The 72,089-nt window shown below is 36.5% G+C and overlaps 4 protein-coding genes and 1 long non-coding RNA gene across 20 annotated transcripts; 4 read left to right on the forward strand and 1 right to left on the reverse strand.

Moving 5' to 3' along the window:
• The first annotated feature begins 1,305 nt into the window (after positions 1–1,305).
• Positions 1,306–1,938, forward strand: LOC110942939. Its single transcript, XM_022184699.1, has one exon. The coding sequence runs from the start codon at positions 1,306–1,308 to the stop codon at positions 1,936–1,938; it is 633 nt and encodes a 210-aa protein (XP_022040391.1).
• Positions 1,939–9,543: 7,605 nt separating this feature from the next.
• Positions 9,544–11,134, reverse strand: LOC118492113 (uncharacterized mitochondrial protein AtMg00810-like). The gene has a single exon (XM_035989905.1). The coding sequence runs from the start codon at positions 10,819–10,821 to the stop codon at positions 9,544–9,546; it is 1,278 nt and encodes a 425-aa protein (XP_035845798.1). The 5' UTR covers positions 10,822–11,134.
• Positions 11,135–25,477: 14,343 nt separating this feature from the next.
• Positions 25,478–28,626, forward strand: LOC110940338. 16 transcript variants are annotated; one of them, XR_004893294.1, is made up of 9 exons: positions 25,479–25,560; positions 25,728–25,772; positions 26,620–26,706; positions 26,945–27,239; positions 27,314–27,429; positions 27,526–27,623; positions 27,816–27,925; positions 28,191–28,260; positions 28,350–28,626. It is a non-coding gene; the product is annotated as an uncharacterized LOC110940338 (long non-coding RNA). The 16 variants fall into 16 exon arrangements; XR_004893296.1 differs by having other exon boundaries at positions 25,480–25,560; positions 26,630–26,706; XR_002593015.2 differs by lacking the exon at positions 26,945–27,239 and adding an exon at positions 26,235–26,360 and having other exon boundaries at positions 25,484–25,617.
• Positions 28,627–32,978: 4,352 nt separating this feature from the next.
• On the forward strand, positions 32,979–34,033 carry LOC118492349. Its single transcript, XM_035990268.1, has 2 exons — positions 32,979–33,547; positions 33,657–34,033. Exons 1-2 carry the CDS (start codon positions 33,343–33,345, stop codon positions 33,929–33,931), a joined length of 480 nt encoding a protein of 159 aa, XP_035846161.1. The 5' UTR covers positions 32,979–33,342; the 3' UTR covers positions 33,932–34,033.
• Positions 34,034–38,603: 4,570 nt separating this feature from the next.
• LOC110938735 lies at positions 38,604–39,531 on the forward strand. Its single transcript, XM_022180857.2, has 2 exons — positions 38,604–39,133; positions 39,243–39,531. The coding sequence occupies exons 1-2, from the start codon at positions 38,929–38,931 to the stop codon at positions 39,515–39,517; spliced, it is 480 nt and encodes a 159-aa protein (XP_022036549.1). The 5' UTR covers positions 38,604–38,928; the 3' UTR covers positions 39,518–39,531.
• The last annotated feature ends 32,558 nt before the right edge of the window (positions 39,532–72,089 follow it).

Raw genomic sequence — 72,089 nt, forward strand, 5'->3', positions numbered from 1 at the left:
TTTTAACCATCTTTATTTGTGTTTTTAGTAAACTTTAAAGCATCATCTTGTAAGATTTCGAGTTTTAACCGTTAAACATCATATTAACCACTTCAAAATAGTTCGAGTAAGTGTTTTAAGCAACATACCACTAGCTCGAGGCTAGGGAAGAATCTAAGCGCAAAACGAGAGGATAAAAGCTAGAGAATGAGGTCATTCGAGCTCCGAGTGCACTAAGACTCCTTATGCGTGACCCTTGATGCTTGTATGATCTTGGAATGTGAAGATGGAAACTCGAAAATGGGTGGATGAGCAAGGGGGTGTTCGGCCGAAAGTTTTTGAGGGAGAGAGAGGTGTGTGTTTGAGTGAGGTTGTGATGTGAATGATCTTATGTGCATTCTCTAGTACTTATAGGCAAATTAGAGATCATGGACCAATGGTTTCAATGTCACAAAGATATTAGACACAAAGAAATAAAATAATCAAAAGTGTACCAAGTGTGTCCCCCCTTAGTTGGGGACGGTTAGGAGGGGGGGGGGGTTCTAGTCCATTTCTAACCATTAGTTAGCTTAGTAGTTAGGTTAACTTAGTTAAGTTTAGGGATTAACTCGGTTAGTTGTGTGTAGTGTTTTAGGGCGGGTGTTAGGGTATTCAGGGACCCTAACTGGCTCAGAAAAAGATCAATAATGTTAATGACAATATTTTTATGTTCCGGGTATAGTCCGGTTGTTCGGTTGGATAGTAATCCGTTAAAGCGCTTAACAAAGCTTTAGAGTGTCGTGAATACCATTTTTGACACAACTTATTCCCGACACTTTGGAAAGTGTCTAGTAATATTTTTCTCATGTTTTGGCACTTTATTAGTTAGCTAAAAGCTGAATTGTTTATAAAGTGCTAAGTTTTGTGCTTAGTGTATGTCCTAGGCACATCTTGTCATTGTATCTTATCCCTAGAGACGCAGTTCTACAACCCTGGTATCCCTACACTCACTATGGGTGTAGTGAAATATTTCTGGCTCATACAGGCCTTAGAGGCAATATCTGCCTGGTGTTGGCTTTATCAGCATGTTCAATAGGTTATCCGTTCATAGTGCTACTGTGCTTTTGTGCATCATGTTTATCACTAGAGTTCAGCATGTAAATAATGTAGTGACGGTAATCAAAGTATGATGCAGGAATATACAAGTATCAGAATTCAAGTAGCAGTTCATCAGTAATTTCAAGTAAGCACAGTAATTAAGCAGCAATTAATTATTAATTAAACCGTACGGATACCTGATTTAGTGAGGGTTGTCACACTCTAAGCTCATATATTACCCCTAGACAAATGAATCGCGAAGGGTTATCCATCTACTCGAAAGTGGCCGATGTGGTACATGATAATAGATGGATGTGGCCGGATACGTGGCGGGATGCGTTTCCAATACTCTTTCAGCTCAATCCGATCTCAATAGTGCCGCATAAAGTAGATACCATCATGTGGAAGAAACAAGGTGATTCTACGGAACCTTTTTCTACAAAGGTGGCGTGGGATTCGCTAAGAGAAACAGGTCAACGGGCTAACTGGTACAACATGGTGTGGTCTTCTTTTACTATACCAAGACATCCGTTTCTTTATTGGCTGATTTGTAGGAGGAAGCTAGCAACTCAAGATCGAATCCAGTTGTGGAACAATGCTGCGGGTAATGCTAATATGATGTGTTGTCTCCTTTGTAATAGAGGGTTGGAAACACATGAACACCTATTTTTCGAGTGTCCATACTCAAACCAGATTTGGGCCTTAATCCGCAAGAAGATGGATATGATTCAGATTGATGGGAAATGGGAGGATGTGGTGGCGTGGGTGATTCCTAACGCTAAATCTAAACGACTCATTTGGGTTATTCGTAAACTTGTTGCTGCGACGGCTTATTTTGCCTGGCAGGAAAGAAACTCGAGATTCTTTAATAACCAGTTGTGACCGCCGGAAAAACTAGAAGAATGATACACAGTGGGTTTCCCAAGATCTTCTTTGGTTTGTTAGTTTTCTTCATGTTTGCAGTAGATTGTTTGTAGTAATATTGAAATGAGAATGAAAGAAATGATATAATAATAATAGTGGGAATATTATATTGAAAAACAGAAACTACCATACACATTAACTGTTTACATTGACTTTGACATATATATATATACATGTGCAGAGACATGAAGAACCGATGTGTTGTTTTGTGAACCATCGTGTCCCTTCACAAATCAGTTTCAAACTTTAAAGGCTACACATTTGACCCTTCTACTTAATACAAATACATATGTGACTTAAACTTACTTTATACTATTTACATACTTGACCCATAACTAGTAATAAATAAAGATCCAATAATTAAGTGGATTAGTAGGCTAACATTCACCCCCTTAATCCATTTAATTTTGGTGCAGTCTTGAACTTCAAGTTTCAGCAGGTTCCCCGTCGTCCAGGAGAACGAAATCATCCAAATCTTCATAATCTTCCAAGTTGAGATCATCAAGGTCTTCATCAAGTAGTGATCCGCCTATTTTTAGAACATCTTCTATGTCAATAGGTGCTTCTTCCAGTTTTTCAGCATGTACATCCTTTTTGATATCTTCCATGAATGCATCTTTATCTTCAATCAAACTCTCAACTTTGACATCCATCGAGCAACTCGGCTCTCCAACCATTTTCAAACTATTCTTTGCCATATTGTACCTCCATGACATCAAGTCTAAATAGCCTTGATAAATGATCCTTAAGTTTTCTGCATACATCTCTTGTAACCCAAGTTTCATGGCTATTTCAGCCCACTTGTTGTTTTTGGAGGCATTTTGATACCCTCCCCCCCCCCCCCCATTTTCTTCAACAAACATGTAAAGATCCAAAAGTTCTATGGCACATCCATTTGGTAGTTTAGGCGGGTATTCCTTGTTTCCTTGCCCAAACATTTCTTCATAAAACCATTTGACAAACTTTGCAAATTCAATTCTTAAAGATTCTTTTGATTCCTCAACATAGTCGGGAATATGCAAAGTGTCTAAGAAAGTAACCCAAATAGTAGGATCATTGGACACAAGTGATTCAAGGTTTTGACCATTTTTTATCAAACTTTCTCCTTGTTTAATATTGGAATCAAAGTAGCCTTCAAGATCGGCTTCAATTTTTCCCAACTTAAGTTCATTGGCACTTTGATCATCCAATTTTTCAATATAATCACTCCAATAATCATTTTCTTGTTCATTTTCACCGACCAATTCTCCGGTGTTATTTGGACCATTCATGATTGCAAACATGTCATTTATGTAACATACATCACCATCGAATGTTACATTGTACCCTTGATCATTCAATTGATTCAAACTTAGAATATTTTTCCTTTTCAAGGCGGGTACAAAATTCACACCGGGTATGACTCGTGTTTGCCCATTTATCATGATTTCAACTTCTCCAATTCCAATGGAGTAAAATTTGTTATTATTAACAAACCCAATTTCAACACCGGGAGACTTGTTCAAGTTTTTGAACATGTTTTCATTCCCCGTCATATGCTTCTTATACGATAAATCAACAAACCAACATCCATCCCATGTACCCAAATCGGTACCTTTAACTAGATAATCTTTAGGAACATGTAAAACGGGAGAAGAAACTTCAAGGTACTTACCGGGACAGTTTATTGCTTTATGACCAACGACATTACAAGAGTAACATCTGATTTTCAGACTCCTGAAATAACCACATTTGAAGGTCTGCGCCTTCTTGACAATTCGCTTCGCTGCCATCCGCTTCTTGTTTACCATGCCCGGTTTCATAAACCTTTCTCCATGTACCATCGAACTAGAACCGATATCCAACTTCGAAAGACCCCTCGTGATTCCCATACGTTCCCTCCACGGATCAGAACCAACACCCGCACTACCCTGTGCAAGACCCTCTCGGTTCTTCGTGGTTCTCCACTGTCCGAACTGGCGAACGGAATCAACACCCGAACAAACCTGTTCGAGGCCTTTAACCTGTTCATGATCGGCCCTGTTCTTGGCTTTGAATTTGTTTCTTCTTCTTCCCGCCTGTGCTCTGATACCACTGATACACAGTGGGTTTCCTAAGATCTTCTTTGGTTTGTTAGTTTTCTTCATGTTTGCAGTAGATTGTTTGTAGTAATATTGAAATGAGAATGAAAGAAATGATATAATAATAATAATAATAGTGGGAATATTATATTGAAAAACAGAAACTACCATACACATTAACTGTTTACATTGACTTTGACATATATATATACATGTGCAGAGACATGAAGAACCGATGTGTTGTTTTGTGAACCATCGTGTCCCTTCACAAATCAGTTTCAAACTTTAAAGGCTGCACATTTGACCCTTCTACTTAATACAAATACATATGTGACTTAAACTTACTTTATACTATTTACATACTTGACCCATAACTAGTAATAAATAAAGATCCAATAATTAAGTGGATTAGTAGGCTAACAAAGAACAGATTGTGGAGATAGTTCGTTTAAAGTTACACTCGTTCAAGTTGAAGATGAATGACCGGGTTTCAAGACTTTTGAAGATATGGAAGATATCATCTTCGGATGAAGTTGACAACACCTAAATCTGATAGCTGATTAGTTGTTTACGGGATTACGTGATGTATAGAATTTAGGTGTTGGAGGGTTTGTAGTTTGCTTTTTTTAGCTTGTTTACTTTAGTGTGGCATGTCACACTATTGAACTAGATTGGTACTCTGCCAGTCTACTTGTTTTGTTTTGGTTTGGATAGTAATACAATCACCGGGGTATACCCTTTTACCCAAAAAAAAAAGGTAAAGTTAGCTGAGTGATGATACAGTTTCAGATTTGTATCTTGATTATTCATTATCAAATTAGTTTGGTCTATAATTTGTATCCATTCTGCTGATTCAGTTGGCTTTGATGCAAATTTGATGTATTTATTCTATCTATTTCTACTCGAAATATGTTAGATCCTTGAATAGTTCGTAGTTTAAAGTGTGTTACGTGAAGAATAATAGTTTAGGGGTATTTTACTAATTATTAGTAGTTTAGGGAGTCTAATGTAATTGTTTGGGTTATTTACTTATTTATGTACGTAATATGAAGAAAGGAAATCAGATTTAAAGTTTGAAATTCTCCTATCTTCTCCAAATATTCTCCTAGTTCTTCTCTTTTAGGGTTTAACCCTATCAAGGGTATCAGAGCCGTTCCGATCTCCGGTCGGAATTACTTTCGATTACCATGACTAACACTCGCAATCAAGAAATTGACAGCACTCTCAAGGAACATGGCAAGGCAATCTCAAATCTCCAAGAAACCCTAGCCGCCATGTTGAAACAACAAGAACAGTCGATGAAACAACAAGAAGAGATCTTACGAGCACTCAAGGAGCATTCAAGCGGTGGCAGTTTTAGCGGCGGCGGAGGCGGCCCTGATAAAGGGCTGTTTAGCGATGATTCGCGGACGGGTACTCGGAAGACAGAAGACATAATTGTTGTTGATGAAAATATTAACAATGATAATTCCATTGTTGCACTACATGAGACAGTGGAAAAGCTCCAGCCCTTCAATGAAGACACCGTTCTTCATAAAGGAAGAAAACATAGAGACACACTTTGCATAATCCTTGCTAATGGCGCTTGCAAAGAACCCAAAACTAGACTATACAATGTTGTTAAGGCTGGCCTACTGGTTCCGAACAGTGATGCGGTTCCTGTTCGTCAAGATCTTCATGTCAAATATGGTAGGAAGTTTGATACCCTTCCAGATGATGATATAATTGACGTTGTTAACAACAATCTTTTTGGTGCGTGTTTAAAGGCAAAGGCGAGTTCCGTAAATGATTGGCGCCCACCATGGCGCATCACTAGGATTTCTCCGATTGCAATTGGAAAGACCGAATGGCGTCCACCCTGGAATGAGTCGACCCAGAAGAACTCATGGATGCTGCATTTTTTTTTCTCTATTTTGTGATTCTTGAGGTCAAGAATCTTTTAAGGGGGAAGTATTGTTACGTGAAGAATAATAGTTTAGGGGTATTTTACTAATTATTAGTAGTTTAGGGAGTCTAATGTAATTGTTTGGGTTATTTTTATGTATGTAATATGAAGAAAGGAAATCAGATTTGAAGTTTGAAATTCTCCTATCTTCTCCAAATATTCTCCTAGTTCTTCTCTTTTAGGGTTTAACCCTATCAAAGTGTTGATTACCGTGGAGGGTGGACATAAAGAATGAAAGACTGGAAATTGCACCAGCAAGGGAATCTTGGGGCTGAAATTAATGACTCAATGGATCATGATATGGCAATATAAAGTTCATATCTGTAATTAATATCAAATTGATAATATTTAAACATCCCAGTTTGAACCGAACCTGTTTTGACCCATTTGCAGGCTTGTTTTTTAATACAATTATGGTCATCACACTTATCATAAGGTAACGGGCATCTATAAATCAATGGTGGAACCAGCACATCTTGTTTAGTGGTCATTTTCTTCTATATTCATTACGGTTGAAATTCATGTTTTTTGTTAAAAGATCTCAGATGTTATAAAAAACGGCTCCCCTTCTATGACGGTATTATGTAAAGTATAATCTTGTATTAATATAGATTGTTTTGAATGCAGAGTTTGCGACTACATGGCTTGTTAGTTCTCCTGCATTGTTTTTGGGCTTTGACGGGTGGTTCGTGGTTGGTACTGCACATTCAGCCAATGTGGTGAGGTTTTAGTTACATTATAAATTCAGTGGCTCTAATATATCTACCAAATTAACTACTAAAGTGAAACTTTCTTGTGTTTGTACCATTCCAGCTCCCCTATTTGAGACGGAAGAGGTTTCCTTTCACAACAAATTTTTACATGCTAAAGGCTAGAGCACTGGTTGTTCCCGTTGGATATTACATGCATATGCAGGTCTTTTTTCCTAATTCTATTCTTGTTTATATCATCTCGTGTGTAGATGATAGTTTATTTGTACTATAGAACCCGCACATGGCAAATTAGATTCTGAAAGATCACCCGTGTTTTCAAGGCTAGGCACGAAATTGAAACAGTGATACCAAGAATTCCTCAAAAGATAGTGTTGTCATAACTCACAACGGTTTGCTTTCACCGCCAAGTACTCCTTCTGCTGAACCTGATTATGAGAATAAGGTAACCTGGTTGACATAAATGGTTTTAAATTTTTATTGTTAAACGTTAAATAAATCTTATGTGTGCAAGTTTTTACTTTCTCGGGGTCCTGGAACCATACAGATTCTTTCAGATGCATTGCCTGAAATTGTTCCTTATGTCTTGATTGATCATCGAGAGGTTGTTAAGTTGTTTATAATTATCCTCCTAAGTTATTTACTTTTCTAATAATAACTGCTCATTTGTTTTATAATTGTTGTTATATTGTTATAGGAGCTTCTTCCTCTGATGATGTGTGCAATTGAGCGTCACCCGAGTAGCAACACAAGGGATTCCTTGACTCACACATTGTTTAACTTGATTAAGCGTCCAGATGTTTTGGAATCAAATGGTGTATGAAACCTGTTGTTGTAAACGAATGGCGGTGACGAAGAAAGAAACAACAAGACAACAACATCAGTAGAGTGACCGAGTGACTGGTTGTTGTCATTGTGTTTAATTTCATCCGGTTCCTTTTAGAGTTATAATTTGCACAATTCAGGTCTAAAATTGGCTTCTTTTTATGCAGATCGAGTCATTCTTGCTGATACTGATGTACTGTATATTGTTCATGCAGCTGTAGCCTAAGTAAGTTTTTCTTTTCCGGATGGGTTCAAGTTGAAACGGGTCAGGTGGGGTTCATTTTTTACAATTTTGACCATTTTTGACTTTTTTTTCCTTTCTTAAAGAGCGCATAAAAATCAACACTACTGAATTGTATAGGGTTCGACCTATTTAGTTTACAAATCAACAAGAAATGGTTTTATCTTTGTTTTTGTTTGTTTTAAATTGAGTTCTCTACATGACTTTTTTTTTCTTTAATTTCTCTTTTTTTTTTGTATTTTAACCAGCAATACCCATTTGATATTCCTACAGAGGCCTTTTAATTTGAGATATTTATACAAGCTTTTGTAGCAGTTCAACAAGTCCAATCTGGTATGACCCTTGATCATCTGGGTTTATCTTATATATATGATCAGAACCTATTAGTTTAGTTTTGCTATAGGAAATATGATTTTAACACGTTCAAGTGAATTTTTTTTAACCTGCTCATCATTCCTTCATGCAGAGAGGAACTCCCTCTGTAAAGCAGGTGCTACACTGCTACTTGCACTTACGCAAAGTCGGTTGGAGTTTACCTTCTCCATAGTATATGTTCTAGGCTCATTTTTTTTTAAATTAAAATTGCTACTGGAGTTTGTTCTTGATTTCGTTGGATAAATGTTTGACCTTCATTAAATGTTCTGTTCCTTGATAACGTGTGTCGCAATGTAAATCGCCGCCGCCGCCGCATTTGATATTTTCATTTTGGGTCGAATGTAGGATATGTTAAAGTATTTGACAAACAAATATAGAATACTTAGTCGACGCTTAGATGATGGTCAAACTAGTACTTTGTATTGGGTCTTGCTAACCTTATTTTTGATGGCTTTGGCAATGACAGTTAACTAGCCAGCTTCAACTGCCACAACTAAACAAACGGACCCTCAGGATGGGCATTGGCGCTTGAAACTGCTCCAAGCTCTAATGGGAGTGTCACATCTACAAGCAAATTGGTAAACACTTATAGCTTGTCATAGGGTGGCAAAGTTCATGGCTGTTGTAATTAAGTAGCACAATGTGTTTTAATATCAAATGAGATCAAAAGTGGCATTGAGTTAATTATTTTTGGTAGTATCTGTTCTATGTTTCAGTGTCTGTTATTATTTTTTCATATAAGTTTTAAGGTGTTCATCTTAATTAAGTAGTTTGCAATATATGAGTGGCCTTGGTGAAAGTAAGTACACATGTAACCATTTTATGTATCATCATAGATGTTAAGGAAAAAAATATTTAGTTTCATATATAACATACTTTATTAACCACCTTTTTTCAAGTTCGTCTGCATCTGACTGGATACAAGACAGGTTCATCTGCATCAGAACTTGTGAATGCTTGTTGATCTGTAGATGATGGTGATACTATTTTCACATTTCCAAACTCCTCATAGCACTTTATGTGCTCTCTTTAGGGTATTATGTAACAAAGAGATGTTGCAATAAAGATTCAGCCTTTAATAAGGTGAAACATCATGCTATCATCACCTTCAACAAATCTGTCTAACTTACATGTACACATTGTGAAATATATTGGGTGCTTAGCAAAGCTCGTGTGCTAATCGTTAAATTCGTGGAGAAAAGAATTGGTATCTCTTTTGATATAAGGTTAGACATTCCAAAAGGTCCTCTTTTAAGCTGCTAAATATATTAGGACTCAATCAATCGAATTGTTATTGATCATAAGGTTACAATATATAGATGTACAAGAGAGCCTAAACTAGGAAAGCAAATAAAAGAGAATAATACAATAACTACAATCCATATTTACATAAATCACTATCGTGATTTACGGTAGGCTATTACCCCCCGTCAATCGAACAGGTGGAGGACCAACACGGAGCAATCCACGAAACTTTTCAAAGAGAGGCTTGGGAAGACTCTTTGTGAAAATGTCTGCAACCTGGAGATTGGATGGAACAAACTTGGTGTGTAGTTGACCAGAAGAGACAAGCTCACGAACAAAGTGATAGTCAATATCGATATGTTTGGCACGCTTGTGAGAAACAGGATTTTGACTGAGAAATATAGCACTCTTGTTATCACAAAGAAGAGTGGGTCGATCCACAGGTAAAGCATGCAGCTCACGTAGAAGATGAGTGAGCCAAATTATCTCTGCAGCAGTATTGGCCATAGCACGATATTCTGATTCACAACTAGACCGAGACACAGTTGGTTGTTTCTTTGCGCTCCAGGAGACAAGATTACCACCCAAATAAATAGAGTAACCGTAAGTCGATCTTCTTGTCTCAATGCATCTAGCCCAATCAGCATCAGAGTAGCCAACTAATTTGGTAGTGGTTGGTTTGGAAAAACATAAGCCGAAAGCGATGGTCCCTTTAACATACCGCAAGATGCGCTTGACCGACTGAAAGTGAGAGACGGTAGGAGATTGGAGATGTTGACTCGCCTGATTGACAGCATAAGAAAGATCCGGACGAGTTATGGTGAGATATTGCAGAGCACCAACTAATGACCGGTAAAGTGTGGGATCATGAAATGAATCACCTTTGCTATGAAAGGTGTCAGTGGTAGAAAGCGGGGTGTCAACTGGCTTGGAATCTAGTAAACCGGCACGAGCTAAAATATCATGGGCATATTTTGCTTGACTTAGATAAACGCCTGTGGCAGAATAAGCAACTTCAAGCCCAAGAAAATATCCCAATATACCCAGATCTTTAACCGAAAACTCTTTGTGCAATCTAGTGATGAACAACTGAATAAGCTGAGGATCACTGCCGGTGACAATTTTATCATCCACGTAAACTAAAAGATAAACAATAGAGGCTCCTTTTTTGTAGACGAATAAAGAAGTATCGGCCTTGCTGCAGAGAAACCCATTGTTGAGCAAAAAGGTACTCAGTCGCTGAAACCAGGCACGAGGTGCTTGTTTGAGACCATAAAGAGCCTTTTGTAGACGACACACATGATGAGGAAACTGAGAATTTATAAATCCCGGCGGTTGTTCCATGTAAACTGTTTCAGTTAGATTTCCATTGAGAAAGGCATTGCGGACATCCAACTGGCGAAGCGACCAACCGTAGATGGTGGCGAGTGCAAGAACCATCCGAACAGTAGACGCCTTCACAACGGGACTGAAAGTATGCGAGAAATCAATACCATGAACCTGAGTGAAGCCGTGAGCAACAAGACGGGCCTTGTAGCGATCAATAGAACCATCTTCTTTGTATTTTGTACGATAAATCCATTTCGAGCCAACATATTTGCATCCTGTGGTCGAGGAACTAGAACCCAAGTATGATTTTGTTGTAGAGCATGAATCTCTTCCTCCATAGATTTTACCCACTTAGAATGTTTTGCTGCAGATTTGTAACCACGAGGATCCTGTGCTGCAAGTAAAGCATAATGTAAAGGACCTGAAAACAAAGACAGATTAGCATAATATTTGGGTTTGTAAATGCCGTTTTTTGATCGAGTCCGCATAGGATGAGTAGGTATCGGCTCAGCAGATGATCCACCCTCAGGGTTTGGAGTAGTGGTAGGATGAGGGCCAAGAATACTGATAGAGGATTGAGGAGCGGGTGCAGTGGGAGACGCGGAAGGAGATGTGGAAGGTTGGGCCGAAGGAGATGAGTGGTGCGAGTGGAGCGAAGGAGATGTGGGAGATGACGAAGAAAAGTGGGACGAAGAAGGTTCTGAATTAGATTGGGTGGTAGCATCGGATGGAACAGGTTGGGCCGAGGGAGCTGAAATGGGTTGAGCCGAGGAGGCTGGAAAAGAGTGGGCCGAACACATGGGACATGGAGAGTGATCGGGTTTGGGTAAAGGGTTAATAGGGTTGGGCCGAATGGGTGTATGGTGACCAGAAGGTGTGGGTAAAAATGGTGGGTTGGGAAAAGGATTAGTTGGTAAGGTCTCATCAAAATTGGAGAAGATTAATGTTGCCTGATCAACCGGAGAAACATGTGCACCGAAAGGAAAATTATCCTCATCGAATTGGGCATGACGAGTAGTGTAAATTCGTTGAGTAGAAGGGTCTAAGCACCGATAACCTTTATATTTGACATCATAGCCAATAAAAATGCATTCCGCACTGCGAGGTGCAAGTTTGTGCTTGGCATAATCACGCAAATATGGGAAGACACGACAACCGAAAATGCGAAGGTTGGAATATGTCGGACAACGGCCATATAGTACTTCATAAGGAGATTTGAAATTAAGGACCGAGGAAGGTAGGCGATTGATGATGAAGGTGGCGGATGCGAAGGCATCGGACCATAGAGTGGCGGGAGCATGAGAGTTGAAGAGCATAGCAAGACCTGTTTCGGTTATGTGTCTATGTTTTCGTTCAGCACGGCCATTTTGTTTAGGGGTGTGAGGACAGGACATTTGATGATGAATGCCTTGTTCATGGAAAAATTTTTGAACACGATTATTAGTAAATTCAGTTCCCCCATCACTTTGGAACACCTTAATTTTACATGACAATTGATTTTGAACAAACGGTGCAAAGATTAATAAAGCCTCATAAAAATCTGACTTTTGATTAAGTGGATAAAACCATGTAAAGCGAGAGTGATCATCTACAAAGATGGCATAAAATCGATAGCCACTAGAGGAGATGACACGCGATGGACCCCATAAGTCACAATGCACTAAATCTAAAGCATGCATGGATCATTTAGAATTTAAAGTAAATGGCACACGATGAGATTTAGACAATTGACAAGAAGCGCAAACATTAGGTTTTGGCAATAATGAAGTAACAAATAAAAAACCATGTTTATGAAGTCTAGAAATAATATCAAAAGACACGTGTCCAAGGCGGTCGTGCCACTTTTCAAGGAGGCTTTTAGATGCGGAGTCGAGTAGGAAGCAATGAAAGCATGATTTCCTTCGCGAAGAACATAGAGACCATTTATCGCCTTGGTTTTTCTATCCTGAATATGAAAGGAATTATTAGAAAATAAAACATCAACATGAGAATCATGAGTAAGTTTGTTGATGGATAAGAGGCGTTTGGTGAGATGTGGTACAACGAGAACATTTTTTAAATGAATATTATTTGAAAGTGATTTTGTACCAATATTCGTTATGGGTAATGTATGACCATTACCAAAACGAATGAAATTAGGACCCGGTAAGGCTAAGGAAGTATCAAGATCCTCAACAAAGGGGGTCATGTGGGCAGACGCACCTGTATCACCAGTCCAGTCAGGATGGTCCTCGTCAGTGACATGGCACTGAGCATGAAAAGCATGCGTGAGATGAGCATCAACGGTGGGAGCAGCTTGTTTGGCAAAACTGGCAAGGCTTGGGCACGTATTGGCATAGTGACCATCAGTTCTGCAAAGTTGACAATGAGGTGGTCGACGAGATCCACCACGGCCTGTACCACGGCCATGGCCTGCACGATTAGAATAAGAGGAAGTAGAGGTAGAACGAGAAGGATTACCAGAACGGGATTGTTGGGCCGCGAAAGCAACTGGGGGCAGTTGCTGCCCATTTAGAGACTGCATGAAAGTTTCTTGATTTTCAGATTTCGCTAGAAATTCGCGAAAAGAAGCAGTTCCGAGAGCACGGTGGGTTGTGGAAAAATGCTCGTAGGCCGGAACAAGGCCACAGAGAAACCAATGGCACTTGTCTGTTTCAGAAACTGGATGACCAATGGCAGCGAGTTGGTCACAAATGGCCTTGAATTTGCGACCAAACTCGGCAACTGTGGAGGAACCCTTCTGCAGGAGACGAAGATTGTCATGCAACGTATGCATCCGATCCGTCGAACGGTGGCTGTAGGCACTCTCTAGGGCTAACCAGATTTGGCGTGCCGTAGACAACCCGATAACTTCGGACATGGCTTCTTCCGACAGAGAGGACTGAATAAGAAGGCATACAGTCTGATCATCGGATATCCAGGTTAGATAATCAGGGTTGGGAGAAGGTTTATCATTGACTTGAATGGTTTTGGCTGGGATGGAGTCTTTACCGTCAACATGGCCGGTAAGTTTTTGGAGAGTTAGCAGGAGGGTGATCTGTTGGCTCCAAGCTAAATAATTGGAGGATGTGAGCTTATGGGGGATGAAGTGCAGAAGGGAGTGAAGGGTGGATGTGGCTGTGGTCGAAGAAGAGGGGGAGGCCATGGGCGGCGGCTGGTAGGGTAAAAACAGAATCGAAAAAGTGGAGGGGAAAGAGAGGTAGGATCGCCTTATTTGGCTGATACCATATTAGGACTCAATCAATCGAATTGTTATTGATCATAAGGTTACAATATATAGATGTACAAGAGAGCCTAAACTACGAAGCAAATAAAAGAGAATAATACAATAACTACAATCCATATTTACATATAGGGGCGTGATGGCCACCCCATCACGCGTTATACCACCACGAACACCGCCGCCCCTATATGTATCACGCGTTAATTTTACAACTCGTTGAATTGTTAACGCGTTGAAAAAGGAATCTTTTGCAGAGATGTTTTGTCCTTTTATGTAATTTATGTAATTGAATGAACTTTTTGCAGAGATCTTTTGTAATTGAATTAACTTTTGCAGAGATGTTTTGTCCTTTATGTAATTTATGTAATTGAATAGCTATTTTCTATCACTAGTGACCACACCCACTACATTTCTATGACTAGTGATAGAATATTGGGTGATGACATGGCATGATTTGATTGGATATTGGAAGTGATAGAAATCTATCACTAGTGACCACCCCCTCCCCCCTTAGTATACAACCCTGACCAAAAACATAGGGCTGCAAACGAACCAAACGTTCAACGAACAGTTTGTGACCCGTTCGGCGGGAAGTTCGTTTGTGTTCGTTTGTTTATTAAACAAACGAACACGAACAAGAAATTTCGTTCATTTAGTTAAATGAACAAACATGAACACAGGTCGTGTTCGTTCGGTAATGTGTTCGTTTGTGTTTGATAGTTCATTAGTTTTTTTAGTTTTTATATTTTTTTAATTACTTCAAAATTCCGACAAATTAAATATCTAATAAGTGTCGGCGTATTATATATTCTGTTCATCAACGATTGTTTGTGTTCGTTTGTTTCCATTTGTGTTCATGAACATTAGTTTGTGCTCATTTGTGTTCGTCAACGTTCGTTTTTGTTCGTTGCCTAAAATTAACAAACAAACACAAACGAACACGAAAAAATTCATTTCCATAACAAACGAACACGAACAAGGTCTTGTTCGTGTTTGTTCGGTTCGTTTGCAGCCCTACAAAAACACATTGGTCCATGATTATTTACTATTTAAGTAAATAATTAGTTGCAGAAGAAATACATCGTCAGATAAATATATTGTAAGTTTTATATGTTAAAAATACACTTTTGGTGACCTGAACTAACCCGTTAAAGATAAAGATTAGCCATTAGACAATCTGGATTGGTTCAGGTGTCCCTTTCTTCTTCTTCTCAAATGGAGCTGCCTATTGCACCGGTAAAGTGAGGCTGATATTTATTACTAAAAAAACAACATAATTCTCATAATCAAAGTTTAAATAAAACGATTGAGGAATTTAATACCTTAAAAATAGAACTTAGGTAACTTTCAGCTCGTTTTGACATATTTTGTGTTTTTTATTTGACCCGTTTGAGATAGAACAAAACCCACTTGAAGTATAAACTTTATTTAGATTAACTCATTAGAGGTTATGGGCTGTGGCTAATCATGCTTTTGCACCCCTACTTGAAAAACAGGTTTAAGTTTTTTAACTAGAGGTGGAAGGTCTGGTGGGTTGGGTCAAAACACATCAAATTTGTTACAAGTTTCAAAAGGGTTCAGGTTTAGTTGGTTGAAACACATTTTGTGCATATTATTAGAACCGTAGAAATAGTCTTTTGTCAAATATAATTGCTATAATCATGTTACTTAAGGTGTAATTGATTTTTTTTAATACTAAACTCAAGGAGTTTTATTCATTGAAACCACAGGTAAGTTCCATGAGTTTTCTAGCCATCCTCATTTTCCTCATTTTGATGGCTACAAAGATACCCTGATGGTCACCAAGCTGAAGAACATCAAGCAAATTCTCAACTCATGTGTTTTCTAAATTCTCCATGTGTGTAAATTTGTTTTTTTATTTTTGGAATACATAATTGTTACTCTAAGTCTATAACATCTTTATCTAAAACCTGCTGAAGTTATATGTACTACGTAGTCTATTTCTATCTATACATACAAGTGCCTACTTTGGTTCTTGACTGTTGCGATCCTATTTGAGACTGCAAAACGAGAACCATTCTGAACCAACTCTGTTTTGGTGAAATTTAGAGGGGGCAATCTTGACCCAGAGCCTTCTAAATGGGTCAGTTTAGGTTACTTTTAAAATTATATGGTTGGTTTGGGTTACTTTTAAAATTTAGAGGGGGCAATCTTGACGCGTACGTTGTCTTAGTATCTGGATTAAATGTTGGCAGCAACTCTTCTAACCCGCTTCAGCTTCAGCTTCAGCTTCTTGTTGATCACATTACTGGACATCTAGGAGATAAAAAGGTCCAACCTTTTTCACGTCGTCCCCATCTATGTACGTTTTAAGTAATTATATCTCATTTTTTCTATATTTAAACAGGAACAAGACTCTGCAGCACATTACTCAAAACATTTGGTATTTTGCACTTGAATAAATGCAAAACATAATTGTTGTGTTGTGGAAAAAAAAATTAACCGACCCAACCCGAAACCCGTTCTGACCCGAACCCGTTCCGACCCGAACCCGTTCCGACCCGAACCTGTTTTGACCCGAACCAAAACAACCCTTTTTTAATTGACCCGTTTTGACCCGAACCCGTTTCGACCCGAACCCGTTTTGACCCATGACCCGACCCGACCCGTTTGCCAGGTCTAGTGAAATTTGACCTCCCTACTTCCTTTCTCTGTTTCTAAATCATCACTATTTTGGTGAAATCAGTTCCTTTCTTTGTTTTGGTGAAAACGTAGTGTCAAACCTCCTACTTCCTTCTTCAGAGTTCGAATCTCTCCTATAAGTCGAGCTTGGTCTTTTAATCTATCAGTACACACCTTCTCCCTCTCACAGCGAAAAGTGACTATTTTTTCGATGACCATCAACAATCTTTACTTATGTTATTGAGTAAATGTATTTCAAAACATTATTAGAACAATGAAAATTTAGTGGGGTTTGTATTTCATGAGTCTGTTATGAAATATGTAGGTTATTTCAATTAACTATATTAGTATGATTAGTACTTTGTGGGTATGGATGTATGGAATCAAGTATTTGAACTCATTTAAAAAATGTATTTAGAGACCAGTTTATGAGTTATGACTAATGCAAAGAATTATTTATCCGTACAATGTCTCTACTTCTTCTATATCATAAATGAATGTCAACTCATCTTTTCAACAATTTCCTTTTCTTTTTTAATAAAACCGAATATACATATAAATTTATGATCGTCAAGACACAGACACACTATAGATAACCGGTCTTGATTTAATTTCAAAAAAAAAAAAAAATTAAGTTCATGATCATCAAGACATGAATACACTACCAGTATCAATCTTGATTTAATATCATAAGAATACTTGATATGTAAAACCATTAAAGGTTTTAAAATTATTTATATAACTTAAGAGATGCAAAAAGTTGTAAAGTTTCTATATTCAAATTATATTAAGGCGTTGAGTTTTATTGTTCATAATTAATCAAGAATTTTATAGTTCATGATTAATCAAGTTTTCTAAATGTTTCATTAAAGTCGATGAAGTTCTTTTTAGCATAAAAGAACCACTAAACTTTCATTACATGATCCAATATGTCTCTAAGGGCTTACATAAGGTTTTAACCGGATTGTGTTTTCATAAGTCAAATCCAACAAGAATCTGAAAATTTCACATAAACATCTAACGACACGAATTCTAAAATCGTATCATACATATACATATGAACCAAAACACCACATATGTATTTAGGGGCTGTTTGGTAGCCTCTTATTGACCATTCAAATGTTACCTTTTAATGGTTTAAAACCTCTGAATGAATAAGAGGTAACCTCAAGTCTGAATGGTTAAGAGGTAACCTCTGAATGGTAAATCATCACATGTCACATTCTTCTATCTTCTCATTGGTAAAATTCTTAATGGTTCCATTAAGAGGTAGCCTCTTAATGACCATTCAGAGGCTACCAAACGGCCCCTTAGTAGACATGAACACCATTCATGTAACTATTTGTTTATGTTTTTCATGTTAACACCTCAAAACTATAAATTTACAAACACTAATAGAGTTGTAAACTTTGTTTTTATACTATTTTAATACTTAATTTCTTTTCTTATAAAATACCTTTTATAACCATTATAACCATATACTCAATAACGATAATAACAAAAGGGAATTGGGTACTTAAGTTGTGCGCTTTAGCATGTTAAAAGCACCAGGCAGACATGCAGATTTCCATTTTGTAGCACCATGTGGGTTTGGTATAATTTAAATGAGTTATGTAAAGCATAGTTACACCACATCGATGCTACGAATAAGAAAACTATCAAACCACATATGATACAATATATCACGAGAGAACTCATAAACTAACAGAAAATGAGTACCGTGTTAAAAATTATCGCTACTCCAGCTGCATCGCGCGTGTAAATGGCTAATACATATATATATATATATATATATATATATATATATATATATATATATATATATATATATATATATACACACACACACACGGGGTCACATATATGCACACAGATGATACCAAAATTTCACTTTTCATATTCATCTTTAATCATAGAAACCTTTATAAAATTAACTTTTGATCAAGCATGCATCAAATCTCTCATGAATATCATCGATAAAAAAAACATTCAAAGTCAAAACCCAATCTCATATATATACACATACATACATACGGCCATACCCACATATATATATTCATCCATTTCATTTTTATTCAAAAACCCATTTGTTTTAGTTTTTAAGTTTCTGTTTAGATTCAAGAACAAGAGAAACTTTCACTATCATCTTCATCACCATGAATCATGAACAAAATTTGAAAGATGAAATGTTATACCTTCAAGAATCTTAATGGGTTTTAACAAAAGTGATGATATGAACCCTTGTTCTTGTTTGAATCTGTTTGGAATCACCTCTAAACCTTCATATAAGATTGAAAACACCTTGGAATGCCTTCAAATCTTGAATAAATGGTTTGAAAATTTTGAAAATGTGTGGATATAGGGGTGTTTGGCCGAGCTATGTATGAGAGAGAGAATGTTTGATTTTGAAAGAATTTTCTTGGAATTGTGAAGATATGAGAAGGATTTGCAAAAGGTTAATCATCACTTGGTTATTTCTAGGCCACCAAGTGTAGGAGGGAGAAGAGAGAGAAGAGAGAGTGAACTCTCTAGCCGCCACATGCCCCATGTCTCACATATATCACACGCATACATGCATATATATATATATATATATATATATATATATATACCAAAAACTGGTATTTTACTGGATACCGGGTGTTTTATCTAGCGTTTTAATCCCGTTTTATGACGTTTTAAATTATTTTTAACGCTCTATAAAAATAAACTCTCCAAATATTACTAAAATAATTATCAGTTGCTTTGATTAGCTGCGTTGACAGTATTTTGTCAGATACGCGCAGTTTCACACGGTACGCGCTCAAACTCGAAAAATAGAGTTTCTTAGCGTTTTAATTTATTTTTCTTTCCGGACATGATTAAAATTACTATTCTAATCATAACAGATTATTTTAGGATTTTAACATTGATCGGGCGGTCACCGACATTCGTTTTGCATTTTGTTCGTTACGCGATAAGCGTTTATCTTATTGTTGCCAACATAATTTTTATCAAAGTTTGGATTTACTAACACATCAAATATCACACATAAACACTAATATCAGTCAAATACAACCTTTTATTCATTCACGACACGTGTTATATTTATACGGTACAACCTAAATAGCCGGGTGTCACATATGGATTGTTGGTTCGCAATCATAGAGGTATATGTGGAACCTATTGATGAAAATGGTAAAAAGAAAACCTTAATGCAATTTTCACCGCGAGAAAAAGATAATTTCATAAGGGAGAAGAAGATGATAAACTTTTTCCAACAAGCGATCAAAGACAACATCTTCACACTTCTACTGCACCAGGGAACAGCACACTCTATCTGGACGACAATAAAAGTTAAACATGAAGGCAGCAAACAATGCAGAAGAGTAAAAAGGCGTTGTAATAAAAGGAGTACGATATCTTTACTTGTTTAAAGGGTGAACCTTTGAAACAGTTAATTGAAAGGTATTGTTACCTGGTGGCTGAGATGAAGAGGTGGGGCATTAACAAAGAAAAAAACGAATTGGTGGACAAGTTGGCCGATGCTTTGTCATAGGGCGGCGATTGATCAACTTACTTAATGATTCTGAAAAACAATGGCAGAGAATATGATAATTTCACTCTTGGAACTTTTATCGAGAAGTTGGAGGGACACGAGCTCGAACTGCGAAAGATGGCAAAGATGCAGAGCTCCAACGTACAACAAGATGTGAACCTTTATTACAAAGGTAGCAGCTCACTGAACGTACAAAGTCCAAAGATCCAGACCGCATTCAACGCAGACAATTCGTCCGGATCTTCTCCAAACAACTCGAATAGCAGCAGTAATTTCTCGTCATTTCCGAGCTTCGAACCAAACTCATCGACTCCAAGTCCACAATCTTCACAGAGTTCCAACAATTACTCGAGACAAAAAAACTCAAGCCCACATGTGATTCAATGCAATATCGCTGTAAAGCTTCATAACACTCAAGGCTTTGATGAATCGGCAGCGAAGCAGCATATGACATTTATAGCGTCTGTACTCGATTCATATGAAAGCTTTGTCGCGGACTAAATCGGTAATCCTAATATGACTAAGGAAGACTATGACCAGATTGATCCAGAGGAGCTAGAGTTGATAGATATAAAGTGGTGTATGGCGAGTATTGTGAGACGGGCGCAAAGGTTCATGGAGATCACGAGGAGAAACAATTTGGCTGGACCTGATTCCAAACTTGGTTTTGACAAATTGAAAGTTACTTGTTTTAAGTGTAAGGAACGGGGACACTTCAAGAGGGAATGCCCAAATCGAGAAGTGTAGGGTAATAACAACTCGTTCAGTGACGATTGCTATAAGAAAGCTATATATCACAAGACGTCGCAACATCCAAACACATCAAGGCCTATTCTGATTGAAGACGGGCCATCTAAATAAAAGAACAAGGATTTGGTGGTGACTCAAGAGGATGAAGGGTTTAATGGAATAAATACATTCCAAAAAGCGAAGGTCTTGCGATGTTAGCAGAAATTATCGAAGAGCTAGAACCGACGGTTGAAGAAGTCATTGAAGATTAAGGAGAAATTTCCTTTGATGATATACCTTATGATCATGATTCTGATGAAATTTACACGATGCATTTAGATCCATCATTCCCCCTCACATGTTCAATTCTTTTGAAGGTTTCTTTAGCCGAAACTCAGGATACAGTGGGATGCAACAAGAAGTAAAGAAAGAACCCGTAGAGGAAATTATTGACGTGTCGAAAGAGTTGACTACAGACAAAGCCATGGGAGCAAAGCTCAACGAGGTAGAGAAAAATTCTGAGATAGAAAAGAAGGTTGAGTCAGTCAGTGAAAAAGTTGAAAATGAGAAAATCAAGAAAGTGAAGTCTGAGATTCAATGAAAAAAGTGCACAAAACCATGCAAACTCTGTGTTGAAAAAGATGAACGTTTTAAACAAAAATGCCTGGAACAGTGCAAAACATGCATTGAAAAGGACAAACAGTTTAAAGAACTAAAACAACTTACCAATTACCTATCAAGTGATTTTAAACAAACAAAAGAGGCATATGATAAACTGAGTAAAACAGTCAATCAATACCGTGACGCTAGCCGTGAAAGCGAAGGTACAATACAGTTGCTCAAAGCAACTGTGATGGACAAACGAAAGGCCATTAATATACCTAATGTCAAAATCGCAAAATTAAAAGAAGAGTTAGAAAAGGCTAGAATTGAAACGGAACGGGTTGACAAAAAGTTTATCAGTTAACTGCTTCGTTTGTTTAGATCACATTCTTCCGAAACCGACTAGAAAGGATGAATCTGGGGAAGAAGTGTACGGGTACGGGAACAAAGGTTTGGGTTAACATCGTGTTCCACCTCCCATGAAGGAAAGTTACTCATGGAAAAAGCCGAAGGGAGTGGAAAAGGCACTGAATCGAAAGTTAAAAAATGTTCAAACAAATCAAACAGATCAGTTTCCTGATGATATCAACGTGACTTACACTAGATCTACGATGATTATGAGTCAGAGTTGGTAAAAGATGTGGTCGAAAAGTTCTTGAAAACGAAAGTGACACCACCAAGTATGAAAGTTCAAAGTCACATTTTGAAGATAATGAAAGTTTTCACAAAAATTATATTCCAAAATCTGCCTCTATTTTGAATGATGATCTAGACGTGGTGATGTATAAGATGAATGGATTTGACAAATTATACTCGGGTGAGGAATTTCGGATCCAAAATGTGAATTTGAACAAGATTGTAAAGGTTTTAAAGTTGGTAGAAGTTGACATTTCTGAAATTGACAATCTGTCAACAACTGAAAGATTTTTGAACTTCAAAAAGGACAAATCTTACTATTCCAAACCGAAAACTCCTATTCTAACTATCAAAAGAAAAATTATAACAATGGGAGAAACGGGTCGGGATACAGTAAGTATAATCACAACAAGAAGTTTGGAAAATCAAAGTTTGTGCAAAAAATGAACTTTGTTCATGGAACAAGTTATGAGAGTGACAAAGAATCTCAATTCAGTACTAACGAAGAATTCTTTGCACAAAAGAAGCAGCATGAACAGGTTGAAGGTTCCGCTAAAAGCCAGTCGGGCGTGCTTTAGATGCAACAAAGCTGGACACATTGCTAGACAATGTCCACAAACAAGCCTAAGCCTGTTTATGTTGAAAAAAAAGAAATCAGAAGATCCTAAAACAAAATCACTGATGTTTGCACCAAAACAGATTTTGAAAAGAAATAAGGAATCTAAAAATCAAGTGAACCAGTAAAACCAAATGTTTCAACTAAACAAACTGGTGAATCTTCAAAAAGAAACGAACAAAAAGATTCAAATTTATGCAAAGAAAAATGTTTCAAAGAACCAAACATGGGTGATTAAACTAAAAGAAACTTCTGATGTTAAGAAACAAACTGTTACAAGTGAGAAAGTTAAAAAATTTGTTCCAAAGAGTGTGAGTGTTTGTGAACCGAAACTTGTAGCCCTACCCATGACCGATAAGGCTTGGGTATCACTATTCAAGTAATTGCTTAAGTGCATGTGTAGAGGCTTCCGAGGTCACTTATTTCAAAGTACATTAAGGACAGTGGAGCTTCTCGGCACATGAAAGGGATGTTAGCTCTCCTTTACGACATCAAATCAATCAGATGAGGCTACATCGGTTTCGTAGGAAATCAAGGTTGTCGGATCATAGGAGAGGGCACTTTAACGAATGCGATGGTGTCATTCGAAAAAGTAAATTACATAGCAGAGTTGGAAAACAACTTGCTCAGTATCTCCCAGATCTATGACAGGAAGTTCACTACACACTTCAGCGATAAGGAATGTTTAATTCTTAAGCCTTGTTTCAAGATACCTGAAGAATGGATCTTGATGCGCACTCCACGCGAGAATGATCCCTATGTGTTAGATATGAGCATCGCAACAACAACATTGAAGAATGCGCATTGTTTTGTGTCAAAGGCAACATAAAAAGAGTCGATCTTTTGGCACAGGAAGATGGGGCATATACATCTTCGAAAGATGAATTTTCTAGTTCACAACAAACTAGTGGATTGGGCAAATATGAAGAACTTTCATCTAAGCAACGATTTCATAAGTTGCAAGAAAGGTAAACAAACAAAAAAGTCACATCCGAGAAAGCTTCTCAATTTAATCAAACTTCCACTAGAGAGACTGCATATGAATCTGTTTGGGCCGGTTAATATGATGATTCTATTCAGAAAGTTGGAGAATTTGTACCATCTGCCGATCATAAGAATCCGAAGTGACAACGGTCACTACAAACAAAAAGCCATTTAGTGGCATACGCTTTTAATGACATTTAGCTTTTGTGCCACTAATTTAGGTTTTTAGTGGCATTTCGTGTATGCCATATATACATAACACACTTCTTTAGTGGCATTTGGCTTTTATGCCACCAGTTTAGGTTTCTAATGAAACTTCGCATATGCCACTAAAAAAATGAATATTTCTTTTGAAAATTTCCTTCATTCTCACCTAAAATAAAAATTCTCATAAATCATTTCCATACCCCTAAAATTTCTTCCTTTTTTTCCCTATTTCCCACCTTTATGGGTGTAAACGAGCCGAGCCATTTGTGAGTTACTCAAAATCAGTTCATTAAAACTCGAATTGAGCTAGATAAAATAATTATATAAATAATATATGGAGATTGAAACGTACTTGGGAGACGAACTCGAGCTCGAGCTTTAGAAAAGAAAGTTCTAAACAAGCCGAACTCAAGTTCAAACCCTCTTAAATTAAAGCGAACCAAGGTTATTCTTGGCTCGTTTAGACCCCTACCCTCCTCTAATAAAGAGTCATTATGTTTCCGCTAACATTCACAATAGGCCATTATAACTCGTAAAACTACAAATTTGTCAATTTAATTATAAAATCCACAATTGTGTACAATTTCACCTTCCAAGTACAAATGTTAATGATTTGTTTTCCCTTTTTAATAAGTTTGACTTCTTTTGATATATTAATCTCGAGAGATGATTCGGTTAACTTGTAATCTTTTTTTATCAAAAGTTTTAATATACACATAAAATATAATCTAACATTCCATGCAAAAAATATTTTTCGGTACTAATACATGTTTTTTTATAGCTCAACGGTATTCCCCCTGATCTGTTATCGCTCGCACGCGGGTTTGATCCCTAGCCCCCCTAAGGTCCAGCCACACCAGAATTACCCAATATTGGAACTGGAGTGGTCTTGAACCTGTGACCTCCCTGAGCGAGAACCACACTAAAGTGGGTAAACCCTCTCACCTCCGACAAACTGGGCTGAACATAAATTTCATTTTAATTCCCTCCAAATGATTATCCACTATTCGGCTCGAAATTTCGTACCCCGCTCGAAATTTTGTTCCCCTTTACCTACCATCCCATCCCAATTTCTAAACCTAATTGTGACCTAAGCAAATCCTAATCTTATTTTTTTTTTCTTAGGGGCTGTTTGGTAGCCTCTGAATGGTCATTAACACTATGTTCTCGAGTCTCATTTAACAGGGGGAGGGGAAGAAAAATTTTCTCTCCTAATATCTCCAATTTGGGAGGATGAATATATGGTCATATTTTCTTCCCTTTTCCCTTCTTTTCCCTCCCCTCCTCCTGTTAAATGAAACTCAGGAACATATTTTTTTTTTGTCATATTTTCATCTCCTTTCCCTCCCTTTGTTAAATAAAACTCGGGAACAGAGTGTAAGAGGCTACCTCTTAATGGAACCATTAAGAATTTTACCAATGAGAAGGTAGAAGAATGTGACATGTGATGATTTACCCTTCAGAGGTTATCTTTTAACCATTTAGACTTGAGGTTACCTCTCATTTATCCAGAGGTTTTAAACCATTAAAATTAAAATATAGCATCTAAATGAAATTAAGAGGGTACCAAACAGCCCTCAATCTTTTTCAAAGGAGAAAGGGGGATATAACCAACCACTCATTCACTGTATTTTCTAATGTTACCCTTCTCTCTCGTCCCTTCGCATTCAGGTAGTTTTGTTGCTTCTAAAACCAGATGGCGATCAATGCAACTTTTTTTAATCAAATGTATTACTCTGTTAATGTTCTTAATTTCATATGTATTGATTGTATCTATTGTTCCTTGAATGTCAGATTACGGTTTCTAAACTTATGTTCATTTTCTTTGTTTTTTTTAGGGCAAATCGCAAATGGAGGGGAGACTTTTCATCAAATACATATAAGTATGAGATAAAGACTCTATTAACTTCGAAGTTTGCTATTTGATTCAATTATCTTAATGTTTTACATAAGTAAATCTTTTTTCTTGGGGGGGGGGGGGGATTTAATATTTAAATTGATTTTCATTTGTTGTTATTGTTCTAATGTTTTGAGAGGTTTAAGGTGATGATTTGATTATAAACATGTGAGACTGATAAACATTTTGTATACTAGACACATTTTAATCTATCTACTACCTTTAGTTATATATCAGTTCATTATGATATGTTATTATTTTGATGATTCCACATGATGAAATTGAGAGATTTGGTGACTATGTAATACGGGGTTGCTAATTGATAAAGCCACTTTGTAAACTTGACCTTAGGAAATATGTTTTTGTGTGTCCTGCCTTGTTCTAATTCAGTTGTGCTTTGTTGTTACTGTTTTGTTGTATTAAAATGATGAAATTTATAATGATGAAGTTTAATATCTTTGCTGAGGGTAACGGTAACGATTTGTGATTGGGTGGGAATGCCAAGAAGCAGAGAAGGGAAATGTCATTGGTAACAAACCACAGCATTAACAAATCCAAGTCAAATTACAAAAGGGTAAGGTGCTATACAATATTCTGCTAATTTGCAATAGTTCTTGCAGTTCATTTAGTAAACACAATTAGAAAAATGATTAATTTGTTGTGGTTTCTTGTTTTCTAGGTGAATGTTGCAATACTCATGTTTGAAAGAATTGATGCTATATGTTGGAAAAGTTTTTTTAATAATTATAAAACTGTTATATGTACATATATACACAAATACATATACATAATTAGGTTTATTTGTAATTATTTTGAGTAGAAAAAGTTTGAAGTTTTTTATAGGGTCCAGTGTATGGAGAGTTAAAGGTGGCCTGATGATCTATTGATGGTATCCCAAAAGTAAGGTTGATAATTTAAAGGTAATATATGTTATTTTTTATTTTCTTTCATTTTATTTTTAATGTTTTTCCGTCTCGTGGTTATATATCTAGGTTTATATGGGTCGTACTAGTAATATAGGCACACGCATAAACATGAATTAGTCAGTAATTGAACAGTGAACAGTGATTTGTGCTTAGTATATTTGAACAAATTATGGTGATCATATGGCCTAACTGTTTAAGCTGCTGGTCTAAATTAGGGATGTTTCCTGTTCAGGATTTTTGAGCCGAACGGGCAACAACGGTTTTGGATAAACCTTTGCCAAACCGGCCAATGGTTTGGCGGTTCCGTTTTGACGGTTTGGTGGTCAAAGCAGTTCGGTATTCAGGGTTTTGGCCCACCATTTTCTTTTGTTTTTTAAAAACTAATTGTGCCTCAGCAGCAGCACCACACTGCACACCCGCAACAGCGGCTGCGCGGCTGATATTGTAGAAGGTGTGATTAAAAAACTATTTGAAGGACATAATCTGAAATATGTGGAACATATCAATAAAAAAGAAAACATTTTCCTGTAAGTATATATGTGATAATGCAATTGTTATATAGTGATTATAGTTTTTTGTTAACACGTGTATCTTGTGTCAGGCCTTCAGCTTGATGTCAAAGGTTGTTGCAGTGTGTATGCTTCTTTTGACAAATATACATAAGTAGAACGACTTGAAGGTGATAGTAGATACCGTGCTGGACCACATGGGTTACAGGTTGGAGTCATCTTTTAAATTTATGTATTTAGAACTTTTTGTTATTTAATAATTATTGTGGTCTTTTACAATTCAATCATGTGTTGTCCTTTGCAGGATGCAGAGAAGCGTTTCATGTTCATTGATTTCCCCCTGTTTATCAACTTCAGTTAAAGCGTTTTGAATATGATTCCATTCGAGATACAATGGTGAAGGTCAGTAACTTTAACCCTTATGACATGGTTCAGTTCATGTGAATGCCATTTAATTAAAGAAAGTACCATGTGATCAGTGTATATATAAGCTGGGCAGATTGGTTTTGTATTTTGCATATTGTTGAAAATAACTTGTGAAGAAGCAGACCTCTTATTTGGAATTTTTTTATGTGAAATTATTCGATTGGACAGATAAACAACCGTTATAAATTCCTCCTGCGACTTGATCTTGATAGAGAGGATGGAAAGTACTTATCACCCCTAGCAGACAGAAGTTTGCGCAATCTTTACACTCTTCACAGGTATTTTAATATAGTTTAATATATTCCTCCGAGTTCATTAGAGAAGAAGTAACTCTTGTGAATAAATCTCATATGATAGCATTATAAAGCAGGTTGGTATATATAGTTCTAAAAACAGTTAATAGGTAAGGCAGAACTGAACTATTATTATTCAACTTATGGGAATATGCAGGAAAACCATTAAGAACTATGTTAACTTTTGTGAATTAGTTGTTTCTTATTTGATTAGAGTCTAAATGTTTTCAGTTCTATGTTATTTTTGCAGTGTTTTGGTTCACAGTGGGGGAGCACATGACGGGTAATTATGATCACGTGAAGGACAACAGTGGGGGTCGGTAAGTTTGCCTTTTACTAACTGCTCTTACATCTTTGATAGCTATGGTTATCAGATCTAATCAATTTAACATGAATTGTGAAATTTCAGGTTGAGTATAGTCAGTTGGCTGATGTAGCAACAATAAGTAGTAAGTGCTAGGAACTATGAAGTGGGAGTATGACTACTAAGAAAACGTTAACACGATGATTATTTAACTCGCATGAAGATTGTGAAAGAGATTCATGAACACAATGAAGTTTTGAGCTTTTATTCATACACTTGTTAGTTTATTTGGGTTATATGTTTGATCATTAGACTTAGATCGACACTTATTAGCCATTTGGATTGAACTTTTAATTGAAGTGATTATTTTATGATTTCTACATTTACAATTTTGTTTTTATTTTTTAATGTAAAAATGATAATTGTAATTAATTAAAATTAATATGATAAATGTCAATGGCATTTAATTTGATCTGATTTTTGTGGCAAAAAATATGTGCCACTAAAAGCTCAAAAGTTTGTACTGACAGATAAAAAGGTGCTACTAAAAGCTTAAAAACTTTGTGCGACGCATTGAAAAAGCGCCATTAAAAGGCTTTAGCGTCAGCTCTTCTTGTGGCACTTTTTTTGTGTGCCACCCATTCTTACCAGGTTCTTTAGTGGCACTTTCTTGTTTTTCTGTGACACTTTTTGCATGTCACTAGATGGCATTTTCTTTTGTAGTGGGTATAGAGTTCAAAAACAACGGAATGTTAGAATTTTGTAATGACAAAGGAATCCTACACGAATTCAGTGTTACATACACACCACAGCAAAACGGTGTAGCTGAACGAAAGAATAGGACACTGACCGAGACCGCACGCACAATGCTTGCTGATTCAAAGCTTTTTGTAAGTTTTTGGAGTGAAGTTGTAGCGTCCGCGTGTTATACACACAGTCGAGTTCTTACGGTCAAGGTACACAAGAAGACATGTTTTGAGTTGCTCCATCGACAGAAGCCGAATCTTAAGTGGTTAAAACCATTTGGGTCGTCATGTACATTTATTGTAGGATCGTATTCGGACCCGAACGAGTCGATCAGAAGAGTTTATCTCAATACGAAAGGCGGAAACAGACGTATCAAGGTCAATTCAGCACACAAATCACTTTAACTGCCAATTTGATTGATATAATGACGTTTTACAGCGTGATGACACTTCGGCAGCACTTCGTTGCAAAACCGGAAAATCTTATGTGATTTCGCTTGAAATGCCATATATATAGGCAATGTAATTCCGCTTGAACACGTCTCAAGTGGAATTAACATGATTCATTCAAGCGAAATCAGCATATTTAACTTCGAGCGGAATTAGAACATTTAGATTTCGCTTGAAATGACCTGGTGTCATTTCAAGCGGAATCTCCTCTAATTTCCACTTTCTTGTTTTTCGTGCCCTGATCTAACTAGTTCTATACAAGACTCGATACAAGACGAAGTCGACAGACGCATGCACCAACAAACTCCCCCTCGAATGTTGACGAGTCTTCAGTGTCGAGTCTTCGCATCTTCAATCTTTATTAGTCTTCGGGCTTCTTTTCAAAGTATCTTACACTGTAAAGCATCCTTCAAATCTCTCTCTTTTCTCTATCATCACCAACAAACTCCCCTCGAACAAATACTCTCCTCCTCGAATGTTGAATTTTTAAATTCATCAGCATCAGCAATCTCAGGATCAGAACCTGACTTTTTGATATTCAGACTCCCCCTCTCAGTAAGTTGGGATCGTAGTCTGGCTTTTACAGATTCAAGATCACTGCCTGGCTCATACTTTGCTCAGAATCGAAACCTGGCTTTCGAAACTCAAGCTTCTCAGGATCAATTAATCCAGCTCTTACTCAAACCTGCACAGTCTCTACCACAAACATAAGCTTTTTATGATAAAGATTTGACTATCTTAGACACTACTTGCAGATCTCTGACAAACCTCTTGCAAAAAGGATTTTAAAAACCTTTTAAACACAATCTTCCCAAACCTGTTCGTCATGTTTAGCACTTGAGATTTTGAAAATCAGCTCTTCAACACCAGTTGTCAAAAATCTTTTTGGATTTTTCAAAAAATTATACTAAAACACACATAAAATCTTTTTGAATTTTTGAATAATATGGAATACAGTAAAGAAATATTTACAGACAATATTTTTTTTTGTGAGTTTGTGTAAGAGGATCATATCAGTTTATGAGACAAATCACCAACACCGTTAAGCTTGATTTCATTTTAAGTTCTAAACAATTCACCTAGATTGTCAGTATACTGATCCTTTTAAATTTTCACACAAAGTTCAACTGTTTCGAGATACGAGATTAATGTCTTAAGGACTTAAACTTATTCGCGTGTCCCACCACTTGAATATACTCCCGTATCCAGATCCCAATATTCAGTCTTACAGGTGAGTATACCTAGATGATATCTGTAAGGGGTTAGATGCAAAACCGTGAGAGCTCAGGTCAGAACTTCCGTTCAGCAGAGAGATGACGGCTCGACTTTTGGTGTGTCCCCTTTAGAGGATCTTTTCTTCAACAGCACATGATTAGCATTTTTCAATGTTTCATCATTTTTTATGCAGAGGGCGACGCTATATTTCAAGCAATTTGCAAAGTATTATACGGGGACTAGGCTATTGCTTCCGCAAAATCAGAAGTCCCGGGATAATACCCCAGATATCACTGAGTATAAAGACCTAGTATCTCAAAAAGAGGGACCTTTCAAACAAGATTTCGGGGGTTACCCATATATCCAAGAAATGTTACCCACGAGATAAGCAAGTTTGAAATTTAGATTTATATCTCGTCACAATTTACTAAATGTGCAAAAACCTACTGGCATATCCACAATGAGATTGTTTATCACATTTTTAACTTTCCATATCTTTAGCATGTTGTGATAGTCCACTGATGTACTATCATTTCCTCTTTTTCACAACAAAACTCGTTTTTGATTTTATCATGTTTTTGACTTTTTCAAATTTCTAATGTTTTTGGATTTTCTGAAATTTTTATTTTTACTCCCCCTAAAATGCAAACATATTTAAAGAAATTTGAAAACAAACTATACAGAAATATGACAACTGTTGTGAATATCTTCAAATCGCCATCCACTTGGCATAAACAATCAGAACTCCCCCTTACAACAAACTATTTTCCCATTAAGATTTCAAAACACTTAAGTTTGTTTTAATCAAAATGGTTTTTCCGAAAAATAAGTTTTGTTGATTTTACCATATGTAGGTTCGGGGTAAACTCATCACATTGTTCATCTTTAACCACTTGTAGGAAATCAAGTACAAGTTAATGTCCCTGATTTACCACTTTCAAGTATGCACAATCAAACCTCAGTACCATTTGTAAATTTATCCAAACCTATTAACCACATGTAGGAATGGAACATCTACACACATTCATTTTACCAATTAAAGATGCCAATTCATGCTCCACAATTACCAACTTGGGAGCTCCGGCAAGTCAGGTTTTTCTATTCAAAGAATATATCCACCCAAGCCTGACCAGCCTTGGGTGTTAACGAGTCATCAACACTTTTTTTCTTACCTCCCATCTTCTTCTCATAGAACTCTTTAACCCCTTTGACTTTTCTGTCAATCATTTTTCCAAAGATGTGTTTTACTTTGGGGTTAAAGACCTTTTCAACATCAAAAACCTTTTTGTCAGAATAAAATTGGTTTGAAATTTCAACTTTACCAATTTTCTTTTTAAATTTTCAGCCCGAAGTGGTGGAAAATTCTCATCATCCACAGTCGGAACTGATTCTTCACCATTTTCTACAATCTGTGGCTCCTCTGATTTTGTGGAATCAGATTCATCGCCAGAAGATAGCTCCTCTGATTTTGATCTATCAGAATCATCGCTATAACTATCAACAGACTTCTTAACAACCCATTTCTGGTTGTCAGATTTAGCTCTCTTTGTGACAACCGGTAATTAACGGCTTCTAATAACGTGATTAACAAATGTTTAAGGCAATAATAAATAGTGTTTAAGGCATGAATTAACTTAATTAGGCTATTGGAATGCCTAGGAACACCTATTCGAGTTTACAGTACGCGAATGATAATCCACGAAGAAACTGCGTAACGATAAACGAGAACGAACTGATGCCGTATAAAATACTGGCCACGCCGAAAAATACGAAGTTTATACGTATTACTTATAGTTATGAATATGGTTATAAAAAAATGCATTTAAACATGATTATATAATATCTGGATTTAACATGTATCTACATTAATAAAGATTTAGCTTTTTCTTTTTCAAAATACCCAATGTATACGTGTGTGTATACAATTCTATATGATTAATTTATATGGTCCCTATATATTTCAATTGAGTAAATAATATTTCAACCAAAATACAATAGTTTTATCTAGACAATTATCTGTCATATATTAGATCACCATTCCATACTCTAGACTATTTATTATATAAAATGTCTTCCCTTATACCTCATGATTCCATATCTTTGACCACAAATCTTTGTCTGACAAAAAGTAATGTATAACATGGGAACTCTACATATATATAAAAAGGAAAAAAAAAAAAAACCCCATCAAGAATGTATGGATGGTATGGAAGCGTAAGCAGGTAACCAAAAAATACTTACTTGACTTTTGTCATACTTTAGCAAATGTGTAAAATTAAAATTATAATAAATGAATGAATAAATAGAAGTAACAAAACCCTACCTATTTAACATCTCTTTCTCCTCTCTGATTATATACGCACACATACAGACAAGACACAAATGGAGTTCTTTGAAAACCATATCAACATCACCTAAAAAGCTGGTTTAGAACATGCTTGTTCTCTCCTCCTCCCTCAACCTCACGCAACACCCCCCCTTCTCAGATCTTTATGATTTCCTTCACACACAACTAAACATAGCCTACACTCCTCAACTCACTGAAGAACCGGTGATTATCGACGACAAGTCCAGAAGAGAGAGAGACTTCAAGAGAGAGAGACGGCGAAGGGTTTCGGTGCCGCCGCCGCGGCGGTGGTGGTGGATCTTCACGACGGTGGCCGTAGCCACCGTGAGATACGGCGGTGATGGCGGTGAGACCTGACGGCTATCGGAGCCACGTCGGAAGCTGTACGGCGGTGGTGGTGCTCGGTCCGACAGATTTCTTGTCACGGATCAGGCTCGGGTTCAGCAGGTTTCATGTTCAAGCGGGTCGGGTCATGGTTCTATTCAACAGATTCAAGTTGGGTCTTGGTCGACTTAGTTCGGTGTCGGGTCAGACACGCGACTCCGGTGAGCATTTCTTTATTTTATTATTTCGGTTAAACTCGAAACGATTGCGCAGATTGTAATCAACATACTTTTTTTTTATTTTGTTTTGGTTCGGATTGCTACAAATCAGGCTCGGCTCGATCATGGTTCGGGTTCACTCCGGTCAGCTTCGGGATCGGTCAACCGGTCAAAGCAAGTCAAGGCTGGTCAAACTTAGTCAACGGTTCGGTCTCGGGTTCGGTCAAAGGCGGTCAACAGCAGATCCGTTCGGTTTGGAGTTCAAGGAACGGGTCGACTCGGTCGAACCGAGTCAACTCGGTCAAACCTAGTCAACTCAGCGAGCCAACTCGGTCAACCCGGTTGACTCGGTCAACTCAGTCAACTCTACGACCCGGAATGCTATAGTTGCACGCTGGCTAATGCACGTTCTTGGAACGACACTACGGAATCACGCTAGGCTAGCTTTGCACAGGAATGTCAAGGTGAGTTCATAACCCCCACTTTTTACTGTTTTACATTTTTATAAAATGTTTTCGGGGGTGGAAAGACATGCAAGTTTTGCAAAATCACACAAGGTTTCGATAAATGAATATTGCATATTTATAAACCATTTTGCGACATGATTTTAACAAACTCAAATGGTTTACGAAAAGATTATGCTAAACATACCGGTTTTATAAAAACATTAGTGTTTTTCGAAACATGCATGAGTTTTAATAACACGAATGACGTGGGCAAAGGCCCAAGGACATGGGCAGAGGCCCAAGGACATGAATAACTCTCACATTATACGTTAACTAGGGTATGGTTAAGCTAGGGAATGAACTGTTAGATCAGGTGAGCGAATAGTAATCTCTCTTAAGTGCCATTAATCTTGTATAAGACCGAGGGCAAAAGTGGTAGATCTATCGGGTGTAGCGAGCCCCACTCTTGGGTCCTTGTGTGGCCCATGTAGTGCTTTTGTTGTTCTAACCGGGTGGACCGGGGGAAATCCGCTAGGGTTGAGTGCTTCCTATGTCGCCACACATATTAATGTCCTTGCAAAACATTAATGATCTGTTCATAGACGCTTACATACCAGTTTTAATACTCAGATTTTCAAATGTTTTTAAGATTCATTTGAAGTAAACTCACAAATACATGGATTTACAAACTTTGGTAACGTTTTTCGAACTATACCTAAGTAAGAGGACACGCTGATCCTGCTTACAAAGGTTCGTTTGGGCTCGGCCCATTCTCTCCCGTGCAATGCACAAAGACTCTCGTGGGCTAGACTCACAGTTTTCATATATCATGCCAAGAAAATGATTTTACTATATTTTCTCAGCAACTTTAAAACCGGTTATCAAAAAGATTTATTTTAAATCTTTTCAAAACAAACTATGAACTCGCTCAACTTTATGTTGACTTTTTCGCATGTTCTTTCTCAGGTTGCATTTTTCCAAAACTACGGAACGGTTGGAATAGAAGAACCCACGGGATTTCGAGTACTTAGCGGGCGTTCATTGTTTAGAAGTCTTAGCTTTTGCTTCCGCTGTGCAATGTAGATACCGGTCCAGTCACGCCAAGCTCTGATATTTCGGGGTGTGACAGATTGGTATCAGAGCTATAGGTTTCAGCGAATTCAGGTTTCTGTAGAGATACCTAGGCTTTAACCTCACTTTCCTCTGGGGACTTAGAATTATTAAGACTATGAATACACACAGAACGCCAAGTACTCGAAAATGGGTTGCAACCGTTGCCGAAACAATGATTCAACATGTTGGTTTTAAACATACACAAGTGTTGTGTTGACACACGGTTCACGAACAGATTCATACATTTAACAAAAACCTTGAGGGTTTTGATAACATGCATTTAGGACCTTTGGAAAACTTATGTCGAAATTCATTAAAGGTCCTCACGTAGGAACTGCGATTATTAACTCGCGCAAACACCATTATATTATGTCGTCTATGCTATCTTACTTACCCGAGCAGGTAACCTATGCGGAACGAAACGCTAGTGCACAAGAATACATGAAACTCAAATTATACGTCAACGGATGTCGGAGCACATCATATTCTACGCGGAACGAAACGCTAGTGCACAAGTATACATGAAACTTAAACTATATGTCAGCGGACGTCGGAGTACATCATACACGACTTTCGAGGCAAGGCATTTGGAAAACATGAATGGGCACAATAACAACGACGCTAATCCTGACAGCGGGAGAACTACCGATTGCAATGCAACACTTTGCCACGTGATCCTGCAAACGACACGAATCTCGCTAAGGTACGTTAGAACAAGATCTCACAATAGCCGCTACTTAGTCTAAAGAGACTCACAGTTATTGGCGCTGCAAAAGAAGTCACATGCTTTCGCAATTCCCCCTATTTCATTTATGACAAATACGTAATGTTCGACATTCCATGGTAATGTCATTTAACAACGGTTATCACGTGAAATTCCAGGTAAAGTCCTTAAATTTTCTTTTGTTGAAATTTCGACTTTTTGCATATAGTGAGTAGATTTTCCCACTTCTACTCCCCCTAATGGTCATTGCATCAAGAGGACCTTATTTCAAAATAGCGAACACTCGATTGCTTCATTTCTTGACAAATTCACATGTTACGCATGTTTTGTTTGTTATGCATGCCGTTAGATTGATTCGTGAAGACCATCGGGGGCTCCACTCTAAATTGTTGCTTTATCAACGTTCAATATTGTTTCGCTATATCGAATTTTGCATTGTGATTTGGATGACCGTGTTATTGCAAAACGCTGACACCTTGATATCGGGTCAACGAACTCGTTGAAACTCCTTTCCTTTCAAGCTACATACATGGTTTTGCGTTGTGGCCATGTCGAAACTTTCTTATTGATACATGATTTCATTGTTGGACTGTGTTTAAACAAAGTTCAATTGTTTGAACTTGCTCGTAATATATATTCGATTCAAGATTCCATATGATGGATTGAGGCCATCATATTCGAATAATCCCAACAAGCACTTCATTTTTTTTAACCATAACATGATTGTTTGGTCTTCGACTTCACTGAATCGTTTCCTTGATCACGATCACCTTGTGGTGACGTTCTCACAAATTTGAAGCTTGCGCTAATCTCGTTGCTCACATCATGTACGGATTTAATTATTCATTTATTTGTTTATTGATATTAAATCCGCTTAGTTGATTTATCATTTTAAAGCAATCTTAACACAATCGTGTTGTAGGACAATGGTACACAAATTCATATTATATTCCGGTGTACCTCTTAACGGTTCTTTCACCATCGAGCGAACATTTTGTGATATCCATTGCTTTTCATCTTCGCTCGAAAACATTGTTTATTTGTTTCGTTTTCAATTGAAAATCCTATGAGATTTGTTTGAAACAGGCACTCAGATTCACTTCATTTAGCCCTCATTTGATTTCAAACACGGTGATACTTGTTCGATCACCGCTATTATTGAATTATTTCGATCACTACGACACCTTGTGGTGTCAGTATGAACTTGTAGCTTGGGCTAATCATGATCGAGCATTTCATGCAAAACACAGGCGGTACTTGTTCGATCACCGCTATTGCTGAATTGTTGCATTAACTACGACACCCTGTGGCGTCGGTCTAAACTTGTAGCTTGTGCTAATTACAATCAGTCGTTTCATGCAGAACTATTTATGCTTTTCGTTTGACACATCATTCAAATAGTCTTAATGCAATTATGTATTAAGACGATGATACACCAGGTTCGGTTGTATTTCGTTTCGGTGTATCCTTGCAGCTCAATAATGTCAACACGTTGGTTTTATCTTATTCGTTTATTGGTTCAACAGTTGACAAATCATTTCATGATTCTATCTATTTGAGCTTGTTGAATTCGAGTTTCAATCGTACAATAACCAACGCAAGTTTACGTTGGTAGTGAATTCTGTTGTTTCAAAAATTGATTTGCATATTGTGAACGTTCATTTGGAATTCTATTGGTCGAAATTCCTTTTTGTTGAACCCCGTAAACTTGATCGCATTGGTGATAGTATCACAACATCTCGTTCACTTGACATCGATTTCTGGAAAAAAAAAACTCAGGTGAACCGTTGGGTTCTTATTGATTCAAAATGTCTTTACACTCACGTAATCTGAAAAAGTCTTGATTCGATTACGCAGTCACTCACTTTGTTATTATTCGGACTTACCTAGGAACGACACAACTCGGAGGAGATAACATAGACTAAATTTCGAGGACGAAATTTCTGCAACAGGGGGAGAATGTGACAACCGGTAATTAACGGCTTCTAATAACGTGATTAACAAATGTTTAAGGCAATAATAAATAGTGTTTAAGGCATGAATTAACTTAATTAGGCTATTGGAATGCCTAGGAACACCTATTCGAGTTTACAGTACGCGAATGATAATCCACGAAGAAACTGCGTAACGATAAACGAGAACGAACTGATGCCGTACAAAATACTGGCCACGCCGAAAAATACGAAGTTTATACGTATTACTTATAGTTATGAATATGGTTATAAAAAAATGCATTTAAACATGATTATATAATATCTGGATTTAACATGTATCTACATTAATAAAGATTTAGCTTTTTCTTTTTCAAAATACCCAATGTATACGTGTGTGTATACAATTCTATATGATTAATTTATATGGTCCCTATATATTTCAATTGAGTAAATAATATTTCAACCAAAATACAATAGTTTTATCTAGACAATTATCTGTCATATATTAGATCACCATTCCATACTCTAGACTATTTATTATATAAAATGTCTTCCCTTATACCTCATGATTCCATATCTTTGACCACAAATCTTTGTCTGACAAAAAGTAATGTATAACATGGGAACTCTACATATATATAAAAAGGAAAAAAAAAAAAACCCCATCAAGAATGTATGGATGGTATGGAAGCGTAAGCAGGTAACCAAAAAATACTTACTTGACTTTTGTCATACTTTAGCAAATGTGTAAAATTAAAATTATAATAAATGAATGAATAAATAGAAGTAACAAAACCCTACCTATTTAACATCTCTTTCTCCTCTCTGATTATATACGCACACATACAGACAAGACACAAATGGAGTTCTTTGAAAACCATATCAACATCACCTAAAAAGCTGGTTTAGAACATGCTTGTTCTCTCCTCCTCCCTCAACCTCACGCAACACCCCCCCCCTTCTCAGATCTTTATGATTTCCTTCACACACAACTCAACATAGCCTACACTCCTCAACTCACTGAAGAACCGGTGATTACCGACGACAAGTCCAGAAGAGAGAGAGACTTCAAGAGAGAGAGACGGCGAAGGGTTTCGGTGCCGCCGCCGCGGCGGTGGTGGTGGATCTTCACGACGGTGGCCGTAGCCACCGTGAGATACGGCGGTGATGGCGGTGAGACCCGACGGCTATCGGAGCCACGTCGGAAGCTGTACGGCGGTGGTGGTGCTCGGTCCGACAGATTTCTTGTCACGGATCAGGCTCGGGTTCAGCAGGTTTCATGTTCAAGCGGGTCGGGTCATGGTTCTATTCAACAGATTCAAGTTGGGTCCTGGTCGACTTAGTTCGGTGTCGGGTCAGACACGCGACTCCGGTGAGCATTTCTTTATTTTATTATTTCGGTTAAACTCGAAACGATTGCGCAGATTGTAATCAACATACCTTTTTTTTATTTTGTTTTGGTTCGGATTGCTACAAATCAGGCTCGGCTCGATCATGGTTCGGGTTCACTCCGGTCAGCTTCGGGATCGGTCAACCGGTCAAAGCAAGTCAAGGCTGGTCAAACTTAGTCAACGGTTCGGTCTCGGGTTCGGTCAAAGGCGGTCAACAGCAGATCCGTTCGGTTTGGAGTTCAAGGAACGGGTCGACTCGGTCGAACCGAGTCAACTCGGTCAAACCTAGTCAACTCAGCGAGCCAACTCGGTCAACCCGGTTGACTCGGTCAACTCAGTCAACTCTACGACCCGGAATGCTATAGTTGCACGCTAGCTAATGCACGTTCTTGGAACGACACTACGGAATCACGCTAGGCTAGCTTTGCACAGGAATGTCAAGGTGAGTTCATAACCCCCACTTTTTACTGTTTTACATTTTTATAAAATGTTTTCGTGGGTGGAAAGACATGCAAGTTTTGCAAAATCACACAAGGTTTCGATAAATGAATATTGCATATTTATAAACCATTTTGCGACATGATTTTAACAAACTCAAATGGTTTACGAAAAGATTATGCTAAACATACAGGTTTTATAAAAACATTAGTGTTTTTCGAAACATGCATGAGTTTTAATAACACGAATGACGTGGGCAAAGGCCCAAGGACATGGGCAGAGGCCCAAGGACATGAATAACTCTCACATTATACGTTAACTAGGGTATGGTTAAGCTAGGGAATGAACTGTTAGATCAGGTGAGCGAATAGTAATCTCTCTTAAGTGCCATTAATCTTGTATAAGACCGAGGGCAAAAGTGGTAGATCTATCGGGTGTAGCGAGCCCCACTCTTGGGTCCTTGTGTGGCCCATGTAGTGCTTTTGTTGTTCTAACCGGGTGGACCGGGGGAAATCCGCTAGGGTTGAGTGCTTCCTATGTCGCCACACATATTAATGTCCTTGCAAAACATTAATGATCTGTTCATAGACGCTTACATACCAGTTTTAATACTCAGATTTTCAAATGTTTTTAAGATTCATTTGAAGTAAACTCACAAATACATGGATTTACAAACTTTGGTAACGTTTTTCGAACTATACCTAAGTAAGAGGACACGCTGATCCTGCTTACAAAGGTTCGTTTGGGCTCGGCCCATTCTCTCTCGTGCAATGCACAAAGACTCTCGTGGGCTAGACTCATAGTTTTCATATATATCATGCCAAGAAAATGATTTTACTATATTTTCTCAGCAACTTTAAAACCGGTTATCAAAAAGATTTATTTTAAATCTTTTCAAAACAAACTATGAACTCGCTCAACTTTATGTTGACTTTTTCGCATGTTCTTTCTCAGGTTGCATTTTTCCAAAACTACGGAACGGTTGGAATAGAAGAACCCACGGGATTTCGAGTACTTAGCGGGCGTTCATTGTTTAGAAGTCTTAGCTTTTTGCTTCCGCTGTGCAATGAAGATACCGGTCCAGTCACGCCAAGCTCTGATATTTCGGGGTGTGACACTCTTCTTGTAAAACATGTTTGAACATTCATCAATTTTAAATTTTAATTTTTGAATAGTTTGGTTCTATCTATTGGTGGTTCAAACTCAATCACTTTTTCTTTCAGTTTATAAACTCCCTGTTTGGTTTGAATTGCCCGTGAACAGTTCATGGCAATGTGACCACTTTTTCCACACTTGAAACAGGTTCGAGTTTTCTTCTTCTGATCAACAGTCTTCATCTCATCTTGCTTCATTGCAAGGAAATCTCTGTTCGACTGCTTTCTGAACAACTTTTCTTTTTCTTCTTCAGAAGATGTACCTGAAACAAATGTCATCTTTGATTTAAAATCTCGAACATATTTTTCATTTTTCTGATTTTCTGTTGGAATAAAACCTAACCCTTTCTTTTTGAAGTTACCGTTATGATTTGGTTTCTTTTGAAAACCAGAACCAGAACTGTAACCATTTTTCTTGTTTAGACGTTGTTGAACTCTTGAGGTGTATTTTTTAGGTTTATCAGTAAGATTTATATCTTTTATTTTAGAAATATTGATTTCTGTTAGTTTGAAAACCTTTTTGATCATTTCTGTTTTGACACCTCTTATTGAAAATTCCTCATCAAAATATAATTTGTCAGAATCATTCAAAGTATAAGCTACTTTAAATGTTTCATCATTCAAATTAGATTTTGATAACAGGAATTCTTTATCATAAACTCTTTTGCCCTGTTTTTCATTTTGATCCGGAGTGCTGGACTCAGACTTTGACTTTGACTCCGACATAGACTCCGACTTTGATTCCTCAGTTTCATCGTTATCTAACACATGATCCACCACTTTCTTCATCAATTGAGATTGTTGATCAGTGTCAGACGATGTAAACGTGACATCAATACTTTCTGGCAAATTGACTGAGGACTCCGACTCCCATTGTAAGTTTGTAGCCTTTTTGACTCTTTCAGCATTTGGATTTCTGGGCAAATATCCATTTTCTAGCGGGGGTAGACACTTGTTGTAACTAACACATTGTTTCTTACCGGAATTCTTTTTGTCATCTTAGTGTCATTCTTCTTCTCAGTCTTCTTTTCTGGAGTCTTTTCTTCAGTTTGTTCTTCTGTCACTTCATCCTCTTCAAATGCCTTCATGTCTTCAACAGTTGGATAAATCCTGTCAATGACATAAGAGGTACATGAGTAAATTTTCAACAAACGATTAACTCTTTCAGTTTCAATTCTTTGAGCCTCCAGTTTTTGTTCTAGAAAAGCACACTTCTCGATGTAGTTGTTCACAACTTTCTGTTTGATCATAAACGCTCCTTGAAGAGTCTTCATTGCTGTTGCCTGCTCTTCACTTGTATCATTGTACATGTTCATTGATTTGTTCAACACATCATAAGATTCCTTCAACCTGTTCATGTTGTTAATCAACTCACTGTTTTTCTTCTTCATGATCTCATAGGTTTCACAATTCACAAGAATCTCCCTGGCATCAACCTCTTCACTAATCTTGAACTTTGGAACTTCTTTAACTTTTCTTCTGACCACCGGAACATCTTCATCATCACTGCTGACCGGTGTTTTGATCTTTTTCTTTTTCTGTTTAGCTTTTTCATCTTCACTGTCACTTTCGGCCATCATTTTCAAATGATCTCTCATTCTTTTTGCATAATATTCAGTATCATCATCACTGTCTTCTTCAACTCGAGCAACAAAAGCTGTGTGAACTGGAGTTTTGTTAGGATCATAATCATCCCAATTTAAATTCTCCCAGCTAAACCCTTCAGGTAACTTTTCATCATCTTGATCAATCACACATGCTTTAGCATCAGATGGAATATATTTGTCCCAGTTGAACCCTGTTGATGGCTTCTTCTCATCTTGATTCACCATACAAGCTCTCTTTGAAGAATCTTCAATCACATTTCTTCCATGTGCAGTTTGTGTCTGCTATTGATTTGGTTGTTGAGCAACTTGATGGTAAATGGCCTTCCGGTAGTAATCATTGTTGTTGAAAGGATTTTGAGCTCCACTTGCTTCGTGATTAGTACACTCTCTCTTGAAGTGTCCTTTTCCCTGCAACGAAAACAAGTGACTTTAGATTTATCAAAACCTAAAGTAGAAACATTAGCCTCACGGAGATCATCTCTTCCTGTGATCTGCTTGAATTTCTCAGCTCTCCTCAACACATTAGCCAAACATCATTTTATATCCATTAACTCCATCTCTTCAGCATCGATCTGATCGTAATCCTCTTTAGTGAGCATTGGATTCCCGATCCGACCTGCAACAAAACTTCCATACGACTCTAAAACAGTTCCCAACAAAGACATGTGGCTTTTTGCAATTTCTTCTGTGTAATCTTGATCATCCTCAAGATTCAAAACAATGTTGCACTGTAATTTTCTGCCATTCTTTGTTGTTGCCGAATTCGGATCAAATGATGGGTATGATGAAAAACTCGTTTTGCTGCTTGATCCTTTAGATGGACCAATTAATGAACCCTTTGCATTGAATGCAGTTTCAACTTTCGGTGACATGTTGGTCTTTTCATTCAACCCGGCTTTATAATACAGTCCAATATCTTGTTCACCATCAAACACTTTCATTCTTGAAATCTTTATCTGTTCCATTTCTTGTGCTTCAAGCTTCTCAATAAACTTGCTCAGTGTTAGGTTGTTGAACCCTTTCTTGTTTCTTAGCATCATCAAGTATGTGCCCCAAGTCTCATGTGGCAATGCATCAGCCAGTTTCTCAATCAACTCTTCGTTTTCTTTGATAATGCTAGCCCTCTTCATATTCACCAATAAATTGCGGTATCTTTCAATTATCTGCTTTGTGCTTTCATTTTTCAGACCACAGAATAAATCAAACTCTTTTTTCAGAAGTGATTTCTTGTTTTTGATCATCTATTGGCTTCCAACAAACTTAGATCGCAATGCTTTCCAAATCGAATATGCACTCCCAGTGTGTTACAGTAAAACCATGATATCCTCTTTGACTGTCTGTTGCAGTAAGCTGATCATCATCTTTTCGTTTTTGTATTTCTTTTTCTCCTCGGCACCAAGATCTTTGACAGCAATCACCTCATCATCATCATTTGTTGGTCTAACGTATTTCGTTTCAATACATTCCCAAGCATCGTCTGCTAAGCAACTGTGATCGGGGTAGCAAAAGCGTTATAAAATTCTTCTCAACTCTTATACTCCTTGATGTTCATGAGTCTGGGCGGTTTTTGCATAGTTCCCGTTTCGTTTTCCAACATCGTCTGCTAAGCAACTGTGATCGGGGTAGCAAAAGCGTTATAAAATTCCTCTGCCATGTTTCGGTTTTTCAAGATATTCTTAAACAGTCCGTTCAAGCGAAATCATAAATTTCAAACGAAATCACAATCTCAAGCGGAATCCCTGTTCAAACGGAATCGGTACTTTCAAGCGAAATAGCACCTTGAAGCGGAATCACCAGATATGTTCAACCGAAATTAACTCTGAAGCGGAATAGTGATTCGAGCGGAATCACTTCAATACTTTTCAAGCGGAATAAAGGTTTCAAGCGGAATAACAAAATTTGTCAATTTTAGATCGATTTTAGGCCTGAAACTTTCAAGGCTTTGTTAAAAAACTATTGTGCACATTCTGTGAGAAATTTAGCCAATTTTAACCGTGAAAATTTTTGAATTTTGAAAAAGAAGGTGTAGAAAACAGAATTCGCAGCTGAATTGGTAAGAACTCTTCTTCCTGAGCTCTGATACCACTTGTAGGATCGTATTCGGCCCCGAACAAGTCGATCAGAAGAGTTTATCTCAATACGAAAGGCGGAAACAGACGTATCGAGGTCAATTCAGCACACAAATCACTTTAACTGTAAATTTGATTGATATAATGACGTTTTACAGCGTGACGACACTTCGGCAGCACTTCGTTGCAAAACCGGAAAATCTTATGTGATTTCGCTTGAAATGCCATATATATAGGCAATGTGATTCCGGTTGAACACGTCTCAAGCGGAATTAACACGATTCATTCAAGCGAAATCAGCATATTTAACTTCGAGCAGAATTAGAACATTTAGATTTCGCTTGAAATGACCTGGTGTCATTTCAAGCGGAATCTCCTCTAATTTCCACTTTCTTATTTTTCGTGCCCTGATCTAACTAGTTCTATACAAGACTCGATACAAGACGAAGTCGACAGACGCATGCACCAACATTTATTGACCCAGACGAAAAATTTGGTGATAAGTCTTTAGAAGGTTTCTTCGTGGGATATGCTATACCATTGAAGCGAGTCTATCTTCCGAGCATAAATCGAATGATTCAAGTTCAGCATGTTGATTGTCAGCGTTATATTGCTCTAACTCAAAAACCCGGAGATTCCTGGCTGTTTTACTACGAAGGTCTCTGGAATTCCTTTAGACTACTAGCTGAGCCTACTGAAGAGGAACTTGTGATGCTTTATCAGTGTAACCCTCACGAAAATTTCGAGCTTTCAAGAACTTTTCTATTTCTTTCGGAAGTATTTCGTTAACTGATATTTAAACATAATCAATCTAACATAACGTACATTCTGAGACAAAGATATAAGTTACACTTACCTTAAATACCCTTCATATAGCTTAAGTATTAGGTTAGAAGGGTTAAAATGGCAAACAAGTGAAAATACAAGTCCGGGGGCCAAAACTGCCAAAATGGAAATTTTTATCAGAAAGCCTTACGGACTGTAAGACCTAAAGCCTTACGGTCCGTAAGGGGTGCCCAGATGCGAAAATTTTGCTTGATCACCAAGTATTGCCACCTATCCTCAATCTTTGGCACCTAGCACCTTCCTTGCCACTTCTAACATGATCTTGACACATGTTAGGACACTAAGCATCATCATAACACACTTGTCAAGCTCCCATGAATCCAAGATTAGTATAAATAGGTCCTTTGTTCTTCATTTTCATTCACACCATTTCTCTTTACTTCTTAAATCTCTTTTGGAGCTTGCTCTAGCCATTTAGAGCCTCTTTTTCTGAGTTCAATCTTCCCTTCAAACACTAGTAAGTGTTTCTCCTAATCTATTTCATTTTCTTAGCTAGTTAATAGCCAAAAGTCAAGCAAATTGACTTTTGCTTTGACTTTCGGTTATGAACTTTTGGTCAAGTCAAAGTCAAATTGAACTTTGCTATGTGATCGAAATAAGGAATGTGTTAATCCCTCGCGATTACACTCTCTGATCATGTAACACCCCAATCGCGTAATACAACAACACGCGACGGAAATATCGAGGAGTCACGTTACAAATTTCTCACAGATACTGGTACTAAATTGTTTCATTATTGTTATCATTGTTTTACAAACAAAGAATACATGTATTGTCTTTTGATTTAAGAAGTCTAAGGCCCGGATGCGGTCCTATGCGTTGCATGCTTGAATAGTCGAAATCCTGAAACATATGTGAAAAACAGTCGGCATAAAAATGCCGGCGAGTACATAAGTTTTTTTAGCCAATAAATGGCAAAAAGTTTGGTATTGCACTACTTTGACAACTACGAGAGATGTCGATTGAAAATGAAATTTTAAAGCCAAAGAATGGCAAAAGTTTAGTATTGCAATACATTATCTTGATTGTGAAAACTTGTGTCAAAGAGTTTTGTATATGGAAATATGATTATTACCAAGTATTTTTTATGCCATTGAAATTGTACTTTGTAATCTCGTTGAAATCGTCATAAAACTTGTGAAGGTGTTATGAGAAATCCAATCAAGGATTAGTAATAACTGTTTTGAAATCTGTCATAACTTGTGTGAGTATTATTAAAATCAAGTCAATGATTTATAATAATACTTTGAATATCCTTCTAAGAATATAACATATGGAGATATGGAAGATTCTACAATTTGGATACTTGAACATTGAATCAATTGAACACATAAACCTGTGATTCGGATAATGCTACAAGAGTAATAAAATAAGAACACTTATATATAGGAAGTACCAGCGGCGTATCCACCATGTTCTTATTTTATTACACTCATTTCGTTATCTAAATAACAACTAACCACATAATCACATAAATCGTCAACTTGTCACCAACTTGTAAACATGCATTAAAGTACACAATAAATCCAAACAAGGACATCCATTGTACTTTAAACATCCCATGAGTGTCTAGCTATGAAAATAGATAGATACTACAGGAATCCGGTTTTCGTCACATCATCTTGTTACAAACGCATTAAAGTACACAATTAAATCCAACCAAGGACTTCAATATTAGTACTTTAAACATCCTACAAGAATCAATCTATGAAGATAAATAGATGCTATAAGGATTTGGTTTTGTCACATTGAATAATTGAATCATAACATCCTAAATCCTAATGGAGATTCGGGATAACGCCACGAAGGGTAATACAATAAGCACACTTATATATAGGAAGTACCAGCGGCGTATCCACCATGTCCTTATTGTATTACTCTAGTTTCCTTATCTAAATCACCAACAATCTCTACACATAAACCATAACCATCGTCTTGTTAAGTACTTCTTAAAAATCTCACTGTGAAGATAGGAAGATCTAAGACTGTACTTCAAATATCCTATAAGAATCTAACTATGAAGATAGATAGATCTTACAAGGATTTGGATAATCGTTGTGTTTGAATAATTGGAATAATACACATAAAAGCACTTAGTAAACACATATATGCCATACATTGGAAAATAAATTGGTTACAAATATGAATCACCCGAAAACATTTGAAAGCGGTAAAAGAGGGGAATTATGTACTCACTTGGGATTGCGTATAGGTCTTGTTCAAATGATATAACAAAGGTCAAAGGACCAAGAGTTCAAGTGTCGAAGTGGTTCCTAGTGTATCAGATACTATGTTAGTGTAACGGGACATAAATCGAGGAATCAGATAGAATGAGGTATTGTAAACCAAATGAGTGTTGGAACTCATATGATATGGTTTAAACAAGCCTACATTCTGATTTGAAACCTATCCTAAGTGCTTTTGACTCGTTATGACCTGTTAAGACCCGTTAAGGTAGTTTACGCTACTTTAACGCGTCATTTGCGCAATTGCGCGTTCGGATGGTCTAACTAGCCCTATGATAAGTATTATATGACCTAACATGTTTAATAATGTTGCATAATCAGTTTAAGTGTCAAAATTTAGTTTACGTATGTTTAAATTGAATTTATGCGCAAAAAGGGCATTTTGGTCATTTTCCTAAGGCATATAATCTACCTATCATACAAGTAACTAAACGAAGTGACCATAAGGTATAACCTCAGAAGGTTATTCCCTATACAACTATTGTCATAAAATATGTTTGGTCGGATCCTAGTGATCGACCAAACGGGTCGGGTTCAAAAGTTTAAGCGGTTGTCGAGACCGCTTGATTTACGACCCTAAACAAGCACTAAACTAAAAGTGACGAGTTAAACATGTTAAAACATGTAAACTAAGTTAGAAAACTGATTTGATATCATAACAAAGTGTTTTGATACCCGAAAATAGTTTCGTCGCAAAATGCAGATAATCGTGCATTTTGACCGAAACTTTGACTCATCACTTCGATTAGTCAACGTGGTAATCAGTAGGTATAGTCACAAGGGACTATAACCATCGTGATTACGCTCACGTTGCAAAGTTCAATTGAACTTTGACTTGACCAAATCATGGTCAAAGCTGAAAGTTAAACACTGTTTGACTTTCTTGCTTAAAATAAATAAACAAGAGATGAAAGAATACTTACAAGTATTCTAGGCTGGAAAAATGACTAAGAAAGCTCCAGTATGAGGCCTCCAACAAGTGTGGTAGCCTCAAATCAGAGAAAGAGTGAAAGAAGAAGGAAATGAGCAAGGATTGAATGAAAGATCATGGCTATTTATATTTGTTTGAAGTGCACAAGATCATGACAAGTGGATTGTGTGGCCTTTAAGGAAAGATCCTAGCCCTATAAGTGTTAGGACCAGGTTAGAAGCCTTGGAAGTTACTTAAAATGGCCCACAAGATTGAAAACAATCAAAGGAAAACAAGCTGCAACAGGCTGGAAGCTGTACTGAAGTTTCTGCCCAGATAGGGCTGTCGCGCCCCACGACAGCTACAGCCTCTGGCTGTCGTGCCCCGCGAGGACTTAGCAGACAAGTTTCATCAGTTAGCAGAACAGGTCCCTACAGCTTAAAAACTTGTTTTTCGACGTGTTTAACACCCGTTAACCCAATTTCAAGGTTCTACAAGGATATCAAAGCATAGGGGACTTGAAATATGTTTGGAAATATCATGGATGTTGGTTCGTTCGGTCGTACGGTCGCGTTTTGCGGTTAATTACGACGGAAGTCGTAACGAACACGAAAACGATCCAAATTACGTAACGAATGATATTTTTGCATTCTCATCATTAAAATGCAATATTTTAATGATTACAAAAATATTTGGATGTCCGGATATGGTCAAAAAGCAAGATATGCACGTATTTGCATACTTTCACAGTTTTGACACTTTTAGTCCCTGTGATCAAATAAGCGCATTTTCGTATACCGAACCCCTCAAAACTTATTTCTAAGCTATGTTAAGGGTATTTAGGGTATGTTTGGCTTATGATCTTGTTCCGGAGTGTACGTTGCTGTGCGAATCGGCAGACTTTTGCAGTTTGTCGCAAATAGTCCCTGTGATCGAATAAACTTGTTTTTGTCGTCCCTAACCCTTCGAAGCTTATTTCTAAGTTATGTAAAGGGTATTTAGGGTACGTTTAGCTCGTGTCCTCATCCTGGTGCGTATGTTGCGTTAAACGGATTACGTTTAAGCATCAGTTATCGAGTTACTTTCAAACAAAAATTTTTGAAAGCCCTAAATTTTGCACAAGGGTTACAGACTCCCCTACTTTAGGAAATTTTGTCCCGAAATTTATTCGAAGGAGATCGTAGAGTGTAATTGAAACGACTGAAGGATAAGCAAATTGCTAGATCCCAAAGATGCGGAGCATCGTTTGGTGTTGGAAATTTTGGGGGATTCAAAATGTGATTTGGGATATTCAAAGTATCTTAAGGTATTTAAACCTTTAGAACTTGTGAATCTGTAAAAGTGTCAACCAGTGTACAAAAAATGTTTGGTATCGCACTATGTTATACTAAGCTCTCAGTGTAATTCCTAGCAAACAAAGTGGTGTACATTCAAGCCTTGTCCATACGTACACGGTTTCTAACGTCCCACGAGGTACATCCCATGTACCATGAGTATCTCATGCATAGGAGACGGGTCAACATACATATGGCATCAAGATCGTCACCTTTAACACCATAATATATTCTCGGTCGGCTCGATTAGTGTTAATGAATGTACTCCTCGTGAACATTGCAAATAATCACACAAATAACAAATAAGCACCTAATCACATAATGGTCCAAGATAACATAAAATCACCAAGTGATCTTATTAACGTTCTGAAGAATAACACAATAAGAACACTTATATATTGGAAGTACCATCAGCATATCCACCATGTTCTTATCACATCATACTCCTCCCGTTACCTTAATCACTCTAGATTTTATGCCACCATACTTAACAAGGCTTACTATGATTCTCATGCGTCGAACCTCATAATTAAGTGTGCACCTATAATTACTCGTTTCGTTGCATGGTCCACATAGCTCCTCTTGTTAAGCGAGGGTAAACAAATAATAAGGTCGAACTAACATCTAAATCAAGTGAGCATCGTCATAACACAACATTTGTCAAATCAAATCGTGTTTCATACAAGCAATGTTTCCACTCATTTTGCATACAACAAAATTAGTAGCAGATATTTCATTCTAGCACAAATGTTAATACATTCTTCATACTAACCAAACTGGTAGAATGTAACATATACTAAGCATGTATTGTCATAATAATGTAAGCATATCGAGAAAGTGTTTTCAAATCATGTGTAAGGTATGCTAAGTCATCATACTAGCAAAATGTTTTTGAAAATCGTATACTAAGTATGCTTGGTCAACATACGAAGTAAGATGTATTTGTAATCATGTATTATACGTACTAGATAAACAAATCATGTATGTAATGTCATGAAAACAAAATAGTAGTAGTCACACAGTATTTGTAGCGATTGTGTTGTCAAGTTCGTATGAATGCACTAGAGTGCAATCATAGTATGCTAAATTACGAGATTTAGTTCCCAAAGAACGGAATCCTCGAAGTTGGCATGTAGTTGTAATCACACATAGTGTAATCACATTGGAATTTGTAATTTAAATACGAATAATCAAGAATGAAGAAAAACTTCTTGAAAGTTATATTGTCATTACAAATATAGCTGAAATACATCCATTGTTTTCGAAAATAAACAGAAAATGTAGAGGTTCAAATGATCGTAAGTGCTTGATCATTAGCTTGAGCCTCATTGACATTGAACACTCGTCCATTAGCATTGGCAAACTTAGGGCAGTTTCGCTTGAAATGATTTAAATCACCACAATTGAAACATGCTCGAGGGCGAGTTTGAGTAGGGGATGTTTGGTTCTGGACACGACAAGTCGCAATTAGATGTCCAAATAGACCACAGATTGTACACTGGCGGCAAGGAGAATTTGTTGCGTGATGATAGTTGCAATGATTGCACCTGTCACACCCGCTCGTAGCGGAAGCGCGAGGTGTGATCTGTTCGGTTCTCATTGCATAATCAATATAAGAGAACATACTAAATGAATAAAAACATGCTCCAATGCCATTACATAGTTGTTTTAAAAGAACACACAAGAGTTAAGTTTACAAACCATTAACATGAAAAGTAAAGTGTCATAGCTTCATACATCAAAATGTAAGTTCTAAAATGTTAGGGCTATGACCACTATATCACCACAAAGAGGCGGTATATAATGGGCAAACCCTTTAAATGGTGGCATGGAGTCTTGATAATTGCTTTCTTGTCTGAAATATTCGCATGGTCCACTAATTCCCTGAAATACATGCTAAGTTGAAAACATCAACAAAAGTTGGCGAGTTCATGCAGTTTTAGTTGTGTAAGATGTATCTTGTAAAATGTGAGTTGTATAAAATGTATCCGTAAAATGTGAGTTGTATAAGATGAAAACCAGTATGTAAAGATGTAGTATGTAAAGCATCAATGAAATCGTTGATCATTAATGTTTCGCGTGGATATTAATATGTGTGACGAAATGGGAAGCAATCCAAACCTAGACGATTTTTGTGTCGACTACTATCGACTGGGACACAAAAGCACTCTTCTGTATGGGTCCACGACCAAGAGCGGGGCTCGCCAAAACCCATTAGATATAACCCCTTTTACCTAGGTCCAAACTAGATTAATGGTGCTTAGTTGTATAACCCTATTCGCACATGATCTAAGGTGTTTCATTCCATGACTTATCATACTATGAACATGTATTTTCCCCGATAATTGTAAAGTTGTAAAGCATTTAAAATGAATAGGGGACATGAACTCACCGAAATGCGTCCGTGAATAGAAGTAACTGTGATCTCACGTGCGGTCGTCCTGAATAGTGTCACGACCTACAAACGTTCTATATTTGTTAGACACGTCGGTCTTGTAATGACTTGAGTACAAGTCTTTTATCTTGAATATGTGTTAAGACTTGTATGTCTTTGTTATTCGTTGAACTGTGTTTTAGATATATTAACTGATAACTGTTTAGTGTATATATATTTCGCCAAATACATATATTCTTGTATTGTGAGTTGTATCGTAGTTGTATAAATGTGTGTTCACCAAGTGTTAGGTGATGTGAATGTGCATATCGTTGCACGTATAGGAATACGTATGTCCGCGTGTTTGTTATATGTGCTCTTGTATTCTTAGAATATATATACTTATATAATCTAAGATATATTTCATAAAAATATATGTGTTATACTTGGTAAAAGGTATATAAAATATCTTAAAAATAATCTATTTTTAAGATTAGTTCTAAAAATATACTTTTAGTCTTTTACTAAAACAATATATTTTAGATGGTAAGAAATATATATGTATGTTTATATATTTCAAAAACAATACCTTTTTATTATGAACCATAAGTAATATATTTTGTATATTGTAGAAAATATATAGTTACTTATTCGGTTTAGAAAACGTAGTTTTACCAAGTCGTCGATATATGGTATATTACAGTCCGTAATATTTATATAGTCCGTATATTTGTCCGTAAGTCCTATTTGTCCATAAGTTGTGTCCGAAGGCTCGGAACGTCCGTAAGTTGTTTTTAAGGTGTATTTTTGTGTAGTCTTGTAAGACTTTAGGTGTAATGTGTCTTGTGTTTATTTGTACCGTTGTATTCAAGTTCTTAGCGTTCATACATATAACTAATACAAACAAATAACACATAGCATATAAGTTGTTAAGATAACTAAATATATATTTTCTCAAAAATATATATTTATATCTACTTTTGCTTTTATAAAAACTATTCTTTAAAATCTTTTTATTCTAATAAAGATTTTGTCAAAAATGATAGTTTTTATAACACATGATTTTTAAGAAAAATGGCCATATTTCCTTTGAAATATATACTTAGCCATGTTTAATAAAACATATCTTTTTCTTATAAAAATCGCCAACAATTTTCTCATATTATTCTTAATAAAAACATATGAGATTTATATTAAAATCTTAACAAGATGAAATCAATAACATGTAGGATTTTGGTATGATCATAACATATGTTAACTAGTTCAAAATCCATGCTTTACTTCAAGTTTTATCAAACTTTTTACAAAAAACCCATCTTGTATGTTTCCTTTTATAACTTCGTAAAAGTATTATTTTTAGTGAAAAACCTTGTATACTTTAACAAAATCAAAGATTATGACTATCCATTCAAACATTTATGTTTAACAAAACCTTTAAACATTTTCATGTACACTTGTTAGATTATGTTTTTAAACATCATCTAACAAGTTATTCATATGCTAATCATCAAAACTAGAACAAATATGCAAGTAATAATTCTTAAATCACAACATAAACAAACTTTTATATCATGATTTTTATTTTGCTTCTTTGTATTTTCATATTATTTTGTATGATTCTTTAGTTTATTACATGTTCTTTAACAATCATATACATAAATAAGTATGAAAAAGGGATTTTAGAGGCTTACTTCTAGCACTTGTGGCTAGGGATGATCTAGATGATGATCAAAGAAAAAAAAATTGTTGATCTTGATGTTTGGAAGCTATGGAATGGAAGGAAAAGCTTGCTTCTTCTTGTAGTGTCTTTAGATCATCCTAAGTATCATCAAGCTCCATCTTGATCATCAAAGAAGTGTTAAAATGTGAAAGATTTTTGATGGTGTTCTTGGCTAAAGTATGAAGGTTGAGAGGTTTTCTTATGTGTGTGTAAAGTGAGGTGAAAATGAGATGAAAGTGCTTAGTTATTTTGGTAATTAGATGTTTATTACTTTCACCACATATCACCACTTGGTCCACTTGGTAAACAACTTGCAAACAAAGGTAAATATCCAAGATATTTGTGGAAACAAGTTTGGGGGGGTCCCACAAGGGTTGAGCCGAGAATGGGGGGGGGGTACCCATGCTTTGTGAACTTGTTTTCTTTGTAAAAAAAATGTTAGTCTACTTAGGTGAAATGTTAGGAAACTTATATGTGCAAGTGTTTAAGCGTTTAAGAGGTGTTAAGTGACCATTACTAGTCTAACATGATCCAAATAACATTAGATGGTCACTAAAAAAATCCGATATCGTTCGGATATTCATTTCGCTTTGTTTTCGTTAGTCGTTATTTGAACGCTAAGCTTGTGTAAGTTGTGTGAATTGATGTAGTTATTGGTTCGGATGATACCCGAAGGTATCCTCATATGAATTCTATGTTAAACATCACTTTTACATGTCGCAAAAAGATTAAAAGGCTGATTTCTGCAGAATTTCTGCGGAAAAGTGTTGAAATTGTCGCTTTTAGTGCTTTTCGGGCAGTTTTTAGTGTTATCGGACTTCGAGAAGGTTTTAAACCAAACCCTTGCATTCCTAGTTAGGGTTTAATGTATATTAGATGTTGGACTTTGGTCTGAGTCCTAAAGATGTCATTTAGATGGTTTATGCGGATCCTGCATTTTCGTCAGAACACTAGTTTACTAGGTACTATTCTAGTGGTTTCGATGCATTGTTTAAACTGTTTCAAATGTATTCAATAAAAATGAATCATGTGCATCAAAAATAAGTATTCCATGAGTATTTTAAGTGTATGTCATGAAAGAAGCAGTTCAGATGTTCAAAACGCATAAAAATGTAGCTAAATATGAGTACTTTAAGTGTAAGAAAGTTACCTAAAAGTGGCAGTTGTCACAGCACCGAGGTTGCTTTCCACGATAAAATCCCTTAAAGGGTACTGAGTTTAGTGGAATTGGTGTGAGAATTGCAAAATTCTTTAAAGTCGTACGCTTCTTAGAATTTTTAGAAGTTTCAACCTTTGTTCCCTTTGAATTCTCCTTAGAAGTTTCAGTGTTTCGTTTTTTGTCTCCCTTTCGAAAAAGTTTCCCTTTTCTAACCTGGGAGTCGGTTATGGTTGCGGCTAATTCCTTAGCCTCCCTAAGCGTTGCAGGTTTTGTAACACCCCACGAAAACGCTCAACCGCACTAACTTCTTCAGCGACTGCTTGCAAATTTCGGGACGAAATTTCTTTCAACTTGGGGATGATGTGACAACCCGTGATTTTAAGGTAAAATCCGCTTGTTTCGCATTTATATTCGAATCATATGTTTATTATGCCTATCAAATTTATATCCTGTTGAACCACATCTATATCCTGTTGAACCGACCAGAACCGTATGAACCAACGTATATTCCGAGTGTTGATTCAACTCACTTGCGTAGCTCAGAACTTAACTTATGAGTCCCGAACCGTAGCATAACCATTATAGTTCTATATTAGTTTATTAATGGGATACATTTATCCCTTTTGCCTTTGATACTTTTGGCTCCCTAGCGCCAGAAGCCATCAACTTCTTGATGAGGGTTAAACGGGTTATCCACAACAATTGTTCGACCCCAGGAGGGCAGGGGTTTGTGTTCGGGAGGTTGGGGTTTGCAATTCAGAAAGGATTGGCGGCGCAGCTTGTTGCCCGTCTACCTTCTGTTTTGATGTAACTTAACAAATTGGTTTAATTTCTAAATTTATTAGTTGATGTTGAAAAAAAATATAATAAAAATAACATACAACGAGATACATGAAAGACTTCAACTGCATTTTTTTCCTTTGCTTCCATTTATTTCGAACCACAAGATCAACTCACACCCTAACCCACTTTCCTTTTAACTGATTTTTTGTTTACGGCCCAAGTTGACCCAGCCCAAGACCACCCAATGGAACTCTTCCTTTCTGATTTGTTATGTACGCATGTACGTATTTTCTTAAACAAACTCCCTTACAGCCAAAACTCCAATCCTCAAACCGCCCCAACTCTCAATCAGTTTATAAATTACGCGAGAGCATGTTGTCTTCTCAATAACTATACAAGACTCTCATCAAACCCTACCTGCAAGTATACTAATCCGCGAGTATAAAATCCCTCTCTCTCTCTCTCGCTCGCTGCAGAATCGGTCCCAAGATCACCACGCAATCGGTTAGTACAACTCACTCCGTAGTTTTTAATTAAGTTTACGTTGTCACGGTTTCGGTTTCGGTTCGTTCTCGACTAAGATGTTTGTATGAAATAGGATTGTATATGGGACTGTTGTTAGTATTATGTGATGAATATGCAGATTTGATGTGAGTGTATAAATATGGTCATAAATGTTAAGCATGCGTGAGTTGTATGAAAAGAAAAACCACGACTGTCAACACTTATGTGATGAGTATATATATATGTGATACTTGAAAGGGGTTATGGGAGAGTTTATGTGGAAACTGTGATGGGGTGTTTGCTGGGCCGTTCCAACCTTTTTGGAGGCCCAAGGTGAAATCAAAATTTGGGACCCTTTTTCCTTTTTTGATTGTTATAAATGATACTCCTTTATCTGTGATTGGAATCAAACAAAAATCTAACACAACTATAGTAGAGTGGTTTGCTTGTATAAGGAATCAAACAAATCTAAAACAATAATTTGCACTAATATTAATAATTAGCATATTAAATTTTTTTAAATGGAGGCCCTATTTTTCTAGAGGCCCTAGGCCCAAGCCTAGGTTAATTATACTATAGGTCCAGCCCTGGGTGTTTGTATGAGGGTTGTATTAACTGTTAATGTAAGATGGTATGTATGCGGACGATCGGGCGGGTTTATGAGATGGGAAATACTTGAATTACGAATAATATGGGTATTATAGTAGGAAAAAATGTATGCGGTAGGTAGTGTGAGTAGGAAACCGTTTTTCGACCTTATGCGTGAGAATATATGTACCGTGAAGTGTGTTTATGTATGTACCCTAAATCTGTTGTGGGCTGAAACTATGTAAGTGATTGAATTTTGTGCTGCCATATTGCCAAAGTTGAGTTTTGTTAGCGTTCGTTTTCATTAGGAGGATTATACAAGCTACATATGAGTGTTGCTGTTGCTGTGTATACATGGCTGACTAATTGATTTATGTTTAGCTGTGACCCATTTAGAAATGGTATGACCTGATAGGATTCTTATGAGATATTTCATTTGAATTCATAGTCACTTAAAAGTCAAATTACTAATTTATAGTAACAAAAGGAAGTAATGTAACGATAGAAACTCATAGCCAATTATTCAACTTTTGGCTTCTTTAATGGCTATTTAAGTAATGAGTTTGATCTTTTCTAAATTTGACATTTTATGCTCACTGAAATAAAAGATGAAACCATCATGTTTTCTGTGATTTCATGTGATATATATATATAGGTAAACAGTATGGTACAAATATGGTTATCCTACATTATATACGCTATATTGTGAGCCGTACACGTGTCCTGATTCATTTCGGTTTAATAAGGTTAAATCAGACAATTAACCTAATCACCAGAGGGCAAATTCGTCTCTTCATTCATTCAGCGAGAAGTTCGTTACACTGATATCCCGGTAATTATTATTCAAATCAGTTTCAAATTTTCCATAATTCACAATTTGCAGTTTTCGTTCTTATGTGTTAGGGTTTCATTCAATTTTTCTATTTCGATGGATCCACAGAGTAGCACTGGACGAACAGAAGTTGATTTTGAAGAAAATCGACCGATCGGTGATCATGCTCAATTATCTGCTTATCAGAGAGTTTCGATTGAGGATGTTTTAAATCCGCGACCTGCAAATCCAATTCCAATTCCAATTTCAAGTTCAAGTGCTGCAAACGAGTTTTCTATTGGTAATTATGTTAATTCAGATATCTAAATTGTTCGTATAATTGTTTTTTGTTTAATCGTAGCATTGTTGTAGCTGTTTTTGTCGTTTGAATGTTTTGATTACACTTTTGTATTTTTGAAAAGCAACATGTATAACTTCGCATGTTATTACTCTTACAATTCGCATTTGATTTTATTTTACTTTTTTGCAATTTCGCATGTTACTATGTAATAAATCGCATATGTAATTCAGATTAATCAATATCATCATTTCGCATGTTTTTGATCAGACAATTCGCATGTGGTTTATATGACGTTTTATGTTTTTTATTTTTGATTCATGTAGATGAAAGGGTTTACACTCCGGAGGTTCAGGCATCAGCTACACCTTTTGTTGGAATGCAATTTATCTCTATTGAACAAGCATATGCGTTTTATCAATCATATGCTAAGTTAGCTGGTTTTTCTATTCGGAAAGGTGGTGAAGTATGAAGTGGTGGTATAATCAAAATTAAGTATTTTGTTTGTTCTAAAGAGGGACATAAGCCTCTGTGTATTGGTGATCATTCGAAGTCAAAAAAGCAATTCAAAACAAGGAACAGGGGGACTATTAGGACCGGATGCAAAGCTCAACTTATGATTTGCACTGTGGATGGTAGATTATATACAGTAAAGAGATTTGTTGATGGTCATAATCATAAGTTTGTATGTCAAAATGACATTCACATGCTCCCAGCTTACAGACAATTGTCAGATGTCTAGGAGGAGATGGTATGGGAACTAGGCACTTTAAACCTTGGTCCTGTCAAAGCTTTCCATATAATGAGGAAACGTTATGGTGGTTTCGAGAACGTTGGTGCTACGGTTGATGATTGCAAAAATTTTAGGAAGCGAATAAACAGCTATATAGGAGAGTATGACGCTGACATGGTAATAAATAGGATGTCTGACAAAAAAATATATTTAGCTGATTTTTCGTTTGAATACTCTGTTGATGATGGCAAACGGTTAACTGGTTTGTTCTGGGCTGAAGGTTTATGCAAACTTAACTATATGGAATTTGGCGATGTGATATCGTTCGATGCAACCTTCAAGACAAACAGGTAAGTGTTTCAAAGACAAACATGTTTTGTTACTGATTTTCGCATGTTTGTTTGATAATGAGTGTTCAATATCGCATGTGTAGACAACAGAGTGGTGTTGAATATATCGCATGCCTTTTTCCTGGTTTCGCATATGATTTTTAGTAATTCGCATATAATAAACGTGATTTCGTATGTGTTGTTCAGGTACAAGATGGTGTTTGTTCCGTTCACAGGCATTGACAACCACTGTCGTAATGTAACACTCTCAGCTGGGTTGTTGGCATCAGAGAGTATTGAATAATATAAATGGCTTCTGAATTCATTTTTGAAGTCATTTGGTCGACAGCCTAATGTTGTAGTGACGGATCAAGACCCTGCTATGAAACAGGCTATTGAGGAGGTTTTCCCTATTAGCAGACACAGATTGTGTATGTGGCACATAATGAAAAAAGTGGCAGATAACGTATAGCATGCAATATTTTTGTGCTTTGTTGGTGTTATTTCTTATTATTATAGTTTTTTGTAATAGACTGATATAAAATGCATTTATTGTTAAAGGTTGGACACGAGTTGTGCAATAATGATGAGTTTAAAAGGAGGATGTGCGACATTGTTTGGACTGATTCGATTGAGCCCGAAGAATTCGAGAGACAGTGGAAGTTGGTGATGATTGAGTTCGGTCTTACTGAAAACAAATGGATTGATGATATATTTGGGATGAGATCCATGTGGATTCCGGCTTTTTACCGGCACGAGCCAATGTCAGGTCTTATGAGAACAACTTCAAGATCAGAGAGTGAGAACCATTTTTTTTGTCAGGTTGCTAATTCACAACTCACACTTGTAGAGTTTATGAATCATTTTGATGGTGCAATGGATGTACAAAGGTTCAATCATAGAAAAAATGATCATATTTCAAGATATACTGAGCCAGCTGATTGGAGTCAAACTACATTGGAAAAAGATGCTGCTAAGATCTACACCAGGTCTATATTTTTTGATCAGCAATTAGAGATACATGGAACAATTTCCGAATGTTTGCCGGTGGACACAAAAGTTGAAGGTCCACGTATCAGAATATTGTTGAAGGACTTTAAAGCACATGGAGATGGTTTATTGGAGGTATTTTACATGTTTTTTAAATATGCGAATTTGTTACATTACATATGCGATTTTAGTTTATTTATTTTACATAATTTTTTTAGACATGCGAAATTGTTATGTTACACATGCGATATTAATTTTATTCACTTGCATGATTGTTTAGACATGCGAAATTGTTATATTTATACTTGCGATTTTAAATTTTATTATTTTTTTTATTTGGTTATTTGATAGGTGTGGTTCAAGAATCTTGAAAATGATGTAACTGCACAGTGTAGCTGTTTGCGTTTTGAGCAGTATGGGCTGCTATGCAAACACATATATTTTCTTTTCAAGATGTTTGGTGTTAAAGAAATTCCAAACAAATATGTTACGAAGAGATGGACGAAGGATGTGGTGCCCAATGAGTTAAATGTGAAGTACAATCTAAATATTGGTGGTAAGGATGTGCAACACAAGGCTAAACGGATTGCTCGTGAAATCATCCACACAGGGGAGTATTTGGTTAGCAATTTGATTTCTGACCTTGATCAACTTGTCTTAGTGAGGGATCAAATGATGCAGCTTAAAGAGAGAGTTGATCAGAGTCGCATAACCAAGCAACTTGATCCAAAATTTGACCGATTTTCAAAGTTGATTGGTTATCAACAACCAGTAACTAATGCTCCCCCTACTGTTCGTGTGCCGGCTGGTATAAGAAACAAAGGCCACGGCTCGCATAGAAGGATTAAATCTAAGAAGGAACAAATGATCAGCCGCAAAGGGAAAAGGTCAAGGACATGTAGCGTATGCAATGAAAAAGGTCATGACATTCGGACTTGCGGCGAGCTTAAAGCCAAACAACAAGGTAAACAGGGAAAAAAGAAGATGAAGGGTGTCCAGATTGAAGATGGTGTGAGAGACAAAGACAATGAGGGTGAAGACGACGAAGAGGAAGATGACTTTGAAGATTACAGTAGTGATGATGATGGATCTGAAGAAGAAGATCAGTGGGAAGAGGTGTCTGGAGATGAAGATAACGAGGATGAGTAATGTTTTTTTAAATGTAAATGCGAATTTGTACGAAACACATGCGATTTTATATTCATTTGTGTATATCAATTTTTCACATGCGATTTTAGTAGTATAAACTTGCGATTTTATATGCATAAGTTTATATTTAGTTTATATCATTTTTCACATGCGATTTCTCTTTTAATACATGCGATTTTGAATTATAATAAAGCATAAGGTTTGTTCAAAGATCTCTAATTCATTCATGCGATTTTAAATTATAATAAAGCATAAGATTTGTTCAAAACATATATCGAAAATACAAAATAGTTGTTATTGTCAAACACAGCTACAACCATAAAACGATTAAACAGAAATTTAGTTACTTGAAGCAAAGATTTTGTCACGTTCATTAGAGCAGAACTCCATCTTCTCCTTCACAGTGTTTAGAGCATCTGTCAGGAAAGAGAAGGCTAAGTCATCAGCTCGAGATTGCTCTTTTATGTGATCCAAAGCTTTGTCTCTGAAGCTTGTTGGTGGTTCTTGAAGTAGCTTTTCCCATACTGCTTGATTGTTCTTGATTTGTTCAAGGATTTTGCCCTGCACATCAAGAACCAGATGAGAAGAGGTGACATCAGTACTTATTTCTGTCAACGTGCGAGTTGACAATAGCTCTTTGATTGCAATGTTTTTGATTTTTTCTATATCTTCAGATGCCATTTTTGTTTGGTCTGTGTTTTTGTGTGTGTTTTATTTGGTCTTCTATGTCTTAATATGGAAGGTAGTTATCAAGGTTTTTTATATTAATATAGTAAATTTATTATATAGGTAGGGTGGTAAGTTTAGTAGTATTTATTGTAAAATTCATCATTACATGTCAAATTATAGTCACATCGTTAATAAATTAAGTTTTTTTATATAAAATAATATTATTTTTAGTTTTTAGTTTTTTTTTTGCATTTTTATTACAAAGTATTTTTAAAAAATTTTTTTGCAGTGTTCTTTTTTCAAAATCGCACTTGATTCGAAACAAATTCGCAAACTGTAAGAAACCAAACATTTAAATATCCTTTTTTATGATATCGCATGTGTAAATTATCTGAAATCGCACACTATATGAAGGGTTTTTTGAAAAGTTTTGAAATCGCATGTGCATTATCATGAATTCGCAAACTATATGAAATCTCATAGAATACGTAACTTTTTACTGATATCGCATGTGCATCCTATGAATTCGCAAACTATATGAAATGTCAAAGAATTCTTTTTTTACTGAATTCGCATTTGCATTGTCGACGTTTTCGCACATGATTTGACATTCTGCATCATCTTCTTCGATAGTCAGTCCATCCAGAATTTCTAAATTCATCAGAAGTTCATTTTCTCAGAAGAATTTGGTGAATAGGAATTGATCGATTTGGTGAATATGAATCGATCGATTTTTGGTTAATTGTTATAATTTCGTTTTTGGTTTTGATTTAGGATCTTACGTTATGATTTTTGAGGTTTTGTTTGCCGTTTATCAGGTGTTTTGATCTTAAATTTGACGATTTTAACCTTGGCAGTTTCTTTTTTATTAATCCTATGTTGATAAATTTAATAGAAAAACGCGCTGTTTAAGAAAGATGATCCAATGGTTGTGGATGAAGCGTACATAATATACGATTAGGTTATTTGTATGATAACCGGCGTCTATATATATATATATATATATATATATATATATATATATATATATATATATATATATATATATATATATATATATATATATATATATATATATATATATATATATATATAGATATATGTATATAGATAGAGGCCGGTTAACATACAAATACACCAATCGTACATTATGTACGATACAACCACAACCGTCAGATCATCTCATTTAAAGCGCGTGTTTAACTATTAAATAAATCAAATTAAAATTAATAAAAGAAACTGCCAAGGTTAAAATCGTCCATTGCGAGATCAAAACCCCTGATAATCAGCACACAATAACTCACAATCATACCGTAAACCCAAAATCAACATTGCATTCTCCTTCTCCAAAGTTCCCTGCTACTCTTCGTTGCGATTTCAACTAGGATTCATGAATTTTGAGAAACGAAGCAAAGCAAACAACGACACACCACAAGCGAAGAAGATGAATCCAGGTATCGATTGACATTTGCGATTTTATAGTGGAATATACAGGGGCTTTAAAGTCAAATGAGATTTTGTTTGTTTATTAACCTTTTAACTGAAACATATAGTTTTATAAGATTACATATTGTTCACAACTACAATTTTGCTAGGGTTTATGACTGGTATGGTTATTTATTAGGTTTTGCATTATTATGCAGTTTTCTTAATGATACCTGATAGATGTGCGATATCATGTAGGGTTTTGTGAGGGTTTTGTATGACATTTGCGATTTCATATGATAAAATATTGTTTGTTGAATGTTTTTTGTTTTAGGTTAGGTTGAACATGCGAATTGATAAAAAGGCACAAGCGATTTCATATGATAAGTTAGTTTTGGTGGTTATGATTAAAATTATACATGCGATTTTATATTTTTTAGATCCTTAAAGCATGCGATTTATAAAGATTGACTAGTTTTGGTAATGCTTAACTAACACATGCGAATTGATAACTCATTCATGCGAATTGTAAACTAACACATGCGAATTAATAACTCATTCATGCGATTTTATCACTTAATGACTTAGTGTACACGATTAACTGATAAATGCGATTTTGTAAGTGTTTTTGACTATAGCATGCGATTTTGTAGAAATAGAATCTGATGATAACTTTGAAGGCCCAATATCAACTCTGATAAAAATTAACAAGAATAGAAAGAGAAGGATAGTTGAAGAAAGTTCTGAAGAGGATGACTTTGTTAAGCCACCCCCAAAAAAGAAAAAAGATGAGAGGAAATCAAAGATACAGACAAAAAAACATTCAGAAAAGGTTAAACCAAATAAAACAGAACATAGGGAATTCTTCAAATACAGCAACGAAGCAATACTGCTGAGATGCCAACCAAACTCATATATGGATACTGTGAGAAAATTTTCAAAAAAAAAACAGATTGATGAGGTGAGGGATATGGGATTTGGAGCTATTCTAGATATCAATATCAACCATATTTCGACACGATTGGCATATTGGCTAGCCAGAAACTTTGATGAGAAGTTCGATACGCTAAACGTAGGAAAACACCAAATAAAAATAACATCGGACACAGTTTACGAGGTATTTGGAATACCAAAGGGGTCAAAGAAGGTTGAAATAATAGCCGATAAGAGAAAAGTAAAAAAGCAGGAGAAAATTGAAAAGAGTCAAGAACCGGGAAATGCTGTCAGGGATACATTCATCAGCCAGTGGGGGGAAAACAGGAGAATTACCCATGGCTTAATTACAGATACAATGGAAAATCAAAGAGATGGGGGGAGCCTGTTTAGATTAAATTTCCTTGTGTACTGGATGGCGTTCTTTGTGGAGATTACAAAGGCAACAACTGCAAATGATAGATGTTTGCTTGGAGTAGAAGCTGTTGAGGAAATACAGAATCTAGATTGGTGCACATATCTACTTGAAACTTTGCGTCGTACACGAGCGGGCTGGAAAAACTATAAAAATGCAGTTTGTGGGACCTGTTGCCGTTCTTAAGGTATGCATTAGTACATTTCATAAACATATTTAAAATACTAGTTTGTTTTGTCAAATAATTAAATGAGCTTGCGATTTATACAACTTCTATACGCGCATGAATAAAACAAGAAGCTTAAACTGTTTGAGAAAGTCGTGGAAATACCAATTATTCGTTATATCACATCTTCAGAGATTGATAAAGTCGAAGAGCATATTTCATATGACGGGCCTGTTTGGGCATCAAGTGAGAGTGAAGAAGAAGAAGAAAATGAAGAAAAAGAAGAGCGTTCAACGGATGAGTATACACTACGACCGCCGGTTGACACCACAATAAGTTACAAAAGAAGGACTGCGCGTGCAATACAAAACGTAGAATCCGGGGAAGAGCCAAAAGATAACGAGAACATTGATGATTTCATGGATTTCAGTTTTGAAATCCATGAAATGTCTCAGTTGAACCTTAAGTTTGGAGTTGGAACACAGACACAGAAAATGATAGATTATTGCAACACTCCTGTTCAACTTTCACCATCGGTATTCTACGACACAGCCCACGAACGAGAACTAGAGGCTTCGAGAACCAACAAAAAGGTAAGCGCAAAAAAATATTAATTTCGCTTAATCCATTTATATTTAACATTTCAATTAATAGTATCTTAACTCGAAAAATATTACAGAACCTGTTGAAAAAAATAAAAGCAAATGTCAAAAAGTACATTAAAATGGTTCAAGATGTTCAAGGGATGAACAACTTAGTTTCAGAAGCAAGAACTAAGTGTTTTTTGGGATCCGGAGATTATGGCGGCCTGTAAGCAGTGGGATGAGACGCTTCAAAATAATCCCATTTGTGTGCCGCCTGATTCGGTTCAAGAGCATGAAACTACACCCTCTCCTGTTCATCAAGAGCCTGAAAATCCAGCTTCTGAAGTTCATCATGAAGTTACTACAAATGAAGAAGGTAGACAGGATGAAGAAGCTCAAAAAGTAATATCCAATGTTTTGGTACAAATGGCATCAGAAGGTAAAACATGCGAACTCAATATTAACACATGCGAAATTATGTAAAAAATCACTATTTTTATGCACATGCGAAACCTAAAAAAACACATGCGATTTCTGTCAAAACACTTCAAATTTGATTTCGCACTCAATGTCATGTATACCCCTGCGATTTTGATTCTAATGTATTAAAATTAAATAATTTGTATCTATAGGTGTACTGCAGCCAGATGAGGAAGGACTGATGTGACACCTGTGTCACCGTGACCATGAAACAAATACCAAGCCGATGAAATATTGTATTTCATACTTGGGATCTTGTATAAATATGTGTATCTTTTGCACATATCAATTCTTGTTCAATTTCAAACTTTATATCGCTTTCTAGAGAATTATACGCAAACTGGTGCGTACACGTACCCAGTTTAAATGCGACAAATACTCCGAAACATCAACATATACTTACCATACCTTAAATAACCTTTACATAACTTAGAAATAAGTTTTGAAGGCTTTGGTATGGCAAAAATAAGTTAATTCGCTTATAGGGACTAAACTTGACAAACTGCGAAAGTATGCCAATTTGAACAGTAACGAACATTCCGGAACATGTCCATAAGTTAAACATACCATAAATATCCTTTACATAGGTTAGAAATAGGCTTTGAGGGGTTTGGTATGCTAAAACAAACTTTTGGATCATTCAGGGGCTAAAAGTGTCAAAAAGTGCACAAGTTTGCACTTTCGCGCATAACTTACATTCTGAATACATCCGGACATCCAAAAATTTATGTAAGCACTAAAATAATTTATTTTAGTGTTTGGAATAAGAAAAATCCATTCGTCGCGTCATTTGGATCGTTTTTCGCACTTATGCGCATTCCGTCGTAATTAAGCGAACATCGCGTTCGTACGACCAAACGAACTGACATCCGGAATATTTTTGAGCATGTTTCATGTCCACAATGTTTAGGCATCATTTTAGGGCCTTAAAGTTGGCTTTACGGGCCTTAGAAGTGTTGGAAATGGCTTAAATATGCAACAGGGACTAAAACTGTCATTTCTGAAAGTTGTGCTGATCAGACAAGGCCAGGCGGCCCGCCTAAGTTTTGTGTGCATCCTGACGCGGGCCGCGTCAGCCCTGCAGATGCAGAAACTCGTTTTTAAGCTGATTTTGGCCTTTCAATCACTCCAAAGGGCAATGCCCTTTCACAATCTCTGGAGTTAGGGTCACTATATGATACCACAACATCTTGACAAGTGTACGGATTAGATCGTAGCACGATATTCAAGAAACGATCCTAACGGTCTTGCTTTTCCTATAAATAACCCCCCCATTTGTGTTAAAACCCACAAAACTGATCAAAGAGCTCTAAGTTGATGCCATTGCTTCATACCTGAGCTCCTGGATCAAGTTTAGCTTTCGGGGACCCTTCGTAAGTATTCTTTCGTTCTTTTAATCGCTTTCTAGTGCTAAAGTCAAACTTTGTTTGGCTTTTTGCGTTGACCAGCCTATGGTCAACACGAAGTTCGTTGGAACTTCATAACGTGAGCGTGATCACGATAGTTATAATCCGTGGCGACTATACCTACTGATTACCACGTTATCTAGGCTCAGTGACGAGTCGTAGTTTCGGCCAAAATGCGCATTCTTGGGTATTTTGTAACCAAACTACTCGTGAGTATCAAAACCGTTTGTTTTGATACCAAACCTGTTTTCTGAACTTAGTTAAGCATGTGTTAACATGCTTAGCTCGTCACTTTTAGTATAGTGCTTATATAGGGTCGTAAGGTAAGCGATCTAAACAATCGCTTATACTTTCGAACCTGACCTACTTGGTCGATCTTTAGGATCCGACCAAACACATTAGGTGACCATAGTTGTATAGGGAATAACCTTCCGAGGTTATACCTTATGGTCACGATGTTAGGCGTTCCAAACACGTTTTACGCAAACGACGCGTTAAGGTAGCATAAGCTACCTAAACGGGTCGTAATGGGTCGTAAGCACTTAGGTTAGGTTTCATTTTAGCATATGGGCTTTGTTAAACCATATTACACGAGTCTCCATACTCGTTTGGTTTACGAACCCGCATCCTATCCAATCCTCCGATTTAGGTCCGGTATATTAACATAGTTACCTATATTAGGTGTCGTTTGATATCCGTGATCTCTAGCAGTGTTTGGTTGTCATACAAGGACTTCAAAGCAATCTCAGGTGAGTACATAGAACCCCATCTTTCAAATGCTTTCAAGGTGTATATGCGAGTTCATAGACCCCTCTTTTACTGTTTTCCAAACATTCTGGGGTGAAACACATTGCCTACTTGTTACTTTCATGCTTTCTATGTTTTCACATCATATACCTGCTATGTTCGTTAGTACATATATAGTACATGATTTCATTGTGTTTATGCTATGTATGGCCATTGTGTGCATACTTAGTACAATCAATTTACAATACATTTCATGCTATGTACGCCCATTGTGTGCATACCTAGCACAATCGATTTACAATACATTTCATGCTATGTACGCCCATTGTGTGCATACTTAGTACATCACTCTACAATACATTTCATACTATGTACGCCCATTGTGTGCATACTTAGTACATCACTTTACAATACATTTCATGCTACGTACGCCCATTGTGTGCATACTTAGTACATTGTTTCACATTGCATTTCTGTTGCATATGCTCATCCAGCATATGAACACATTATACTACATTTTGAACCGTTGTAACCATTTGACTATGTGACAACTGGCACAAAACCGGTAACTTCCGTACACTTTAATTATTATTTAATGACTTCAATTATGTTTTTAAATGTCAACATTGACTGATTAGATGCTAAGCAAGTGAATTCATGCACGTTGTATACTACAAAATATTGCTTCATGCAATCGAGAGCGCTGCGTCAGAAATATTAGTAAACTCACCGGTAAGACACACTGTGTCAACGGAACTGCAGAAAGCAGTCAGACATTAGAATTGAGGCCTAGGTGTAGGTCCTACGACAAAGGTACATTAAAACCCAAGCGTACATATAAGGGTTTAATTTATGGTCGTTACAAAAGCTAAAACACGCACTAAAAGGCACCCGAAACACACTTTAAGTGCAGAACTTTATTAAATTCAGCACAATTCAGCTTTTAACAACATAAATATTGTGCAGAGATGTCGTTTTATCATCCATAATATTTCCCTAAGTGACGAGAATTCTTTGTGTCACTAAAAATAACACTAACGACACTTTAAATGCGTATTAAGCACTTTAACGAATCAGTATCTAACCGAACAACCGAACAATTTGATTCGATACCGATTTCAAGCTTTAAATCACTTTCTGGAAGGTTATACGCAAACTGGTGCTTAAACGCAATCAGTTTAACGCGACGTACACTCCAGAACTGTGACGTAAGCCAAATATACCCTAAATATCCCTTACATAACTTAGAAATAAGTTTCGAAGGATTCGGTATGGCGAAAACATGTTTATTTGAACTAAAGAACTAATTACGACAAAACTGCGAAACGAACGTTGGTGGCCGCCCGGATAATATTTAATCCCACAAATATTCTGTTATGATTAAAATTTTATTTTAATCAGGTTCGTGTTGAAAAATAAATTAAAACGCTTAAAAACGTTATTTTTCAAGTTTAAGCGCGTACCGTGTGTTCCTACGCGACACAGTGCTTACACTGCAAAACGCAGACAACGCAGCAAACCCAGGAATATGCCAGGAATATGCCAGGAATATACCAGGAATATGCCAGGAATATGCCAGGAATATGCTAGGAATATGCTAGGAATATGCCAGGAATATACCAAGAATATACCAGGAATATGCCAGGAATATGCCAGGAATATGCGAGGAATATGCTAGGAATATGCTAGGAATATGCTAGGAATATGCTATATGGAAGGTCTATAAATACCACCATTCCATCACTCCATCTTCACTTCCCTCTCTCCCTCCCTTGTTCTCAGCCCAACCAAGCACCACCGCCACCCTCATTTTCCAACATCATCCATCCATTCCAAGGTGATATTGAGGAGTAAGAAGGCCACTAACGAAGCTCGGTGCAAGCGGATCTTGAAGGACCTTCTTCATTTGCTTTTATCCACCTCTTTGTCCTCTTGAACTCCCCTAGCTTGTGCTAGTAGTAAGTGCTTCTAAACATCTTCTTGTTCTTGTTTATGATGGTTAATAGATGATTTAATGGCTAAAAATCATAAACACTAAAGATCACCAACTAAAAGTCTTGTAAAATGATGAACTTAATGGATAAAAGGAAAGTAATGGTGTAAAACTTGTTAAACTTGTTTTGTGATGATTATTTTGTGTTGTTTAATGCTAGTAGTAGTTCGGATCGTCATCTAACCCGGCTAGGTTATGTTCATAGAACATGAACTAGTGTATGTCAAAGTATGAAAAGGACTAGATGATGAACACTACTACACAATAACATGAACTTGTGTAAAAGTAAATTTTCTAGTAAAATGAAGTTCTAAACTAGTAGATCTAAAGATCTACAAGTGGTATTTTCGGGAAACCAACTGTAAGACGAAACCATGTTTTAAAACCGGATCTTTCATGAACTAGAGGTGTTTTTATGAACAAACAAGTGTGTGGACACTTGTGTAACAAAAGTTTTAACAAAGAAATAATTTTCCTAAAAACCGACTAGATGTTGTGAAACTTCATATTCCTTAAAAATAAAGTTTTTAAGAAATTAAACTTATTTTTAAAGATAACAAGACTTACTAAATGTGCTAGTAAGTTACTACACATTTTTGTGAATATTCAAGTTCATGGAATAGAGGAATTAGTATATATTGTTGATGATTATTGTTGAAGATTGATTGTTGATGAATTAAAAGAAAATAAACACATGTTTTGAAAATATGGGAAACCTCCATTTTTAGGGAAAACTCTGTCAAAATTTTTATAAATTTTGACACTTAGAAAAATATAAGTATTTGAGAAACTTATTCCCTAAAAATGTATTTAAGAGTATTACCAAGGTTTCCCTAAATTTTTGTGATAAGAAATAAGGATTTCTTCAAGAATAAAAATGGATATAAGTATGTATATTTTTGAGAGAAAAATATATATTATTTTATCACCAACTTTTGTGCTAAGTGTATATAGTATGTGTTATACGTGCTAGCGTATTAAAACTTAAAAATACACTAAATACTCATGAGGAGTATAAACATAAGAACACACATACAATAGACAAGAAACATAATTCGGGTGCAAAGTGCAAAACACGAGATACTTAAATTAATATGTGAAGAAATAATATAAGTAAGATGCTTAGTTAAAAATATAAAATATTTTTAACACAACAATACGAATACAAATGAAAGTGACTGTACTTGTGCGACGCAAGTCTAGTGACTAACGTTAAGAAAACACATATAGGTCGCGACGTTAATTAAGCAAACCCGATGAAGTTTACGACGCACAGGAACGCAAAGTTGTGAGTTCATGCTCCCCCTTTTTCTTTTAACTGTTTTTAGCTTTATAACTCGGGGGTGAAATACATGTTACAAATACTTCAATATTTACAAATTGATATGTTGTGTACTGAAACGAAAAGTACTCTTGGCGAAAACTAGTGCCAAGAATTGATACGAGAAATCGTGTCACGGATAGGGTACCATAAGCACCATTAATCGTGTACATACTAAGACCGCAGAACAAAAGGTTAGATCTAATGGGTTTCAGGGCAGCCCCACTCTTGGTGACAACTAGAACCAAGTAGTGTTTTTGTGTCTCAGTCGTGAATCGACTATAGAAAAATGCCTATGGTTTGGTGACTTCCTATGTCGTGTCACATGTTAATGGCTTTGCAACCCATTAACACTTGATACATATAGAGATACTTGACTCATTCATGAATACGCGTTTTGAAACAAAATACATACCATGTTTTTCATACAAAGTATACAAACGTTCAATACAAAAACTGCATGAATTCACACCAACATTATGTTGACGTTTTTTTCCAAAACTCACATGTATTTCAGGTAATTAAAGGTGGATGTGCGCGCGGTCTTACTTATGATCGTGGATGTCGCTATGTTTTATTTTCGCTAAATAAAATTGTAACTCTTAAGACAATATGCTATCACGTGTTGTAAACACTTGACTTATGTTTTGGTAATGTAATGTTTGAAGTTATTTTGAGCATATAGTATGTTTACCTTTCGTATGCAATGAAAACCTTTCATGATCACACCTCGTGCTTCCGCCGCAGAAAGGGGTG

The sequence above is a fragment of the Helianthus annuus genome, chromosome 5 (assembly GCF_002127325.2).
Source record: "Helianthus annuus cultivar XRQ/B chromosome 5, HanXRQr2.0-SUNRISE, whole genome shotgun sequence".
In the NCBI taxonomy this organism is placed as follows: domain Eukaryota; kingdom Viridiplantae; phylum Streptophyta; class Magnoliopsida; order Asterales; family Asteraceae; genus Helianthus; species Helianthus annuus.

Excerpts from the sequence above, each read along its gene's own strand:
- LOC118492113 (XM_035989905.1), bottom strand. The coding sequence starts at position 10,821 with ATGGTTCTTGCACTCGCCACCATCTACGGTTGGTCGCTTCGCCAGTTG.
- LOC110938735 (XM_022180857.2), top strand. The coding sequence starts at position 38,929 with ATGGCGGTGAGACCCGACGGCTATCGGAGCCACGTCGGAAGCTGTACG. Across the intron at positions 39,134-39,242 it reads GGGTCAGACACGCGACTCCG|GCTCGGCTCGATCATGGTTC; the intron begins GTGAGCATTTCT and ends GCTACAAATCAG.
- LOC118492349 (XM_035990268.1), top strand. The coding sequence starts at position 33,343 with ATGGCGGTGAGACCTGACGGCTATCGGAGCCACGTCGGAAGCTGTACG. Across the intron at positions 33,548-33,656 it reads GGGTCAGACACGCGACTCCG|GCTCGGCTCGATCATGGTTC; the intron begins GTGAGCATTTCT and ends GCTACAAATCAG.
- LOC110942939 (XM_022184699.1), top strand. The coding sequence starts at position 1,306 with ATGAATCGCGAAGGGTTATCCATCTACTCGAAAGTGGCCGATGTGGTA.